This window comes from Triticum aestivum, chromosome 1D, assembly GCF_018294505.1.
Source record: "Triticum aestivum cultivar Chinese Spring chromosome 1D, IWGSC CS RefSeq v2.1, whole genome shotgun sequence".
NCBI classification, from domain to species: domain Eukaryota; kingdom Viridiplantae; phylum Streptophyta; class Magnoliopsida; order Poales; family Poaceae; genus Triticum; species Triticum aestivum.
The window spans coordinates 476,016,165-476,088,253 of NC_057796.1; the positions used below are offsets into that span (position 1 = coordinate 476,016,165).

At 46.3% G+C, this 72,089-nt stretch overlaps 1 protein-coding gene and 2 pseudogenes across 1 annotated transcript; 1 reads left to right on the forward strand and 2 right to left on the reverse strand.

Annotated features, from left to right (window-relative positions):
- Nucleotides 1-35,079: 35,079 nt before the first annotated feature.
- LOC123176879 (putative FBD-associated F-box protein At5g56440) lies at nt 35,080-37,188 on the reverse strand. The gene is made up of 2 exons (XM_044590910.1): nt 35,737-37,188; nt 35,080-35,620 (listed from the first exon to the last, which is right to left on the reverse strand). Exons 1-2 carry the CDS (start codon nt 36,901-36,903, stop codon nt 35,213-35,215), a joined length of 1,575 nt encoding a protein of 524 aa, XP_044446845.1. The 5' UTR covers nt 36,904-37,188; the 3' UTR covers nt 35,080-35,212.
- A 4,588-nt stretch (nt 37,189-41,776) lies between these two features.
- LOC123176889 (disease resistance protein RGA5-like) lies at nt 41,777-45,440 on the forward strand (annotated as a pseudogene).
- Nucleotides 45,441-48,788: 3,348 nt separating this feature from the next.
- LOC123176902 (F-box/FBD/LRR-repeat protein At3g26920-like) lies at nt 48,789-50,901 on the reverse strand (annotated as a pseudogene).
- Nucleotides 50,902-72,089: the final 21,188 nt, after the last annotated feature.

The following is a 72,089-nucleotide window of genomic DNA, read 5'->3' on the forward strand; positions in this document are numbered from 1 at the left end:
TGCAAGCAAGAAAGTCTCTAGCAGTTTCTTCATCCATAACATAACCCTCACGCACAATAGGCAATTCATATTTAGGGGGAGAATCTTCATCATCACTTTCATCAATATTATCAGTTTCAATAATTTCATTCTCTCTAGCCCTAGCAAGTTGTTCATCAAGAAATTCACCTAGTGGCACAGTAGTATCAAGCATAGAAGTAATTTCATCATAAGTATCATGCATAGCAGAAGTGGCATCATCAATAACATGCGACATATCAGAATTAATTGCAGAAGCAGGCTTAGGTGTCGCAAGTTCACTCAAAACAGAAGGTGAATCAAGTGCAGAGCTAGATGGCAGTTCCTTACCTCCCCTCGTAGTTGAGGGATAAATTTTAGTTTTCTCGTCTTTCAAGTTCGTCATAGCGACCAGCAGATATAAATCCCAAGTGACTCAAAGAATAGAGCTATGGTCCCCGGCAACGGCGCCAGAAAATAGTCTTGGTAACCCACAAGTATAGGGGATCGCAACAGTTTTCGAGGGTAGAGTATTCAACCCAAGTTTATTGATTCGACACAAGGGGAGCCAAAGAATATTCTCAAGTATTAGAAGTTGAGTTGTCAATTCAACCACACCTGGATAACTTAATATCTGCAGCAAAGTATTTAGTAGCAAAGTAGTATGGAAGTAACGGTAACAGTGGCAAAAGTAACGATAGCAGTTTTGTAGTGATTGTAACAGTAGCAGGCATTGGATCGGTGATGGAGAATTATGCCGGATGCGATTATTCATGCAACAGTTATAACATAGGGTGACACAGAACTGCTCCAATTCATCAATGCAATTTAGGCATGTATTCCGAATATAGTCATACGTGCTTATGGAAAAGAACTTGCATGACATCTTTTGTCCTACCCTCCCGTGGCAGCGGGGTCCTATTGGAAACTAAGGGATATTAAGGCCTCCTTTTAATAGAGTACCGGACCAAAGCATTAACACATAGTGAATACATGAACTCCTCAAACTATGGTCATCACCGGGAGTGGTCCCGATTATTGTCACTTCGGGGTTGCCGGATCAAAACACATAGTAGGTGACTATAGACTTGCAAGATAGGATCAAGAACTCACATATATTCATGAAAACATAAAAGGTTCAGATCTGAAATCATGGCACTCGGGCCCTAGTGACAAGCATTAAGCATAGCAAATTCATAGCAACATCAATCTCAGAACATAGTGGATACTAGGGATCAAACCCTAACAAAACTAACTCGATTACATGATAAATCTCATCCAACCCATCACCGTCCAGCAAGCCTACAATGAAATTACTCACGCACGGCGGTGAGCATCATGAAATTGGTGATGGGGGATGGTTGATGATGACGACGACGACGGATTCCCCTCTCCGGAGCCCCGAACGGACTCCAGATCAGCCCTCCCGAGAGAGATTAGGACTTGTCGGCGGCTCCGTATCGTAAAACGCGATGAATCCTTCTCTCTGATTTTTCTCTCCACGAGCGTGAATATATAGAGTTGGAGTTGAGGTCGGTGGAGCACCAGGGGGCCCACGAGGCAGGGGGCGCACCCAGGTGGGCAGGCGCGCCTCCCACCCTCGTGGACAGGGTGTGGGCCCCCTGGCCTTGATTCTTTCGCCAATATTTTTTATTATTTCCAAAAATAATCTCCGTGAAGTTTGAGGTCATTCCGAGAACTTTTGTTTCTGCACAAAAATAACACCATGGCAATTCTGCTGAAAACAGCGTCAGTCCGGGTTAGTTCCATTCAAATCATGCAAGTTAGAGTCCAAAACAAGGGCAAAAGTGTTTGGAAAAGTAGATACGACGGAGACGTATCAGGGGCTGCGGGAATGGTGGCACGCGGGTAGACGTCGACTTCCCCACTCCTCATGTCATGTTCCTCCGTCGCGGATGGAAGACGTTTGCTCGTATCCACAGCGTGACGGCATGGCTCGTCCTCTACTTCAAGTTAATGGAGGGCGGCCGGCTCTCCGCCAAGGTCTTCGGAGATCTTGGAACTCGCCTGAAGTGCTGCGTGGAGAGCTCCTCCGACAATGAAGATTCCTCCTCGAGCGGGAGTGACGAGGAGGATAGCGACAACGACGACGAGGGAGTCGAGCGGCGGGATGCCGACCCCGACTCTGACTGACCGCGCCGCTCCTCCCTCGGCCACGCGCCCTGCCGAGGGCCATCCTCGCCAAGCTCTCCATCAGGGTGCTCCCGTCGTCTCCTTTGGCGGCTGGCGTAGGAGGGCCGGAGAAGGCGAAGAAGGCGGTTGGCTGCCGTCAAGTCGGAGTACGCGGGCACCGACGCCTTCGTCGCGTATTGCCGGCCCGCTGCCTCATCTTCCAGCTCCTTTCCCGGCACCAAGATGTTCTCTTGGTGCCTTCTGCTCCTCGTACCTTGCATAGGCGCTCTTTTTGCCCTCCTGCTGCCTTGTTTCACCTTCTGAGGAGAGGGACAAGAAAGGGATTATGGGCACTTTATCTCTTTTTAGTTTGTAAGCCTGCAGGCACTTGTTAATTTTAAGACTTGTAATCCCCTTGCTCATGTTTTTAATTCCGTATGAACTGTACCTCTATGGGATGTTTTTAATGAAAAAGGGTGCTTGCCGGGTTCTTTGTGCGTGAGCGAGGCCCATGCCAAGGACGAATCCTTGTTATCCTTAAGATAAACATTGTTGCCCGACAACAGGCCTTGCCGTCACCCCACTTCAGTCGACCATTCCCGCGCTCTTGGCGGAGGCAGGGGCGAAGTAGAGTTAGGCCCCTCGTCCATTTCCTCGCCACCGCGACTACGACCAAATTCTGACCCAGGAGATAGCTCTTGGGCATAGGAAAAGGGGAGCACGGTGGTTTAAGAATATAAACGAGGTTTCACATGTCCCAGTTCTACACGGAAACGCATAACAGGGGGATGAAAGACTTATCTGAATCCGCAGCCCCCGGCAACCTTGGCTTGCCGTGGTTGGATCCTTGTGTCTTCAGCCCCCGACAGTCTTGGCTTGCCGGGGCCGGAGCGCCGGTCCGTTCTCTTTCTCCCAAGCGGCTCAGCAGAAGTGCCCACGTGCCCTGCGAACCAAAGAGAACAGAAAGACGCACACTCGAACTCTAGGCTAGGGGTTAGTCGCCGCTAAGCACTATCAACCCTAACCGAGGGAGAGACTCAACCTAGCATGCATGCTAAAACTTAGGGCGCCAGCGCTTCATTTATTTATGCTCAGGGTCTGCGCTGGCTTTGTACAGAGGGTTACATGCTGATACGTCCATTTTGCATCATGATTTTTATCGATATTTATTGCATTATGGGCTGTTATTACACATTATGTCACAATACTTATGCCTATTCTCTCTTATTTTACAAGGTTTACATGAAGAGGGAGAATGCCGGCAGCTGGAATTCTGGGCTGGAAAAGGAGCAAATATTAGAGACCTATTCTGCGCAACTCCAAAAGTCCTGAAACTCCACGGAAGTCATTTCTGGAAATAATAAAAATACTGAGCGAAGAAAATACCAGAGGGGGCCCACACCCTGGCCACGAGGGTGGGGGGCGCCCTACCCCCTGGGCACGCCCCTGCCTTGTGGGCCCCCTGGCAGGCCTCCGGTGCCCATCCTCTGCTATATGAAGTCTTTCGTCCGAGAAAAAAATCATAAGCAAGCTTTCGGGAAGAAACTCCGCCGCCACGAGGCGGAACCTTGGCGGAACCAATCTAGGGCTCCGGCGGAGCTGTTCTGCCGGGGAAACATCTCTTCGGGAGGGGGAAATCATCGCCATCGTCATCACCAACGATCCTCTCATAGGGAGGGGGTAAATCTCCATCAACATCTTCACCAGCACCATCTCCTCTCAAACCCTAGTTCATCCCTTGTATCCAATCTTTGTCCCAAAGCCTCAGATTGGTACCTGTAGGTTGCTAGTAGTGTTGATTACTCCTTGTAGTTGATGCTAGTTGGTTTACTTGGTGGAAGATCATATGTTCAGATCCATTATGCATATTAATACCCCTCTGATTATGAACATGAATATGATTTGTGAGTAGTTACGTTTGTTCCTGAGGACATGGGAGAAGTCTTGCTATTAGTAGTCATGTGAATTTGGTATTCGTTCGATATTTTGATGAGATGTATGTTGTCTTTCCTCTGGTGGTGTTATGTGAACGTCGACTACATGACACTTCACCATTGTTTGGGCCTAGAGGAAGGCATTGGGAAGTAATAAGTAGAGTGACAGAAGCTTAAACCCTAGTTTATGCGTTGCTTCGTAAGGGGCTGATTTGGATCCATATGTTTCATGCTATGGTTAGGTTTACCTTAATACTTCTTTTGTAGTTGCGGATGCTTGCAATAGAGGTTAATCATAAGTGGGATGCTTGTCCAAGTAAGGACATCACCCAAGCACCGGTCCACCCACATATCAAATTATCAAAGTACCGAACGCGAATCATATGAGCGTGATGAAAACTAGCTTGACGATAATTCCGATGTGTCCTCGGGAGCACTTTTCTCTATATAAGAGTTTGTCCAGGCTTGTCCTTTGCTACAAAAAGGATTGGGCCATCTTGCTGCACTTTATTTACACTTGTTACTTGCTACCCGTTACAAATTACCTTATCACAAAACTATCTGTTACCTATAATTTTAGTGCTTGCACAGAATACCTTGCTGAAAACTGCTTGTCATTTCCTTCTGCTCCTCGTTGGGTTTGACACTCTTACTTATTGAAAGGACTACGATAGATCCCCTATACTTGTGGGTCATCAAGACTCTTTTCTGGCGCCGTTTCCAGGGAGTGAAGCGCCTTTGGTAAGTGGAATTTGGTAAGGAAAAATTTATATAGTGTGCTGAAATTTACTGTCACTTGTTACTATGGAACATAATCCTTTGAGGGGCTTGTTCGGGGTATCTTCACCCTGACCAGTAGAGCAAATAGTTGCTCCTCAACCTACTGAACCTACTGAAAATGTTTACTTTGAAATTCCTTCGGGTATGATAGAGAAACTGCTAGCTAATCCTTTTGCAGGAGATGGAACATTGCATCCCGATTTACACTTAATCTATGTGGATGAAGTTTGTGGATTATTTAAGCTTGCAGGTATGCCCGATGATGTTATCAAGAAGAAGGACTTCCCTTTATCTTTCAAGGGAGAGGTATTGACATGGTATAGGCTATGTGAAGATATGGGATCATGGGACTACAAGCGATTGAAATTGGAATTTCATCAGAAGTTTTGTCCTATGCATCTTGTTCATCGTGATCGTAATTACATATATAATTTTTCGCCTCGCAGAGGAGAAAGCACCGCTCAAGCTTGGGGGAGGCTTAAGTCAATGTTATATTCATGCCCCAATCACGAGCTCTCAAGAGAAATGATTATTCAGAATTTTTATGCTCGGCTTTCTCGTAATAATCAATCCATGCTCGATATTTTTTGTACTGGCTCTTTTATGATGAAGACTATTGAATTCAAATGGGATTTATTGGAAATAATTAAACGCCACTCTGAAGATTGGGACCTCGACGAAGGTAAGGAGTCAGGTATAACACCTAAGTTTGATTGTGTTAAATCTTTTATGGATACCGATGCTTTCCGTGAATTTAGCACTAAATATGGACTTGACTCTGAGATAGTAGCTTCTTTATGTGAATCCTTTGCTACTCATGTTGATCTCCCTAAGGAGAAGTGGTTTAAATATAATCCTCCCATTGAAGTAAAAGTAGTTGCACCTATTAAAGTTGAAGAAAAGACTATCACTTATAATGATCCTATTGTTCCTACTGCTTATGTTGAGAAACCACCTTTCCTTGTTAGAATAAAGGATCATGCTAAGGCTTCAACTGTAGTCAAAAAAGTAATATTAGGACACACAAACCCCCTGAGCAAATTAAAGTTGAACCTAATATTGCTATGGTTAAAGATCTCTTAGCTGATAATATTGATGGGCATGTTATTTACTTCTGTGATGATACTGCTAGAATTGCTAAACATGGTGCTAAAGATAAACATAGACCTGTTGAAGGCATGCCTGTTATTTCTGTTAAAATAGGAGATCATTGTTATCATGGCTTATGTGATATGGGTGCTAGTGCTAGTGCAATACCTCATTCCTTATATGAAGAAATTATGCATGATATTGCACCTGCTGAGTGATACGTCTCCAACATATCTATAATTTATGAAGTATTCATGCTATTATGTTATCCATCTTGGATGTTTAATGGGCTTTACTATGCATTTTTATATTATTTTTGGGACTAACCTATTAACCCAGAGCCCAGTGCCGGTTTCCGTTTTTTCCCTTGTTTCAGTGTTTCGCAGAAAAGGAATATCAAACGGAGTCCAAACGGAATGAAACCTTCGGGAGCGTGATTTTGGAACGAACGTGATCCAGGAGACTTGGAGTTGAAGTCAGGGAAGCTTCGAGGTGGCCACGAGATAGGGAGGCGCGCTTGCCCCCCGGGCGCGCCCCCCACCCTCGTGGCTCCCCTTACGGACTTCTTTTGCCTATAATATATCCATATACCCTAAAAACATTGGGGAACAGAATAGATCAGGAGTTCCGCCGCCGCAAGCCTCTGTAGCCACCAAAAACCAATCGGGACCCTGTTCCGGCACCCTGCCGGAGGGGGAATCCCTCACCGGTGGCCATCTTCATCATCCCGGCGCTCTCCATGACGAGGAGGGAGTAGTTCACCCTCGGGGCTCAGGGTATGTACCAGTAGCTATGTGTTTGATCTCTCTCTCTCTCTCTCACGTGTTCTTGAGATGGTACGATCTTGATGTATCGCGAGCTTTGCTATTATAGTTGGATCTTATGATGTTTCTCCCCCTTTACTCTCTTGTAATGGATTGAGTTTTCCCTTTGAAGTTATCTTATCAGATTGAGTCTTTAATGATTTGAGAACACTTGATGTATGTCTTGCCGTGCTTATCTGTGGTGACAATGGGATATTCACGCGATCCACTTGATGTATGCTTTGGTGATCAACTTGCCGGTTCCGTTTTTGAACTTATGCATAGGGGTTGGCACACTTTTTCGTCTTGACCCTCCGGTAGAAACTTTGGGGCACTCTTTGAAGTACTTTGTGTTGGTTGAATAGATGAATCTGAGATTGTGTGATGCATATCGTATAATCATACCCACGGATACTTGAGGTGACAATGGAGTATCTAGGTGGCATTAGGGTTTTGGTTGATTTGTGTCTTAAGGTGTTATTCTAGTACGAACTCTAGGACAGATTGAACGGAAAGAATAGCTTCGTGTTATTTTACTACGGACTCTTGAATAGATCGATCAAAAAGGATAACTTTGAGGTGGTTTCGTACCCTACCATAATCTCTTCGTTTGTTCTCCGCTATTAGTGACTTTGGAGTGACTCTTTGTTGCATGTTGACGGATAGTTATATGATCCAATTATGTTATTATTGTTGAGAGAAATTGCACTAGTGAAAGTATGAACCCTAGGCCTTGTTTCCTAGCATTGCAATAACATTTGTGCTCACTTTTATCATTACTTACCTTTCTGTTTTTACATTTTCAGATTACAAAAACCTATATCTACCATCCATATTGCACTTGTATCACCATCTCTTCGCCGAACTAGTGCACCTATACAATTTACCATTGTATTGGGTGTGTTGGGGACACAAGAGACTCTTTGTTATTTGGTTGCAGGGTTGCTTGAGAGAGACCATCTTCATCCTACGCCTCCCACGGATTGATAAACCTTAGGTCATCCACTTGAGGGAAATTTTCTACTGTCCTACAAACCTCTGCACTTGGAGGCCCAACAACGTCTACAAGAAGAAGGTTGCGTAGTAGACATCACTAAGATAGAAGATATCGATGTTACCATTAAGCTTGCCAATAGAGATACTATTTCACCGATTGGGATTGTTAGAGATGTTGAAGTCTTGTGTGGGAAGGTTAAATATCCTGCTGATTTTCTCGTTCTTGGTTCCCCACAAGATAGCTTTTGTCCCATTATATTTGGTAGACCCTTCTTGAACACTATTAATGCTAGGATAGACTACGAAAAGGATGTTTTTACTATTGGTTTGGGTGATATGTCTCATGAGTTTAATTTTTCTAAATTTCGTAGACAACCCCATGATGAGGAATTGCCTAGCAAGGATGAAATTATTGGTCTTGCTTCTATTGCCGTGCCTCCTAATGACCCCTTAGAATAATATTTGCTTGATCGTGAAAATGATATGTTTATGAATGAAAGAAGGGAAATAGATGAAGTATTCTTTAAACAGGGACCCATTCTGAAACACAACTTGCCTGTTGAAATACTAGGGGATCCTCCTCCACCCAAGGGTGATCCCGTGTTTGAGCTTAAACCTTTGCCTGATACTCTTAAATATGCTTATCTTGATGAAAAGAAGATATATCCTATTATTAGTGCTAACCTTTCAGAGAAGGAGGAAGGGAAATTATTGAAAACTCTGAAGAAGCACCGTGCTGCTATTAGATATACTCTTGATGATCTTAAGGGCATTAGTCCCACTCTATGTCAACACAAAATAAATTTTGAGAAAGATGTCAAACCAGTTATTGATCACCAACGACGGCTAAATCCTAAGATGAAGGAAGTGGTAAGAAAGGAAATATTAAAGCTCCTTGAGGCAGGTATAATTTATCCTGTTGCTGATAGCCAGTGGGTAAGTCCTGTCCATTGTGTCCCTAAGAAGGGAGGTATTACTGTCGTTCCTAATGATAAAGATGAATTGATCCCACAAAGAATTATTACATGTTATAGGATGGTAATTAATTTCTGCAAATTAAATAAAGCTACTAAAAAAAGATCATTACCCTTTGCCTTTTATTGATCAAATGCTAGAACGATTATCCAAACATACACATTTTTGCTTTCTAGATGGTTACTCTGGTTTCTCTCAAATACCTGTGTCAGCTGAGGATCAAGAAAAGACCACTTTTACTTGCCCTTTCGGTACATTTGCTTATAGACGTATGCCTTTTGGTTTATGTAATGCACCTGCTACCTTTCAAAGATGCATGATGGCTATATTCTCTGGCTTTTGTGAAAAGATTTGTGAGGTTTTCATGGACGATTTCTCCATTTATGGATCCTCTTTTGATGATTGCTTGAGCAACCTTGATCGAGTTTTGCAGAGATGTGAAGAAACTAATCTTGGCTTGAATTGGTAGAAGTGCCACTTTATGGTTAATGAAGGCATTGTCTTGGGGCATAAAATTTCTGAAAGAGGTATTGAAGTTGATAAAGCTAAAGTTTATGCTATTGAAAAGATGCCGTGTCCTAAGGACATCAAAGGTATAAGAAGTTTTCTGGGTCATGCCGGGTTTTATAGGAGGTTCATTAAGGACTTCTCAAAAATTTCTCGGCCTCTGACTAATCTATTACAAAAAGATATACCTTTTGTCTTTGATGATGATTGTGTAGAAGCATTTGAAATACTTAAGAAAGCATTAATTTCTGCACCTATTGTTCAGCCACCTGATTGGAATTTACCCTTTGAAATTATGTGTGATGCTAGTGATTATGCTGTAGGTGCTGTTCTAGGACAAAGAGTTGATAGGAAATTAAATGTTATTCAATATGCTAGTAAAACTCTAGACAATGCCCAGAGAAATTATGCTACTACTGAAAAAGAATTTTTAGCAGTTGTTTTTGCTTGTGATAAGTTTAGACCTTATATTGTTGATTCTAAAGTAACTATTCACAGTGATCATGCTACTATTAAATATCTTATGGAAAAGAAGGATGCTAAACCTAGACTTATTAGATGGGTTCTCTTGCTACAAGAATTTGATTTGCATATTATTGATAGAAAGGGAGCTGAGAACCCCGTTGCAGACAACTTGTCTAGGTTAGAGAATGTTCTTGATGACCCACTACCTATTGATGATAGCTTTCCTAATGAACAATTAGCTGTCATAAATGCTTCTCGTACTGCTCCATGGTATGCTGATTATGCTAATTACATTGTTGCTAAATTTATGCCACCTAGTTTCACATACCAGCAAAAGAAAAAGTTTTTCTATGATTTAAGACATTACTTCTAGGATGACCCACATCTTTATAAAGAAGGAGTAGATGGTGTTATTAGACGTTGTGTACCTGGGCATGAACAGGAACAGATCCTACGCAAGTGTCACTCCGAGGCTTATGGAGGGCACCACGCTGGAGATAGAACTGCACATAAGGTATTGCAATCCGGTTTTTATTGGCCTACTCTCTTCAAGGATGCCCGTAAGTTTGTCTTATAAGAGATGAATGTCAAAGAATTGGTAATATTAGTAGACGCCAGGAAATGCCTATGAATTATTCACTTGTTATTGAACCATTTGATGTTTGGGGCTTTGATTATATGGGACCGTTTCCTTCCTCTAATGGGTATACACATATTTTAGTTGCTGTTGATTACGTTACTAAGTGGGTAGAAGCTATTCCAACTAGTAGTGCTGATCATAACACTTCTATTAAGATGCTTAAAGAAGTTATTTTTTCGAGGTTTGGAGTCCCTAGATATTTGATGACCGATGGTGGTTCACATTTTATTCATGGTGTTTTTCATAAAATGCTTGCGAAGTATGATGTTGATCATAGAATTGCATCTCCTTATCACCCACAGTCTAGTGGTCAAGTGGAATTGAGCAATAGAGAGCTCAAATTAATTTTGCAAAAGACTGTTAATAGATCTAGAAAGAAGTGGTCCAAGAAACTTGATGATGCATTATGGGCCTATAGAACTGCATATAAAAACCCTATGGGTATGTCTCCATATAAAATGGTTTATGGAAAAGCATGTCACTTACCTCTCAAACTAGAACATAAGGCATATTGGGCCATTAAAGAGCTTAACTATGATTTCAAACTTGCCGGTGAGAAGAGGTTATTTGACATTAGCTCCCTTGATGAATGGAGAACCCAAGCCTATGAGAATGCCAAACTGTTTAAAGAAAAGTTTAAAAGATGGCATGACAAAAAGATACAAAAGCGTGAGTTTAATGTAGGTGATTATGTATTGCTATACAACTCTCGTTTAAGATTTTTTGTAGGAAAACTTCTCTCTAAATGGGAAGGTCCTTACGTTATGGAGGAGGTCTATCGTTCCGGTGCCATAAAAATCAACAACTTCGAAGGCACAAATCCGAAGGTGGTAAACGGTCAAAGAATCAAACATTATATCTCAGGTAATCCCATAAATGTTGAAACCAATATTATTGAAACCGTAACCCCAGAGGAATACATAAGAGACACTTTGCAGAACGTTTCAGACTCCGAAAAGGAATAGGTATGTGGTACGGTAAGTAAACCGACTCCAAAAAAGTCCTAATGGCAATTTTTCTTCGTTTTGGAATATAAAAAAATAGGAAAATAAGAAGCAGTCCGGGAAGGGCACGAGGCCTCCACGAGGGTGGGAGGCGCGCCCTACTCCCTGGGCGTGCCCCCTGCCTCGTGGGCACCTCGTGTGCTCTCCGGACTCCGTTTTCTTGCACGATACTTCTTTTGGTCGGTAAAAATTCATTATATAATCTCCCGAAGGTTTTGACCACCGTATCACGGAATTATCCTCTGTTCTTGTTTCAAGCTGTTTTCTGTCAAGGTTGTCAGGGCCAGGCATCATGTCGTCCCCCTCCTCCAACAATGGTGACAACGATGCTTGGCTAATGAAGATAGAGCTGAAGAGAGAAGAACCCGGGGAGATCAACGGTGGGATCAAGAAGGCCATGGAGGATCAAGCTCCAGCAGTAGAAGAAGAAGACATCCTTCCACCTCATCAACATCTTCTTACCCCAACTGAGATTGAAGCTTTCAAGATGATTAAGTTAGCTCGTATACAAAACAAGTATCTCACACGTGAAAATATTTTGTTGAAGGAGCATATCGTCGCACTCAAGGGCATTATCCGCAAGTTGGAGGATCTCTTACGCTCGATGTGCTACTATCCATCATCGTCACCATCTTCTTCACCATCAAAGGAGATATAATCATATGGGTATGGGCACTCCCCTTGGCAACTGCCAAGCTTGGGGGAGGTGCCCCGGTATCGTATCACCATCACACTCCTATCTTTACCGTTTTTCTTAGTTTGTTCCTTTTAGTAATATCTTGATCTAGTAGAATAAAGTTTTGGGTATGATCTAGTTGTGAGTTTTGCTTTATGATCCTTCTATGTAATCGAGTCCGTGAGCTATATATAATAAAGATTAGTGTTGAGTCAAGGGCTTGATTATCTTGCTATTATCTTGAGGGAATAAAAGAAAAATAAAGAATAAAAAGAAATAAAAGAGATCATATTGATCTTATGGAGAGTAATGACTTCAGATATAAAGAGTATGATAAATAAAAGTTGTTGAGAGTTGACAAACATAGTTTTGGTCATCGTTGCAATTAATAGGAAGTAATAAAGAAAGAGAGGTTTCACATATAAATACACTATCTTGGACATCTTTTATGATTGTGAGCACTCATTAAAATATGACATGTTAAAGAGTTGATGTTGGACAAGGAAGACAACGTAATGGGTTATGTTTTCTTATATCCGAAATAAAGTATACTGTCATGGATCATCCAACATGTTGAGCTTGCCTTTCTCCCTCATGCTAGCCAAATTCTTTGCACCAAGTAGAGATACTACTTGTGCTTCCGAATACCCTCAAAACCAATTTTCCCATGAGTGTCCACCATATCTACCTATGGATTGAGTAAGATCCTTCAAGTAAGTTGTCAACGGTGCAAGCAATAAAAATTGCTCTATAAATATGTATGATTTATTAGTGTGGAGAAAATAAGCTTTATACGATCTTGTGATGTGGAAGAAATAAAAGCGACGGACTGCATAATAAAGGTCCATATCACAAGTGGCAATATAAAGTGACGTTCTTTTACATTAAGATTTCGTGCATCCAACCACAAAAACGCATGACAACCTCTGCTTCCCTCTGCGAAGGGCCTATCTTTTACTTTTGTCTTATCCTTTATGCAAGAGTCATGGTGATCTTCACCTTTCCTTTTTACATTTTATCCTTTGGCAAGCACATTGTGTTGGAAAGATCCTGATATATATATATATATATATATATATATATATATATATATATATATATATATATATATATATATATATATATAATTGGATGTAAGTTGGCATGAATTATTATTGTGGACATTACCCTTGAGGTAAAAGGTTGGGAGGCGAAACTATAAGCCCCTATCTTTCTCTGTGTCCGATTAAAGCTCCATACCCATAAGTATTGCGTGAGTGTTAGCAATTGTGAAAGACTAAATGATAGTTGAGTATGTGGACTTGCTAAAAAGCTCTTATATTGATTCTTTCCGATGTTATGATAAATTGCAGTTGCTTCAATGACTGAGATTATAGTTCGTTAGTTCTCAATGAAGTTTCTGATTCATACTTTACATTGTGAATAGATTATTACTTGAGCATAAGAAATCATATGACAATATATATATGTTGATTTTATAAGAATGATCATGATGCCCTCATGTCCGTATTTTATTTTATCGACACCGCTATCTCTAAACATGTGGACATATTTATCGCTATCGGCTTCCGCTTGAGGACAAGCGAGGTCTAAGCTTGGGGGAGTTGATACGTCCATTTTGCATCATGCTTTTATGTCGATATTTATTGCATTATGGGCTGTTATTACACATTATATCACAATACTTATGCCTATTCTCTCTTATTTTACAAGGTTTACATGAAGAGGGAGAATGCCGACAGCTGGAATTCTGGGCTACAAAAGGAGCAAATATTAGAGACATATTCTGCGCAACTCCAAAAGTCCTGAAACTTCACGGAAGTCATTTCTGGAAATAATAAAATATACTGAGCAAAGAAAATACCAGAGGGGGCCCACACCCTAGCCACGAGGGTGGGGGCGCGCCCTACCCCCTGGGCGCGCCCCCCTTCCTGGTGGGCCCCCTGGCGGGCCTCCGGTGCCCATCCTCTGCTATATGAAGTCTTTCGTCCGAGAAAAAAATCATAAGCAAGCTTTCAGGAAGAAACTCCGCCGCCACGAGGCAGAACCTTGGCGGAACCAATCTAGGGCTCCGGTGGAGCTGTTCTGCTGGGAAAACTTCTCTCCGGGAGGGGGAAATCATCGCCATCGTCATCACCAACGATCCTCTCGTCTGGAGGGGGTCAATCTCCATCAACATCTTCACCAGCACCATCTTCTCTCAAACCCTAGTTCATCTCTTGTATCCAATCTTTGTCCCAAAGCCTCAGATTGGTACCTGTAGGTTGCTAGTAGTGTTGATTACTCCTTGTAGTTGATGCTAGTTGGTTTACTTGGTGGAAGATCATATGTTCAGATCCATTATGCATATTAATACCCCTCTGATTATGAACATGAATATGATTTGTGAGTAGTTACGTTTGTTCCTGAGGAGATGGGAGAAGTCTTGCTATTAGTAGTCATGTGAATTTGGTATTCGTTTGATATTTTGATGAGATGTATGTTGTCTTTCCTCTACTGGTGTTATGTGAACGTCGACTACATGACACTTCACCATTGCTTGGGCCTAGAGGAAGGCATTGGGAAGTAATAAGTAGATGATTGGTTGCTAGAGTGACAGAAGCTTAAACCCTAATTTATGCGTTGCTTCGTAAGGGGTTGATTTGGATCCATATGTTTCATGCTATGGTTAGGTTTACCTTAATACTTCTTTTGTAGTTGCGGATGCTTGCAATAGGGGTTAATCATAAGTGGGATGCTTGTCCAAGTAAGGACATCACCCAAGCACCGGTCCACCCACATATCAAATTATCAAAGTACCGAACGCGAATCATATGAGCGTGATGAAAACTAGCTTGACGATAATTCCCATGTATCCTCGGGAGCGCTTTTCTCTATATAAGAGTTTGTCCAGGCTTGTTCTTTACTACAAAAAGGATTGGGCCATCTTGCTGCACTTTATTTACACTTGTTACTTGCTACCCGTTACAAATTACCTTATCACAAAACTATCTGTTACCTATAATTTCAGTGATTGCACAGAATACCTTGCTGAAAGCCGCTTGTCATTTGCTTCTGCTCCTCGTTGGGTTCGACACTCTTACTTATCGAAAGGACTACGATAGATCCCCTATACTTGTGGATCATCACATGCCTTGCCGGCAAGGCTTGTACAAAAGGTGGTTTGCCGGGAGGCCCGGCAACCGCGCCTTATGGGTAAAACTTGCGAAGATGTTCGATGTTCCAGGAATTGCTCACTGGGACAACATCTTTGGTCTCCAGGCGGACTGCGCCGTGCCTGGTGACTTGTATTACCCGATAAGGGCCTTCCCACTTTGACGTCAACTTGTTGGAATTCTTGGCCGACTGAACGCGCCGAAGAACAAGGTCGCCTTCCTCAAAGCTTCGGGCATGAACCTTGCGGCTATGATAGCAGCACAAGGCTTGCTGGTAGCATGCTGCTCTGACAGCCGCTCGAAGACGATCTTCCTCAAGGAGCGTTGCATCATCTTGCCGCAATTGCTCTTGCTCAAGCTCGTCGTAAGCGAGCACTCGAGGTGACCCGTATATGAGTTCCGTGGGGAGAACTGCTTCTGCCCCATATAATAGGGCAAAGGGTGTTTGGCCGGTGGCTCGATTTGGCGTCGTCCTGATCGACCAAAGAACCGCCGGCAACTCATCAATCCAGCGCCTTCCGCTCTTGTGCAGCCTGGCAAAAGTCTTCGTCCTCAGGCCTCGCAACACTTCAGCATTTGCCCTCTCCGCCTGGCCGTTGCTCCGGGGGTGTGCCACGGAAGCAAAACAGACCTTGCTGCCGACGTCTTGGATGTATTGCATGAAGGTGTGTCTTGTGAACTGCGTGCTGTTGTCGGTGATGACTCTGTTTGGTACACCAAAACGGCAAACTAGCCCCTTGAAGAACTTGACGGCTGATTGTGCTGTAACCTTCCTCACTGCCTCCACCTCCGGCCACTTTGTGAACTTGTTGATTGCAACGTACAAGTACTCAAAGCCCCTAACAACGCGAGGGAAAGGGCCCAGTATGTCGAGCCCCCAGACAGAAAACGGCCAGGAGAGAGGGATTGTTTGAAGGGCTTGAGCTGGTTGATGAGGCTTCTTCGAATGGAACTGGCACGCTTCACACCTGGTTACTAGTGCCGTCGCATCCTGGAGGGCGGTGGGCCAGAAGAAGCCTTGCTGGAATGCCTTGCCGGCAAGGGCCCTCGACCCTATGTGGGAGCCACATATGCCTCCATGTATCTCTGCCAACAGCTCCAGCCCTTCCTCCCGGGGGATGCACTTCAATTTCACACCGTTCGGTCTTTTTCTGTACAGGACGTCATCGACGAACTGGTACAAGGCGGACCGACGGGCTACTTTTTCTGCTTCTTCCTGCTCCTCAGGAAGTTCCCCTGTCTGGAGGAAACGGACGGTATGTTGTGCCCATGTCGGAGCCCGGGGCTCGACGGCAAGGGCCAAAGGCATCTCTTCTGCCATGGGGGCGACCGTCTCTACGGCCAGGGCTTGGCACCCTGCCGGAGCCAGCTGCCCTCGGCAGGCTCAGAATCCGCGGCAACACCCTTGCCGGTGGCCCCTGGGGGCTCAGTGGGAAAGTACTTGCCGGGGCCTGATTTCCTCCGCTTGTTCGGTTGCGCTGATGGTTCGACGGATGGTTGAGTTAACCGAAGCAGGAAGGTACCTGGTTCCACAGGTAGCTTGAATGCAGCATGCTTTGACAGGTAATCAGCGATGTCGTTCTCCGCTCGGGGAACGTGCTCCGCTTGTATACCGTCGAAGCACTCCTCCAGCTTCCTCACCTCATCTATGTAGGCCTCCATCAACGGGCTCTGATAATCTTTGTTGACTTGTCTGACGACAAGCTGTGAATCACCCCTGACGATGAGCTTCTTAACCCCGAGGTCTGCCGCGATCCTGAGACCGGCAAGCAGCCCCTCGTACTCAGTAGTGTTGTTTGTGGACATCTCCCTGGGAAAGTGCATCTGGATCACATACTTGAGGTGCTCTCCGGTGGGTGCGACAAGCAGCACACCGGCACCGGCGCCTTGCAGCGAGAAAGCCCCATCAAAGTACATGATCTAGTCGCGACTTGCTTCCTTGCCGGGGAGAGCGGTCTCCTGGATTTCTTCGTCGGGCGTTGAGTTCCACTCTGCAATGAACTCCGCCAAGACTCTGCTCTGGATTGTTGAAGTACTTTCAAACTTCAACCCAAAGCTTGACAACTCGAAGGCCCACTCCACAATTCTTCCGGTTGCGTCTGGGTTGTGCAGTATCCGTTGCAACGGGAGGCGGGTGACGACAGTGATCTCGTGGGCTTGGAAGTAATGACGCAGCTTCCTCGAGGCCATAAGGTGGCCGAAGAGCAATTTCTGCACACCAGGGTACCTTGACCTAGCCCCTTGCAAGAGGGAGCTGACAAAGTAAACCGGGTGCTGCATCATCTTCTTCTTCTGTACCACTTCATTTGGCCGCGGGGCCCTGTCCCGATGGCGTCAGATTTTGCCGGGGGCCTTGCCTTGCCGGTACCAGGCCCTGCCGGGGGAATTTCTAACGCGCCATCCGCCGGTCCTCCGTTGCCACTGCCTCTTCGCCGACCTCCCTCTACGCCACCAGCGCAGCGCTGACCACTTGATTCGTCGCCGCTAGATACAGCAGCAATGGCTCTTGCGGTCTAGGCTCCACCAGTACTGGTGTAGAAGAGAAGTATTTCTTCAGATCCTGCAGTGCTACTTCGGCCTCCGGGGTCCACTCCATAGGGCCCGCCTTTTTCAAAATCTTGAAAAAAGGAAGGGCGCGCTCGGCGGACTTGGAGATGAATCGGCTCATGGCGGCAACGCAGCCAGTGAGCCGACGCACATCCTTGATCCGCTTGGGCGCCTCAATCTGCTCGATAGCCTTGATCTTGTCTGGGTTTGCCTTGATCCCACGCTGCAACACAAAGAACCTGAGAAGTTTTCCGGACGGAACGCCGAAGACACACTTCTCAGGGTTCAGCTTGAGGTTGATCTTGCGCAGGTTGGCAAACGTCTTTTCTAAGTCTTGTACAAGAGTTGCCTTGTCCTTGGTTTTGACCACTATGTCATCCATGTATGCTTCCATATTTCTATGTAGCTGGGGTTCAAAACCAATTTGGACCACTTTTGCAAACATTGATCCAGCACTCTTCAACCCGAAAGGCATCCATAAAAAGCAATACGTACCACATGGGGTGATGAATGCCGTCTTCTCTTCATCTTGTCTTATCATGAAGATCTGGTGGTAGCCCGAGTAGGCGTCGAGGAATGATAACAGATCACACCGGGCCGTGGAGTCAAGAATCTGGTCGATGCGCGGCAATGGGAAGGGGTCCTTAGGACAAGCCTTATTGATATCTGTGTAGTCAATACACAGCCTCCACTTCCCATTTGCCTTGCGCACCACCACCGGATTGGCCAACCACGTCGGATGGAGCACTCCCCTCACCAAGTCTGCCGCTTCCAACTTCCTGATCTCTTCCGTGATAAACTCTTGCCTTTCCAGAGCCTGCTTCCTGACCTTCTGCTTGACGGGCCGCGCATGAGGACAGACAGCTAGGTGGTGCTCAATCACCTGCCTGGGAACACCGGGGATGTCGGATGCTTGCCATGAAAACACATCGACATTCGCCCGCAGGAAGGTGACGAGCGCGCCTTCCTATTTGCCGTCGAGGGTGGAGCTTATGGTGAAAGCCCCTCCCATGCCATCCTCCCTAACAGACACCTTCTTCGTCTGTGGTGGCGCAGCTCTGGATTTCTTGCTCTTGCCGGTGGAGCTCTCTGGCACGTCCTCGACAGTAGCATAACACTCCGAAGAGGTGCGCTTGCCGGAGTGGGTGCGAGGGGTCTTGCCGGGCTTATTCTTCCCTCCCGGGGCTTCAGCGGTAGGAGCAAGTGCCTTGGCGACAATTGCTGCAACTGCTTCCCGGTACAGTAGGTCGGCGCAGATCAGTGCATCCTTCTTGTCGCAGGGGACGGTGATGATGGTCATCGGCCCAGGCATCTTCAGCGTGTTGTAGGCGTAATGTGACGCCGCCATGGACTTGGCTAGTGCCGGGCGGCCGAGGATCCCGTTGTAGGGCAAGGGGATCTTGGCTACGTCGAAGACAATCCTCTTCGTCTTGTGGTTCAACTCGCCACCAAACGTCATAGGCAATGTGACCTTCCCCTTCGGCTGGCTTCTTCCCGGGTTGACCCATTGAAACGTGTCCGTCTCCTCGAGGTCTCCATCGGGAATTTGTAGCCTCTTGATCACAATGGGCGAGATCAAGTTCAGACCGGCCCCGCCGTCAACCAGCATCTTGTTCACCTTAAGGTTGCGTATCGTTGGTGAGACCAACAACGGCAAACACCCGACCGCAGTGGTGCGATAAGGTTGGTCCTCGGCGTCAAAGATGATGGGTGTGCTGGACCACTTCAGCGGCTTCTGAGCGTCGAACGATGGCTTCGCTGCTGTGATCTCGCGCGCCCACTGCTTGAGCTAGCGGTGAGAAGTGTGCAGCGAGGCGCCACCATTGACGCACATGGCCTCCGTAGCCTTCTGAAACTTTTGCTCGCCGGACTCGTCGTCCTCGTCATGATCATCATCTTCTTGCTTCTTGTCACGGCCCCGAGCGGGCCTCTCTTGCTGGCTATCCTTGCCGCGGGGGCCTCCTTGTCCACCATGCTTCTTGCCGGATCCTTCGGCACCGTCTTGACCCTTCTCCTTGTCCCGCCTCTCATACTCGGCCTTTTGCTTTTCGGCAAGCAGCTCGACCTGTCGGAAGTTCTGGAGGTCATGGCCCTTGGTGCGGTGGATCTTGCAATACTGCTTGTCGGAGCCCCCCGTCTTGTCGGCAGCCGCCAAGGCCCGGCAAGCGGCGCACCCGGCAATCTCCTTGCCGGGGTCGTCTGCCTTGGCCTTCTTGGCGGCGCCGGTGTCGTCGGATCCCTCAACGGCAAGCACGGTCTTGCCCTTGCATTTCCTGTTGCGACGCTGGCCTTTCTTCGTCAGGGCGGCGGTGTCTTCATCAGAAGAGTCGGTTTCCACGCCGGCGTCCTCGCCGGGGTACTTCCTTCCCTCTGCAGCCCGGGCGCACCTATCGGCCAGAACATAAAGTTCGGCCACATCCCTAACCTTGTTCATCGCCAGCTCTTCGCGCATCTTGTGATTGAGCACGTTCTGATGGAACGCACTAATCACGGCGGCGGGATGAACATCGGGGATGTTGTACTGCACCCGGCTGAACCTTTGTATGTACTTGCGCAGGGTTTCCCCTTCCTTCTGGGGAATGATATGCAAATCAATGGCCTGGCCATGAGCTTGTTGGCCTCCGGTGAAGGCACCAACGAAATCATGACACAGATCTGACCAGGAAGAAATGGAATCAGCCGACAAGTGCATCAACCAAGACATGATGTTGGGCTTCAGTGCCAACGGGAAGTAATTGGCAAGCACCTTGTCGTCGCGAGCTCCGGCAGCTTGCATCGCGATGGTGTAGATGCTGAGGAACTCTGACGGATGCAGGGCCGGTCCTGAGATTTTAGGGGCCCGGGGCAAGACAACAGAAGGGGGCCCTAAAGCCACATAAACAGAGTAATTTTTTCTATTTCAGTTGCAAATAAATAGTCGATACACTATAGTTTGTTGCCTTGTCATCTCAATTATTCAAAAACTTTGGGGTCATAAACATTCACAGTAAAAGTTGTCGCTCTTGTCAATAAACACCTTTATTACTAGGTGAATAAGTAACAGTTTGGTGCTTACTCAATATATTATCATCCTAAGAATTTTAGTTAGGTTGTTCCTCAGCAGTAACTAAAGCTAGTCCCTCTGAATTCCGAGCAGTAGAAGTATTCGTGTCTGCTATAACAAAACGTCTATGCTCCTTTTGAGGACTCCGTGAACTCACATGCCTGTTTTTATTCTCATTACCAGATGGATACTAGCAATCTTACTGATTACTAGCACACAAACATATGATAGTACAAGAAATTAAAAACACTGCTAATTAAAAATTGCAAAATATTGCTGATGCTTACCAGTCACGAAGAGTTCCTCTTTCTAATCCCAGACAAAACAAGAAATCAGAGTTTGAGAATGTGATATGTATGAGAATGACCTTCGCAATTGAATGAACGATACTATAAAAAGAGAGGATTTGCGTTGAAGAAGAGGTTGATGAGAATTTGGAAACTTGCAATACCTTCTTCCACTAATCGCGCCCTGCAGCCGGAAACCATAATTAGACGGCCTCGTACATATCTCTGAGGCGTTGTCAACCTTGACAAGGCTGAGTCTCGGGCTGATTTGTTGCCAATGGGGAAGATATGGAATAAAGGCAAGAATATTGCGCGTGCGACAACCCGAGAAGTAATCGCTGTAACCTTTTTCCCTTTCCTAAGAATCGATCGATCTGTTACATTACGCACACACAAGGAACCAGGCCATCAGGGGGCCCCTTCCTACGCGGGGGCCCGGGGCGGCCGCCCCCTCTGCCCTCCCTCAGGGCCGGCCCTGGACAGATGGGTCTTGCCGTTGTACTTCTCGCTGACGTCGGGCTTGAACGTGCGGTGGGACGGCCACTGGAACTGCCGTAGCTCACAGGTAAAGGATGGGCAACCCACCTCGTAAGGTAGGCTGGTGCAGCCCCCAGTGCTGGCTAGTCCATAGCGGGTCCCGCCCGCTGATCCGACTGGTGGCGTGTATCGCGTCGGCGCTCGATGGTGGTTCGAGCGTCTTCATGGGCTCGTTCCCGAAGAACTTGGCGCTGGTCGCAGTGGGTCCATGGGTCGGACGACGCTATGGAAATTTTATCACATGCATCGTCACGACAGACCGGCACCGGCGGCAACTGGTGCGGGGGAGGAGAGTGTACTGTGGCTGCAGCTCCCCCGGTCCTCCCACCGCTGGCATGTGGCAGCTTGACGGAGCGCCGGCCCGAGGGCCCCGCCGGTCGCGGATCATCTTTATCGGCAATGGCGACGAGGCTCCGGATGGCGGCTCTCCACTCATCGAGCTTCTCCGCAGCAGGTGGGAAGTCGAGGAGCAGCTACGCGCGCGCCAAAGCCTCTGCTGGCGTGGGTGGTGGCGAAAGCTGCGTGGACCATGGCGCGCTTCGACTTCTAACCACGTTAGAAGGAGCTCTATCATGGCCCAGCGGCTGCGTGCCATTTTCGCCAGCACTTCGGCGGGCATGCTGGCCTCCTTCTTCCCGCAGATGATGCACAGGGCTCTTCCCACGGCGGTGCACAGGGTCACCGGCGTGGTGACACTGCTCGTCGCGCACACCATGGGAAGAGCGCGATGCGGGCGCCGTGGTGGGCGTCATGTAGGTCGTCACACCGCCCGTGGGTGGCACGGCGGCGACCCCGGAGGGCCCCACGCCGCCTGCGGTGGGCCCAGCTCCGTCTTTGGATTTTGTGGCATGCGGCCCGCCGTCTTGCGCATGAACGACGCCGCTCACCAGGCTCTAGCTGTCAGAGCGATGTTGGTGCTCGCGGGCCGCGCCTCGGGTCCTGTCCACGACCGGCCCGCTACTCGCCCTCACCGGTACGGGCCGTCTGGCTCCCGACGAACCGACCGCCGTGGCCGCCTTCTTCTTGGGAGCCATGGCGACGAAGAACTGCTAGACCAGATTCTCACAACTGCGCTCCCCTACCTGGCGCGCCAAAGATGTCGGTGAGAACGACACCTATGGGATCACTGGGATCCCTTCTACGGTCGGCGGGCGCGGGGTCGTGAGAAGAGCAGGTTTAGGAGCTAGCACACGGATCGTTTACCCAGGTTCGGGCCGCGAGGATGCGTAAAACCCTAGTCCTGCTTTGGTGGATGTATTTCAGAGTGTCCTTGAGCTCTTCAACTAGCTACGATGGCTGCGTAGTTTCCAAGAGCCGAATCCCCCTCCTGGTTGCCTCGGGCCTCCTTTTATAGAAAAAAGGGGTTGCCACAGTGGCACACATGAGGTGGAAAGGCCTACAGTGTGCGAGCTTATCGCACGGCATTACGGGACAAAGTGACTTAAATGCGCTACTTAGGTGTCCATCAGCTTTATCGGGGACGGGAACGAGGCCCGTCCCGTCCGTCGCCGCTCCGCCTCGCCTCGACACGCGCCCAGGCCAGCGGCGCATGCAGCGCCATGTAGGCAGGCAGGCTGCTGAGGTGGCACGGTGGCAGGACCTTCACGAAGATCTGCATGCCTCTACGCAGGCGCTTGCTGAGTTGGCCTGGAAGCCGCATGTTGCCACGCAGGCGCCTGCCCAGCTAGTTGGGCTGGCAGCTGCATGCGAACGGCGGCGGAGTCTTGGCTGGCGCGGGCCTGGCAGTGGCCCTGCTGACGCCTTCGACAAGGGTCTTGCCGGGGGCCCGGCAAGGGTCTAGCCGCGGCGTCGTAGTTGTCCCCGGCAAGGCGCTTGCCGGGGGTCTTGGATTCCGTCGGCTGGGATCCCGCCGAGGGTCACCGTCTTCTGCCCCTCATCTGACCTCACATGTTTATGATCTTGACGAAGATCTGCATGCCACCATGGGGTGCCTCCCGAGCCCTGGTTCCAATGTAGTTGTCGACGACGTTAGGAACCTTTGGGCTCAAGGGCTGCTTGCTTAGCTGGTGTTGGGCAAGTTGCCCCGGCAAGGCTCTTGCCGGGGCCGCGGAGGCCGCCCCGGCAAGGCTCTTGCCGGGGGGGATCCACCTCGCCCCTTCGCTCTCCTGCGTTTCTGGTCTTGGCGTTGCCTCCGGTCGCCTTGTGGCTTTGGCTTCTCTCCGGCTACCCTCCTTTGCCCTGCTAAGTGTGGCCGCGGCATGTGGCTCTGACTGCCCGTGCACAAGTAAAGGGTCAAAACGAGAGCCCCTACTTTTGTACACCGACAGCGCGCTGCTGGAGTGGCGCGCACGCTGCATTTTAGCGCGGCTGCTGGAGGCAGCACTGCCCGCCGCGCCAAACTAGATGCTGGGCGCGCAGCAAAGTAATTTTTAGGGCGCGGTACGTTGGTCGGCTGTTGGAGATGCTCTTATCTCTGTCGAATCCGATATCATAAACTGCAGATACTCATAAACAGCTAGGACAGGTAAGCAATGAACCAGATATATGCAGTTGAGCAGAGTACTTGCATGTTACAAGTTGAATAGTGCATATGCTTCTTCTGTTCTTTTCTGTTTGAAAACTGCATATGCTTCTTCTTTTATTTTCTTTTTGAAAAACCGATGATGCAAATTTAACCAATTAAGGTATTATTGGAATCGAACGTATATTCTGCAACAGTGAGAAGGGGATTTTTCCCTTGATGTATGATGCTCTACAAACCAAAATTTGGCGGTTCGATTCTGAAGTCACGATTATGAACTTCCGATGAAATTAGCAGTCTGATTCTACAAATGCCTGCACCATAGCAATTCGCTACCCACAAATGACAATGAAATGCAATTGCAATGCTATGCTAAAAGGATGAAAAAATTGGAAGGAACAAACTCAAATATATATATATATACCTCGCCTTTCACAGCAACAATCTCCAGCTCGTCCGACGACGACGCGCTCCTCGCCTTGGCGCCTGCAACGGCAGCCAACTTATCAGGGTCACCGTCCAGGACGACGCAGTCGTCGTCGTCGTCGTCGCCATCCTTGCCATTCTTTGTCTTTTGCGGTACTGGCACCGGCGAGTCCCCGAGCTTGGTGACCCACCCGAGGGGGCCACGCGAGGAGGCCCACTCACCGGAGCCCTCCTCGTCCTTGCCGACGCGAACGCCGCCGGGCTTCCTCCGCGGTACCAGAACCGACGAGCTGTCAATCCACGCGATCCACCCGAGGGTGCCGCACGAGAGAACCCACTCCCCAGAGCTGATCACCTCCTCCTCCTCCTCGTCGGAGCTCATCACCTCCTCCTCCTCGTCGGAGCTGATCACCACCACGTCGCGTGGCGCCGGCGCCATCTTCCGCGAGCGTGAACACCCCACAACAACCCCCGGCCCCCGAGGAGCGTAGTAATGCTGCCTGCGGCGGCAGTATATCGGGTCGATCGTCCGTTTTCCGCCGCTGCGCCGCCTGTGGGTTTTGGGAGGGAGGGGGTGGGGGACTCAAGGAAGGCAGCGCGGTATCCGTTGGGTGATCGCGCAAAAGGTGGGGCTGGCAGTTTGTTCGGGAGGCGATTTGCTTCGGCTTTTTGAAATTTAGAATTTTGTACAGTACCTTGGCGTCCATCCGTCGATATCTGTGAGTATCTAGCTCTTTTATATATATATATATATATATATATATATATATATATATATATATATATATATAAAGAGCTAGATACTCCGTAGTTAGGCTAACATGAAGGAGCTCCACAAGGAACAAGACCATTTGGTAATTCATCTAAAAAATTCGCTATATATATATATAAAGCTAGATACTCGGTAGTTAGGCTAACATGAAGGAGCTCCACAAGGAACAAGATCATTTGGTAATTCATCTAAAAAAATTCGCCCTTCTCTGATACCAACTTGTAACGCCCACGATGCGGCTATATCTCCCACGTGTCGAGGCACGACTTAGAGGCATAACCGCATTGTAGGTATTGTCGCAAGAAGGGTCATCTTCACACAATCCCATGTAATGAACAAGAATGGGATAACGAGAGTTGGCTTACAATCGCCAGTTCACACAATACATAAATTAATTCATACATCATCCAAAATCCACACATAGACCGACTACGGTCAAATCCAAATGAAAATAAGATAACCCCAAATGCTAGATCCCTGATCGTCCCAACTGGGCTCCACTACTGATCATCAGGAAATGAAACATAGTAACGACCACGTTCCTCGTCGAACTCCCACTTGAGCTCGGTTGCGTCATTTGCACTGGTATCGACGGCACCTGCAACTGTTTTGGTAGAATCTGTGAGTCACGAGGACTCAGCAATCTCAAACCCGCGATATCAAGACTATTTAAGCTTATAGGAAAGGATGGTGTAATGAGGTGGAGCTGCAGCAGGCACTAAGCATATATGGTGGCTAACATACGCAAATAAGAGCGAGAAGAGAAGCAACGCAACGGTCGCGAAGCTAGAAATGATCAAGAAGTGATCCTGAAAAACTACTTACGTTCATGCATAACTCAAACCGTGTTCACTTCCCGGGCTCCGCCGAGAAGAGACCATCACGGCTACACACACGGTAGATGTATTTTAATTAAGTCAAGTGACAAGTTCTCTACAACCGGACATTAACAAATTCCCATCTGCCTCATAACCGCGGGCACGGCTTTCGAAATATAATACCCTGCAGGGGTGTCCAAACTTAACCCATTATAAGCTCTCACGGTCAACGAAGGATAAACCTTCTCCCGAAAAGACCCGATCAGTCTCGGAATCCCGGTTTACAAGACATTTCGACAATGGTAAAACAAGTCCAGCAAAGCCGCCCGATCTGCCGACAAATCCCGATAGGAGCTGCACATATCTCGTTCTCAGGGCACAACAGATGAGACATCCTACGAGTAAAACCAGGCCTCAAGTTCCCCCGAGGTGGCCCCGCAGTCTACTCGGTTCGGACCAGCACTCGAAGGAGCACTGGCCCCGGGGGTTAAAATAAAGATGACCCTCGGGCTCGCGAAAACCCAAGGGAAAAAGGCTTAGGTGGCAAATGGTAAAACCAAGGTTGGGCCTTGCTGGAGGAGTTTTATTCAAGGCGAACTGTCAAGGGGGTCCCATAAATCACCCAATCGCGTAAGGAACGCAAACTCAAGGAACATAATATCGGTATGACGGTAACTAGGGCGGCAAGAGTGGAACAAAAACACCAGGCATAAGGCCGAGCCTTCCACCCTTTACCAAATATATAGATGCATTAATTAAATAAGAGATATTGTGATATTCCAAAAATATCCATGTTCCAACATGGAACCAATTTCACTTCACTACAACTAGCAACGCTATAAGAAGGGCTGAGCAAAAGCGGTAACTTAGCCAAACAACGGTTTGCTAGGAAAGGATGGTTAGAGGCTGGACATGGCAATATGGGAGGCATGATATAGCAAGTGGTAGGTAGCGCAGCATGGCAAATAGAGCGAACAACTAGCAAAGCAAAGATAGAAGTGATTTCGAGGGTATGGTCATCTTGCCTGCAAGGTTCTCAGAGTTGTCGAAAGCTTGATCCTCGTAAGCGTACTCAACAGGTTCCTCGTTCACGAACTCGTCCCCCGGCTCTACCCACATCAAGAACACAAGCAATGGAACCACAATCAATCACAGGAAATGCACAAGCAACATGATGCAATACATGCATGATATGCGGGATATGATATGCGATGCATATGCGTGCTCCGGAAGAAAAAGGATGAACAATGCAGTAACCTGGCAAACCAAGTATGCCACTGGAAAGATGAGATGATTTCGGTCGAAATCGATATAAAGATCACCGGAAACGGATGCACGGTTTGCAAATGGCAAGCAAAACAAGAATGACACGAATCTGCGATTAACAGCATGATAGCACTTAGAATACATCAAGTAACTATGCTACAGCACCCCAACATAGCAACAAAGTATATGGCAGTAATCTAAAGGAGATGCTTGACAAAAGCTAAACACTGAGCTACGGCTAGATCACAATATAACAGGTTCAAACAAGCATGGAAAAAATGCAAAAGATAACAGGTTCACAGACTTGGTGAAATTACTGAACATGGCTGAAATAGCATCAGGTAGCAATGTTCAGAGCAAGAAAAACACATGCCACTGGAACTTATCATAGCAAAAAAAGGCATGGCATGAATCTACTAAATGCATAGAACAAAAGTCCCTTACTGACCATGAGCCAAAAAGGGTCAGAAGATATGATGGCACCCATGTAAACATAGCAAGTTTCGTTACCAGGTTTCAGACTTAGCAGAAAACAGAGCATGGCAGTAACAGAAATTATGAGGGCATCTTGGTGAGCTTGATTCACTCATCACAAAGCAATGCATGACAAAACAAGCATATCTACAGCAAGATGGCATGTTTATAAAGCTAACCATGGCAAGAGCAAATACATTGCATGAAAGGATCAACTACAACAACCTTGGCAAAATTGAATATCATGTTAACAATCTGCCAGGAATATTTTATAGCAAAAGTAGATTAAGATTAAGACATGCTAGGGCACTTCATAATTGCAAACAGGGGCATGTATGGATAGAGTACAACTATATCTACAAAACATCCTTACTGAACATGCCCAAAAGAAGCATGGATCTCTCTGTAGCCACATGGATACATGGCAACAAAATAACAGCAGTCACAGACTTAGCAAAATTCTAAGTCCCTGGAAACAGAAACATCACGAAGCCTAGTTTGCATGCTTGTGCTAGTCACCACATAGATCACAAAAATACATGGCATACACATCTGTAAGGATGGTATGGCATAGATCAAAACACCTGTAGAACTCATGCCCATAAGATGCACACATCAAATGTAGCAAAAATAACAAAACACCAAGTTCTGATAAGTAACGGCAGAAAACATCATATAGCATTCTTGCATCAGAGATTTGGGCATCAAGATGAGCTCAAACTAGCATGGCCCAATGGAACACAATGGAGAGCATCGCGTGACGAACATTTCGATATATCGTGTGCGATGAACAGAGCAATATTATGCAAAAACTTCAGGACTTGTAGAATATTTCGGGGGGGGAGTCAACCTTCGGATCCAGCCCGATCTAGGGTTTGCCGGCGCGGTTGAGCTGGCCGGAGTCGAGGCGCGCGGCGGCCGGAGCTGGAGAGGAGAGGGAGATGGCGGCCGGAGGAGCTCGAGGGAGGAGGCCGCCGGGGTCGGGCCGACCGGATTTGGCGAGGGGACGGCGGGCGCGCGGGCACGGGCGGCGACGAGGTCGAGGCGACGGGGCGGCGAGGTGGTCGGAGCGGCGGGCGGCGGCGGACGGCGGCGCGCAGCGCCCGGGCGGCGGGAGGCGACGGCTCCGGGCCGCGGGGGCCGAGGACGGGCCGAGCGGGCCGGCGGCGCGGGGAACGGCGGCGCGACACGTGTCGCGTCCCGGTTGGCTGCGGGCGGCGGCGGCTTTCGTCCGGCGCCAGGCGGACATGTCCGGCGCGCGGAGGGAGCGGGGCTAGGGTTTCGGGACCCGGATTTTGGACGGGGAGGGTGTTTATATAGGCATAGGGAGCTAGGAGACTCCAAATGGAGTGCGGTTTTCGCCCACACGATCGTGATCGAACGACCGAGAGCATGGAAGGGGCTTAGATGGGTTAATGGGCTGTTTGGAAGGGGGTTTTTCTGCAACACACAAATGGACTTTGCGGTTACCCGGTTAACCGTTGGAGCATCAAACGACCTCCAAATGGAACGAAACTTGACAGGTGGTTTACCGGTGGTATACCAAGGCCACTTGGCAAGACTCGGTCCATTCCGAGAACGTTCAACACCCGCTCACGAAAAGAAACAAGAGGGGTGCGCCGGTGCATGTGGGAGTGCCGGATTGCAAAACGGACAACGGGGAAAATGCTCGGATGCATGAGACGAACACGTATGCAAATGAGATGCACATGATGACATGATATGAGATGCATGACCTGAACAAAATGCAAAACGAAAAACAAAAACCCGACCACGAAGGGAATATCATAACACATAGCCGAAAATGGCAAGAGTTGGAGTTACAAATATGGAAAGTTACATCCGGGGTGTTACAACACTCCACCACTACGAGAGGATCTCGTCCCGAGATCTAGGACTGAAAGAACTCCGGATATTCGGAACGGAGGTGGTCCTCGCGTTCCCAGGTGGCTTCTCGGTCGGAATGGTGCGACCACTTCACTTTCAGGAATTTGATTGACTTGTTGCGAGTCTTGCGCTCAGTTTCTTCAAGAATAGCAACGGGGTGCTCATGATAAGACAGATCTTCTTGGAGGTCAATCTCTTTGAAGTTGATGGTGCGCTCAGGCGTCTTGAAGCACTTGCGAAGCTGTGACACGTGGAACACATCGTGCACGTTCACGAAGTTGGAGGGAAGCTCAAGTTGATAGGCGAGGTCGCCTCTTTTGCCAATGATCTTGAAAGGACCCACGTATCTAGGGGCAAGCTTCCCTTTGATACCGAAGCGACGAGTGCCTTTCATTGGAGAGACGCGGAGGTAGACATGGTCTCCGATCTCGAAAGCCAAGTCACGGTGCTTGCTATCATAGTAACTCTTCTGGCGCGATTGCGCGGCTTTGAGATTTTCACGGATGACTTTACACATTTCTTCAGCCTCTGTGATTAAGTCATTGCCAAGAAGTTGGCGTTCACCAGTCTCTGACCAATTGAGAGGAGTACGGCACTTTCTGCCATATAGAATTTCGAACGGGGCCTTGCCCGAACTCGCTTGGAAGCTGTTGTTGTAGGAGAACTCGGCATATGGAAGACAACCTTCCCACTTCATGCCAAAGGAAATGACACAAGACCTGAGCATATCTTCAAGGATTTGATTGACTCGCTCGACTTGGCCACTAGTTTGAGGATGGAAAGCTGTGCTGAAGCGAATGTTGGTACCCATGGCCTTCTGGAAGGAGTCCCGGAACTTAGAAGTGAAGATGCTTCCACGATCTGAAGAAATCAATTGTGGAATGCCGTGCAAGGAGACAATCCTGGATGTGTATAGTTCTGCCAACTGAGCTGCTGTGATAGATTCTTTGATTGGAAGGAAATGAGCCACTTTTGTAAGCTTGTCGATGACAACAAAGATAGCATCATTTCCGCGCTTGGACTTGGGAAATCCAGTCACGAAGTCCATTTCGATATGATCAAACTTCCATTCTGGGATAGCAAGAGGTTGGAGGAGACCAGCTGGTCGTTGGTGTTCTGCTTTCACCCTTCGACAGACATCACATTTGTTCACGAATTGAGCGATTTCTCGCTTCATTCGAGTCCACCAATACGACTGCTTGAGGTCATGGTACATCTTCGTACTTCCAGGATGAATGGAAAGAAGAGAATTGTGTGCCTCGTTCATAATGACTTTCCTTAGATCACCTTTAGGAACCACAATCCGGTCCTCGAAAAATAAAGTGTCTCTGTCATCAATGTGATAGTACTTGTATTTGGAAAGACCCTTGTCAATACCACGTTTCACCTTCTTCACCATGGTATTCAGGAGTTGTGCCTCACGAATTTGATCTTCCAAAGTAGGAGAGACTATGAGGTTGGCAAGAAAGCCTTGAGGAACAACTTGGAGATTCAGCTTGCGGAAAGCTTCACAAAGATCCGGTTGGACTGGCTTGAGGATTAAGCTGTTGCAATAAGCCTTCCTGCTCAAAGCATTTGCAATGACATTGGCCTTGCCTGGAGTATACTCAATACTCGGATTGTACTCTTGAATCATTTCGACCCATCGAGTCTGCCTGAGGTTGAGGTTGGGCTGAGTGAAGATGTACTTGAGACTCTTGTGATCGGTGAATATGTCCACTTTTCTTCCCAACAAGAGATGTCTCCATGTTATTAATGCATGGAAAACTGCCGCCAACTCAAGATCGTGAGTGGGGTAGTTCTTTTCGTTGGGCTTCAACTAACGAGAGGTATAGGCCACAACTTTCTTCTCTTGCATTAACACAGCACCGAGACCTTGAAGAGAAGCATCACAGAAAACTTCGAATGGCTTGGATTCGTCAGGAGGAGTCAAGACAGGAGCTGTGACGAGTTTCTCTTTGAGAGTGTTGAAAGCAACGTCACACTCAGGAGTCCAGACATACTTCACATGCTTCTGGAGGAGGTTGGAAAGAGGCTTTGCAATCTTAGAGAAATTCTCAACGAATCTTCGGCAATAGTTTGCAAGACCAAGAAAACTGCGAAGCTGCTTGACATTCTGAGGAGGTTCCCAATTCACAATTGCAGACACCTTCTCGGGATTAACAGCGATGCCCTTGGCAGAGATGATATGACCAAGGTAAAGAACTTCATCGAGCCAAAACTCACATTTGGAAAACTTCGCATAGAATTGATACTCTCTGAGCTTGTCGAGCACCAATCGCAAATGTTTGGCATGATCCTTCTTGTTCTTGGAGAAGACCAAGATATCATCGAGATACACCAGGATGAATTCATTGGTATAGGGGTTGAAGATGAAATTCATCATTCGAGAGAATGTTGGAGGAGCATTGACAAGGCCGAAAGATATGACAGTATATTCATAAGAACCAAATCTTGTTCTGAATGCTGTCTTGGGAATATCTTCTTCACGAATGCGAATCTGATGATAACCCATACGAAGGTCAAGCTTGGAGAAAACTTTAGCACCCTTGAGTTGCTCGAATAGCTCATTGATGTTGGGAAGTGGATACTTGTTCTTGATTGTCTTCTTGTTCAATGGACGGTAGTCGACACAAAGTCGTTCCGTGCCATCCTTCTTCTGGACAAAAAGAACACCACAACCCTATGGAGATGAACTCGGTCTGATTAAACCCAGACGCTCTTGTTCATCGAGCTGTTTGTTTAATTCTTTCAGCTCCTTGGGTCCAAGCTTGTAAGGACGCTTGCAAACGGGTTCAGTGCCAGGCTCAAGATCGATAACGAACTCAACTGGCCGGTGAGGAGGCATACCCGGAAGCTCTTCTGGAAAGACATCTTGATACTCACAGACAACTGGAATTTGAGAAATAACATCCAATTCGCCCTTCTCATTGAGCTCACATGTAACACGGTGGCGGAGCTCCAAAATTTGTCTGCTCATTATCATTGTGAATTTTTTTAATTATACACGAATAAATTCTGTCCTATGCGTGACACTCCGGTCCTGACGTTATTGGAATGCAATTCCGGTGACACACGGTAAATTTCTGTCAAAAATAAACTGAAGCACGAAAGTTGTCATGCTTGCCAATTAAAGTTGACATCCTCACGTAATTAACTTGCCATCGAAAACGTTCGAACTTGCCATGTGCTTGTACCTGACGTAGTGACGTGTGGCACTTATTAGGTCCTAAATTTAATGAACATTTTCACCGTTGGCCCTTTTGACCCATTGGGCCCTTTTGACCCATTGGGCTGGATCCGTCACTGAGTGTACATATACACGAGCTGGTTGGGCGTCTACTACTACTTGAAGCTTTTACTGATTAAAGCTGAATGCTTGTTTACAAACGATGAGGAGAATAGGAGATGCTATTTATATAGGAGTTCTAAACCAACTTGTACTAAAATATTTGATAAGGAGAGACCCACTGTCATTAGTGGAAAAAGGGGCTGCCGGCTGATTTGGAAATCCTGAAGTACAGGATCAAAACTGAAGACACAAGCACACTAGAGGCTTTGATTACCTCCCTCCACACCTATACTACTTGTAACCTCCCCTGTTGCTGTTTGCTCTGGTTTCCTTTTCTTTCCTTGGCCTTTTTTTAGGGCCCAAAATTTCCATTGCCATGGAAATATGTAAATAACTATGTAAAGAAAACCTTTTCTTTAATACATAACATTGGAGTCTCTCCTACTGTTTTCATTGCTCAAAAAACAATATTTATTCATCCGCAAAAAAAAATTATTGGCTGTGAGGTGTCAGTTACATCACAGTGTACTACTTGAACCAACAACCTACGGCTCCTTGCCGACTTTTTCGAAAAAGGGTGGATTTTATTAGCTCAAAATAAAGCATCAAGAGAATACAAACGCGATGAGCACACACCCGGCCTCTGCATAGTTAGGATGCACACAGCCAACATCAACCCACAAAAAAACACGCCTACAAATAGCAAAGTCATATAAAACCAAAGCTATGCATGGGCGAGAAAAAGAAAGAAAGAAAAAAAAAACCCAAAGTGATCAGTTCCGTGATCGGCAAACTACAGGAAAGACCATATCCGCACCAACTGTCTCAATGCAAAGACTGACTGACAGACAGAAATCAATGCAAAGAACGAAATTCAATTTCTCACGGAAACTTGCGACTCCGTTTCGCATCTATGCTCAACATTTCCATCTGACCCCTCGAACAGCGCTTCGAAAGATTATAAAGGAAGATTGCCCTGCTTTTTCTCTCCAAAAAATTGGGTTTATATGTCTCAGGGAATCCTGGAACACTCTTTCAGGCACACAACTATAAACCGGTGCAGTACTAGCTAGGACTGAACATGCTATATATTCTTTGTGCACTGTCATTTTCATGACTAAATTGTAGTACTAGTTGAAGGGAATGCCGACTGCTCTCAGTCTTAAAACTCTTGCCCTGTAACTTTGTCACCCCGCTGCAAATTTCAAGGCAGAGAATCAGAAGTACCTGCTCTGCCAAGGAGACTATGATGTGTATACCAGAGATGAGCTCACTCAACACACTGCTTACAAGAGAAATGATGAAGAAGAGCCGCAGCAGACCTTCAGGGAGAAACAACTCACAAGGAAGGAATCACGAAACTCATTACAATGCGTTGCACAAATGATCTATATATGCAAAATAACCAGAGCACACAAACCTTCCCTAGAAAACTACCAACTGCATCCAGTTTTCTCGAGACAAGTTCACGCATCAACATCAACGACCATTCATCGAATATCACAAACAGAGACTTGATAGCGCAAAATGGACCTTTGATGATGGGCTGGTCAACCTCTGGAAAATAACAACCATTCCTCAAAACACAACCACCAAGCTCCACGGTATCAAATCAAACCATGTAGACAAATCAAGTATATCTTTTTCCAATTTCATTGTTTCTGTCAGAATGAGTTCAGAAAAACACATAAACCAGAGGTGAAAAGTAGCGGCGTTGTGCAGTCTCGGATGCGCGGAGCCTTTCGATTGCGTCGACGGTACAGTGGCATGGGCTTGTCTGCTTGGCGAAGCCGACTTCGCCTGCGGCACACAGGCGCCGTGGCACACATAGCGCAAAATAAAACTTCATAATTGCATACTACTAGAAAAGCAATACAACTGTTTATATTTTATAAAAGCAACAGGTGCATGCAAAGATATATTAGTTGCAGCCTGCAGTACTACCAGCTTACATAAGATGCGAACCAGGATAGAAACAACCAGTACCAACTGAACTTAACACATACGCACTAGTACATCTGCGAGTTCGGATTTGAACCTTGAGCTTAGGGACCACCTCCTGAATCCTAGTTTAATTTGCTTCAAAAGTGGGTAACAAAAGCATTCCATTGCTGAATGAAGTAGATCAGTTTGCAGTTCGTCACAAGGGGTGAGATAACATTATTACATTAGACAGACAAACAAGGGCAGTTGGTGACACAATCTCCCGAAAGGCTATCTAGAACATCTATAGCAACCGTCCACAGGGCCTATCAAAAGGGTCCGCCACCGAAAAATCATGGGTGTGCCTATGGTGTTTGAAATCTTGTCGTACATCCCTCTTTAGTTCAATTTGTGCATCTTGAGAAGCTCTATTCTCCACCTGTAGCTCTTCATGTAGATACTGCATCCGTTTGTCATTGCCGTGGCCGAGGACTCCGATTTCCATTTCCTCCAGCACTTTGGCATTCAAAATAAAGAACTTGGCAAAATTAATTATTGCCCTCTTGATACCATCATAATTCTTCAACACCACCTTTTTTAGATTGAGTTCAAGGCATTCAATTGGATCAAGTGGGTCATACTCCCGCACATTGTTAATATCCTTTTCTGAATGCAACTCCGGATAGAAAAAAGAATCCCTTTCTGGATGTGACTGCAGATAGAAAAAAGAAACCCTGATATAAAGGCAGTTGTTCAAAAATTAGGAACAAAATACTAGCACTATAACATAAGCTACTGCTGAGTTTGACATTAGATATGAATACTCACAACAATGACATACAACTTCTCCAAGCAAGGGAAGCACTTGAGGAAGTTAACAACTGAGTCCAGATTAGGACCAATAGAGTCAAGAAGTAAAATCTTAACAGTGTGCATTTTGGTTATCAAGCTGACGGCAACCATTTTCTGGAGAAAAGGACAACAAGTGTGATATGAGAATAATACCATGCATGTAGAAAACGGCGAATGACACGCCCGTTTGTGCTTGCAGCTAACCTGAAAAACCGTGGTTCCAATGCGGAGTGTGGATATGCCTCCAGATAACAAACCAAGTATCTTCAGTTTAGGTGCCTGGATTATGCGGATGGTCGCTGGACCACAGTCTGGATCAAGTGGTACCAACCTCTCAAGGGAAGGGGCGTCCTCAATGACCAGCTCCTGAAATGTGATGACACTTCTCCAACGGCCGTAGAAGCTGATGCTCCTGATAGTCGGCGAGTTGATGCAAACGCGACCACATTCCATGTTGTGCAGTGAAACACTTTGCAAAACAGAGCACCCGGAGATGAAGGTTTTGAAAGAGTCCTCCGAGATACCGACATCGTACATGATAAGCTCTTTAAGGTGCGGAAAACTCGGTGGTGCCCCCAGGTCGGGAAATTGGCACTGGCTGAGGCTGAGCAGGCAAAGCGTGGGAGCGAAGCGGATCAGCGCGTGCGACGGCAGCAGCACATAGCCGCTCCGTTTGTTGGCGACCTCGAGGTCCTGGAGGCCGGAGAGGGACCTGGAGCGGAACCAGCCATCGACAACGCCCGGGATGTTGGGCCAGTATACGAGGTGGAGCGCAAAGCGTCGGGTCGGGCCTGGGTGGTCGGAGAGGATCTTGGAGACGAAGGCGATGCGCTTGTGCATGCACTCGTGGGTGGCACCGCAGAGGGTGCACTCCTCCCCACGGAGGGCGAAGTCAGCGCCAAGGTTGAGCGGCGCATTGGACGAGAGCCAGAGGGGACGCCACCGGCGCGAGAGGAGCTGCGTGCGCGCGCCGTCCCTGGTGGGGAGGAGGGAGATGACGGTGCCGAGTACCTCGTCGGGGAGGTGGCTCATGAGGTCTAGGTCGTCGAGGCCTCCATGCTCCTCGCCGCCGCCGGCCCCAGGCGGTACTTGCTGGTCGCCGGCTCCAACGGATGTAGGGCTCTTGGGGGCTTCCTCCTCCATGGCCGTGGTGGAGTTGCCCTTGTGTCGAGGGTGATGAGATCCAGGGCGGGAGGCGGCCTTGAGAAGCGTCCGACTCTGGTATGATGGGTGCCTCTGAGATCGGGTCGGATTTGATAGCTGCCTCTTCGTGTTTAGGTAGGGTTCTGTTGGTTGCCATCATCGATCTACGAAGCGGCATGAGCTGTGCGGCGAGTTGGACCTCCTGCCCGATCGGCAGCCTCGGACACCATGTTCATTCATTCTTGTAATCTCGACTCAATTCAGAGCATCTAGATCTCCACTGAATTCTGTGCTCCTGCAAACGGGAGACACGTCAACTTTTTTATTTCGTATGCTACTTGTTCAGCACGTATGCATGGTTGTTGGCATGCAGATTCCTTCAGGACTTTGGTCGTATCCATGTAATCACAGAGTTCGCTGGGACAGAACATGGCAGTATTTAGTGAATCTAAAAAACTGTATTTACTGGTAAACGTTGACGAGACTACAAACATGTACAGAATCAGGTTTGGTTTTACTCAATATTGGAATTGATAATCAAGCCACACACAGCAGCACGACTCCGACGGCCATCGTCTCCTCTGTCGATCCCTCCTATGTAATCAAGCACTCTTTTTTTTATCCAATTACCATGGTCAGATAAAATGACATCTATGACGCGTTCACAGCTTAACTAAAGGCAAAATGAGGTGGAGACTGACGCCCAGCTAGTACATGGTGCTCTTTCTGAATTCTGAATCAGAAACAGAGTCTCGCCTGGGGTTTTCCACCTGCGAAATTTAGCCGTGTTTGTTGTTCAATGTGTAAGCCCCAAGACGGTGGCCTGGGGCCTCGGTCCGAAAAAGCTTGTCCCTTGAATGGATGGTATCTAGCACCAACCGGACGGAGGGAGTATGATGCACCGGCGAGATGAGCTCACTCAACACAGTGAAATTTTCACAAGAGAGAAATGAAGGCATAATGGAGAGAACCGCAAGGAACCTTCACGGAATAATAAATGAATCAGGAAACTCATAAAGACCTCGCTCTGGTTATACTGAGTTCCGCAAACAGTCTTGTATATGCAAATCAACCAGAGCACACAACCTTCCCTTCCGTGGAAAGCTTTTTTTTTTGCGGGGACCTTCCGTGGAAAGCTACTAGGGCATCGCAACAAGTTTTCTCGAGACAAGTTCAAGCATTTGGCGAATTACACAGACAGATCTGGCAGCACAGGATGGACTTTGATGATGGGCTAGTCGACCTCCAATCACACCATGTAAACAAAATCAGAAATCAAGAATATATTTTCCCAAATTCACAGTTTGTGCCAGAATGAGCTCCGGAAAATATTATTTAAAAGCATAGATGAAAAGTAGTATACCTTTTCATGCCACCTAAATGCACAAAGAAAAAAAATCAGCATTTAAACTGTACAATGAACGTAGATCCCTTGCTAAACAGCACAAAGCTAGGTGATGTAATCTCAGCAAAATTTAGGGTGGGATGCTCTGTTCTCTAGAAGATGGCATCAGGTCATCAAGAAGATGTGATCTCAACTGAATTCTGCGGATCTCCTCTCCGTGCCTACTGTAACTGTAAGCCGTCATGCATCCAAATGAGACACATGAGCTCTTTTTAATTTCTGAATCTACGAGGAAGGATTCATCCAAGGAGGTTCCGTTCAGGTGCACAACTACATATCTTTGCAGCACTAAGCTGGGACTGAACACTCTTTTATCCTTTCCTGACCAAAATGTATTTGAAACGGAATGCTAACTAATTTCAGAGTGAATTTCTTCATTTGTGAGCGACTAAAATGTTGGTTGGAGATTTCTTGTACACGGATGGCTGCCAGTACAAGTGTACAACTATAACACGACTCTGACGGCCACCATCTCCTGTCTCCTCTGTCCTCATATGGAGGCATATCACAGCAGGGCAGAAGAACTTTGGAGGCTGGGGAGTCATTGTCCGAGATCACCCAGGAGAGTGACGGCTGCTGCTATAGGTATATGGCCGGCCGTGCGCTTCACAGCTGAACTTAAGGCAATGGAAGAAGCGTTGAACCGAGCTTGTGGGCGCCGTTCATATTGTGGTGGAGACTGATGCCCAGCCAGTGCGCGCTGCTCTCTCCGAATCAGGCACGAGCAGATTCCTCATGAAGAGCTCATAACAAATCAATCAGGTAACTCACAAAGACCTCACTCTAATTGTAAAAAATTGTGCAAATGGTTTATATATTCAAATCAACCACAGCACACAACCCTCCCTGAAAAGCAAAGGCATTCGTGGAATTGCAGAAACAGAGACTTGATATGTGGCACTGGGCAACCACTAGAAAATAACAATCATTCCTCAAAACACAGTAGCCAATTGCTCGATGGTATCAATCAAACCATGTGGTGAAATACCATATATTTTTTCCTTCCAAATTCACATTTTGTGTCAAAATGAGGCCAGGAAATCATTTAAAACAGAGGTTAAAACTAGTATACCTTTTAATGTCACCTGATTATGGAAAGAAAATTCAGCACCACTTTTTTTAGATGGAGCTCAAGGCATTCAATTGGATAAAGTTTATCATACTTGCGCACCAAAGGATATAAATGCAGTTGCTAACAGGTTATAAATAAAATACCAGTTGCTACCAGGTTAGTTTGAGAGTTAAAACAACAAATATGAATACTCACAATGCTGACATACAACTTCCCCAAGCAAGGGAAGCACTTGAGGAAGCTAACAACTGAAGTCAGATTAGGACCAGCAGAATTGAGGACCAAAATCTTCACTGTGTCCATTTGGGTTGCCAAGTTGACAGCAATCATTTTCTGGGAAATAAAACATGCAAGATGAGAATAATAGCTTGCGTATAAGAATGCCGAATGCGAAAATGAACTTGCTGCTAACCTGAAAAATTGTGGTTCCTATGTGGAGAGTGGATATGCCTTCAGATAACAGCGGCATGCGTATCCTGTCTCGGCCGTCGGCATAGTTCGGACGCCGTTAGCCGCCCGTCACGAGCGGGGTCGCCGGGCCCATGGGTATGCCGACGGCAGCTGTCGGCGTGCTCGTAGCTAGGTCGACGGCCTTTCTGTGCCGACGGTGGCCGTCGGCTTATCTAGGGGTAGCCCGACGGCCTGGACCTGGCTGTCGGCATAGCTCTGAATAGGCCGACGGGGGCCGTCAGTATTGTCTCGGCCGTCGGGATAGCGCCCTGTTCCGGTAGTGCAGACCCAATATCTCTAGTTTAGGAGCCCGGATTACTCGAATGGTCACCCGACTACAGTCTGGATCCAGTGGTACTAACCTCTCAAGGCAAGGGGTGTCTTCAATGACTAGTTCCTGGGATTCTTTGTTCCAAGGAGTGACTGGAGTGTAGAAGCTGATGCTTCTAAGAGTCAGCCGAGTTTTTTTTTTTTTTTGACCGGAACTGGCAGGTGTTCTGCCTTTTTCATTATAGTAGGGGGAAAAACTGTACAGTGTTGCCAGGAGGATCGACAACCAGGTAAGAAGGGAGACATAACGAGATCAGAGCGCCATGGATGAGCGCCAGAGGGGCCTCCACCGGCGGGAGAGGAGCTGCGTGCGGGCGCCGTCCTTGGCGGGGAGGAGGGAGACGATGGCGCCGAGGACGTCGTCGGGGAGGCGGCTGATGAGATCATCCTTGGTGGGGAAGAGGGAGAGGATGGCGCCCGCGGCGTGGTCGTGTAGACGGGTTAGGCGTCGGCTGATGAGGTCGTCGAGGCGGCGGCCGATGAGGTCGACGAGGTCGCTCTGCTGTTCCTCCTGCTGGCTGCTACTCCCCGGCTGTACTGGCTGGTCGTCGGCTTGGACGGATCGGCGCCTCTTGGAAGCGCGCATTGCCGGCGCCGCGGCCTCTCCGCCCTCCATGGCTGGCGGGGAGGTTTTGGTGGCGGTGTGGTCGGGTATTTTGGGCGGATTGGGGATTCATCAGTTGGTCTAGACGACTCTAGACTCGAGAGACGGCGAACCCTCGGCAAGTCACGAGTGTGGGCTGGCTTCCACGGGCCGAAGCAAAATGCAGCCCAGCCTAGCCCAACTCATCATCCTTTGCGATGCCTCTAGGACTTTCTAAAAAAACACACACAATTTTAGTCCCACCAGTGTTGCACCTAAGGTGCATTGCGGAATTCCTCTCTCTGTCTACAATGTTCCATCATCCATGAAAATGATGACAAAATCTCTGTGTTTTCTCAAAAAAAATTATGAATTTTCAAAGAAAAGAAATCTTCTTTTACAGGAAAAAGAAAAGAAATCAATACACGAACCAAATATATAGAGAAGTGGAACAGCTTATTTGGAAAATAACTTCAATGTATTATTTATTGAAACCACAAAAGATTTATTAAACAAAAACAAAATACGAAAAATAAACTAAGAGAGAAAGAACGATACAACAAATCCATCCGCGAAAAAAGAAAGAAAAATACAACAAATTAAACATGGATGGACATCGTTAAGATCTCATGTGCTTCTTTAAACCTCGACCTTAGGAATCAACGATCCACTCACGCGTCTGCGTGGAGACTAGCTAATGCCATCTCAGTCGCCAGTATTATTTTTGTCGACCAACTAGTCATCGGTAGTATCGCTACGACGATGAACGTAGTATTTTATCTTCTTTTTTAGGGACGATGTTGTGACAACGACCGGGCTTCCAATCAGCCAGCTTCGTTGCCTCCCAAGCCACAACAGCAGTAATATACTATCATGCAACAAGAGTGGGGCGGAGCCTACACGGTAGAATAAGTCCCTCCATAGTCCATATATATCAGTGATGCATGCCCAACGCCATTGCTCCTTTTCCACCAAACACTAATCATAGTCATCAGCTTCTCTTCCTAAACAACCGATCGGAGGATCCAGAGAGATGGCGGGGGTGAGCACTGCGACGGGGGCGATGAGCTCCCTCCTTTGCAAGCTCGCCACCTTGCTCACCAACGAGTACAAGCTGCTTGCGGGGGTTCACAAGCAGATCGAGTTCCTCCAGCGCGAGCTCAGCAGCATGCAAGTCTTGCTGGAGAGACTGGCGGACATGGAGGAGAAACTCGACACCACAGCCAAGGACTGGAGAGGCAAAGTGCGCGACCTCAGCTATGACATAGAAGACTGCATCGACCGCTTCATGGACCGGCTTGGAAGCGGAGAAGCCAAGCGGGGATTTATGAAGAGAACCGCGCACCGGCTTAGAACGCTGTGGGCGCGTCATGACATCGCGACCCAGATCAAGGACCTCAAAGCTCGCGTCATCGAGGAGAGCCAGCGGCGTGACAGGTACAAGCTTGATGAGAGTTGCTACACTCCACCACAAATTGTGGAGGTTGATCCACGGATAACTGCACTCTACGACGATGTCAGTGGCTTGGTGGCAATAGATGGCCCAGTGAAGGACATCGATTCCTTGTTGATGGATGAGAAAGAAATGCAGCTGAAAGTGGTGGCCATTGTGGGATCCGGAGGACTGGGGAAGACGACCCTAGCCATGGAGGTCTATCGCAAGATCGGAGGAGACTTCCAGTACCGAGCTTCTGTGTCTGTGTCACGTACACTTGATCTAGAGAATCTTTTGAAGGATATCTTGTCTCAAATTGACAAAGATGCGTATGGAGAGTGTCAATCAGAGGGTTGGAGATTCTAACAACTAATCCGTAAAATCAAACAGATCTTGACTGGAAAAAGGTACTCCTATCGTGTTGTTTATTTATTTATTTTTTCCATGAACAAGTAATATTAATTAATTCCTATAATTCATGGCGCAAGGCCCCAACCATCAGATACTGTGTTAATCAGTGACAACCTTTTTTCACAGAATACCATATTTGTTGTAATATATCTATAAACAGTTTTGCTAAAGCACACTAAAGCCACACCATCCTAACCACCATGTTAAGGGTCTACTCTCCCTCCGTTCCTAAATATATGTTTTCTTAGAGTTTCCACTATGGACTACATACGGAGGAAAATGAGTGAATCTACACTCTAAAATTTGTATATATACATCCGTACATAGTCCATGTAAATCTCTAAAAAAGACTTATATTTAGAAATGGAGGGAGTAGAAGGTAAAATATGTGTCAATATAGTTGAGCGTTGTGTTTTAGAGGGTAGTATTAGAGTTCATGGTTGAAACTTAAACTTGGGCAATAGTTTAGTTTAGTCGGGGCAAAGTAGTCTTGTTTCTTTCTTCTATCAATGAAAGTCACCTTGTACCTAGATATGCTTCAAAAATAAAAATAAAATCCACTTGCCAATGGGATGAATGGGTTACTTCTAGTATTTTTATTGCTGCAAACAAAATAATTTACTACTAGAAAATTAAGTATGGACAATTTTTGTACCAGCTTGCAAATATCAAATTGATTGCTAGTGCAAGTTATCACAGTTATACAGTTTTTTTTTTAGGGGATCACAGTTATACAGTTATGACAATGCACATCATTGAATACAGATACTTCATTGTTATTGATGACGTATGGAAAGAACAGGATTGAAAAATGGTCAAGGCAGCATTTCCTAAGAATAATAATGGTAGCAGAATAATTGCTACAACACGCATTACTGGTGTAGCTAATCTGTGTTGTTCCAACTCTGGTGGTCAACCTTATCAAATGGCACCTCTAAATGATGTTGATTCTCGAAGATTGTTTTGTAAGAGGATTTTCTATTCGGATGATCCTTGTCCTGCTGATCTGGAAGAAGTTGCTACCAGGATCTTAAAAAAATGTGGTGGTCTGCCATTGGCTATAATTACATTTGCAAGTTTGCTTGCCGGTAAGGCACATGACAAGGATGAATGGGAGAGACTCCAAGATTCCATTGGTATTGGTTCTTTGCTTGAAAAAGATGGGAACTTGAAGGTGATGAAAGATATATTATTACTTAGTTACTGGAATCTCCCACACCAGCTGAAGACTTGCTTATTGTACTTGTGTATATATCCAGAGGACTATAATATCAGCTGTGAAGAATTGAAGTGGAAATGGATGGCTGAAGGATTCCTTAAAAGACAATGTGGACATTTGGATCAAGCAGCATAGAACTGTTTTAACGAACTTGTGAATTCAAATTTGATCCAACCAATTGAATGTGATGGCGTGTGCAATATTGTCGGGTCCATGATATGGTGCTTGACCTTATAATATCTTTATCAAATGAAGAGAATTTTGCCACTGTTTTGAATGGATTTATCTGCAAATCTGCTCCAAACAAGATTCGTCGTCTGTCCATGCAATCTTGTGGCGGGAAGTGCAATGGGACAGTTCGTGCAATTACAGAAACCAAGTCACATGTTCGCTCACTGACTATGTTTCAAAGAGGCGAGGAGAAAATAAATATTGTGGGCTTCCATGCTTTGCGGGTGTTGGATCTCGAGGGATATGAATGGTTGGAAAACAAGCATTTAAAAAATATAGGAAGTTCACCTCAGCTGAGGTTTTTGCGAATTCATAGTAATAAAATTACTGAGATTCCTAGGGAAATTGGAAAGCTACAACACCTAGAGACTCTCGATTTGAATGGCTGTATGTCAGGTTTAAGACTGCCATCTACTATGGTGCATTTGCATAAATTGGTGCGCCTATTTGTCAACCCCAGTGACTGGTTGCCTGCAGATGCGTTCAGGGGTATGCAAGCCTTGGAGGTATTGCAGGGGGTAAACATCTGGGGAACTGGCAACCCAATGAGATTTGCAGAAGAGCTTGGGCATCTAACAAAATTGAGAAGACTGTCTATAGTTCCCACGATGGTGTGCAAGGAATATGCAATAAGAGGAAGAATAATAGAACTTTTGGTGTTATCTGTACGTGAGTTGGGCAAATGCAACCTTCGAGATCTTAATACTAATAGAGAGATCTGCTGGCATCTATTTCGAGACCCATATTGCACCTATCCATACCTCCAAGTTCTTAGAATTGAGACAATAGTTGAAGAAGTTCCGAAGGGAGTGGGCTCCCTAAAAAATCTGACGAATCTATACTTGAAAGTAGCTGAATTTGATAAGGAGGGTCTCCATATCCTCATGAGCATGCCTTCTCTGGCCTATCTTCAGCTAGAGGTTACAAGCGTAGTCAAAGGAAAGTTGATGATCGGTGCTGACGGATTCAACCTCCTAACGGAGTTCTTCTTCGCGTACCTATTACTGCACAGTATTGAACCAACAGACGGATTGCACACATTCTCACTAGGTGCTGTGCCAGCACTCCGACAGCTCCATCTTCAACTGAAACCAATGGTGGTGATGTCTGAATTTTTTGCCAACTTGGGCATCGAGCATTTTTCAGGCCTTACACACCTCCAGGTCGAAATTGATTGCTGCAGAGCAGCTCCAGGCCAGGTGGAGACTATGGTCTTACATTGAAAGGGCAATCGAGTTGCACCCTGGCCATGAAATCCATGTCAGCAGAATCTCGGAACGTTACATGTTTAAGGATGATATGCAGTGGGAAGAGGCCATCGCAAAAGACAGAAAGGAGAGGGAAGAACTAAAAATATATATAGCTAAAATACAGGAGGAAGAAAGGACACGGGCAGAATGACCGTCTGGTCACCGGAAACTAGATCTGCCTTATCCTGGTAATTCAAACGATAGTGGTTTTACTAACTCCCACAAGAAACAATTATCTAAATTATGTCCTATAGTCATCGTTCTAAAACAAGAAGAACATGTTGCATCTACACTGTGCTGACCCTGTATTCATCTTGTACAGCATGTAAAGAGCTAGACGCTCGTCCGATCCTCCTACTATTACTCCCTCCATCTCATAATATAAGATCGTTTATTATACTAGTGTAGTGTCAAAAAGGCTCTTATATTATGGGACAGAGGGAGTAGTATTTACCGCAAGTCTGCAACTGGCCACCAGCATGGGACTTGCACTCCGAGAGACATATACGTATTTGATTTCTCAGTTGAGTTTCCTGACTAGATATACTCAAGGTGCAGCGTTTGCCTCTAGTGTGAGCATTTGCAGGCCTCCCTTCCCATTGGGTTGCTTGAGTATAAGTGTTCAGTTTGCTGCTTTGGCTGTGTATCACCGTCCCTGCATTTCATAACTCTAGTTGTAGCGAAACTCTGATATTATTTGCGTGTATGATTTAGACAATCAAGATTGTGCATTTGATGGGGTTGTGTTTGATTTGAGCGTGCACGTAGAAAACCTAGATGCACGGTCTGATCTGCTTGTTGCATAAAGGTTGGCCATTCAGGATGCTCTAAGCCAGCCTGACGTGCTTGAGCTTACAAACTACTCATGGTATATATCTTCTGCTTGGTAAGTTGGCCTGTCAAATGCTGATCTGTGATTCTCAACCAAATGCAGGGAGGAGCTCTGTTCTCCGGAAGATGACATCAAGTCATCAAGAAGATGTGATCTGAACTGAATTTTGTGGACCTCCACTCTGCGCCTGTAAGTCTGTAACTGGTAGCCGCCGCGCATCCAAATGAGACACATGAGCTTTTAATTTCTAAATCTGCTGGGAAGATGGCTCTTGGTACGTGGAAGGGTTCAGCCATCAGGTGGAAGGAGGTTCCATTCAGGCGCACAACCGCAAATCATTGCAGCGCTACGCTGGGACTGAACATGATATTTTTTTCGTGACCAAAATATATTTGAATGTAATGCTGACTAGTTTTAGACTTAATTTCTTTCCCTGTGGGTAACTAAAATCTTTTTTCACAATGCATGATCTTTTTCAATATCGATGAACTTTTTTCAAAATCGCTGGACATTTTTCAAATTTGAGTTTTTTTAAATTGATTAAAAAAAATTCAAAATCATTGAACTTTTTTCAAAATTGATTTTTTTTTCAATATCAATGAACTTTTCTTCAAATTTGTGAACTTTTTTTATAATCGACGAACTTTTTTCTCAAAATCATTGATTATTTTCCAAATTTGAAGAACTTTTTCCAGATTCATGAACATTTTCTAAAAGTTGACGATTTTTTCAAAATCAATGACATTTCTTGAATTCCATGGACCTTTTCAAATCACGTTAACTTTTTCAAAATTTTGAAAAAAAAATTCCATGCTAGTGAACTTTTTTATTGCAAATCTATGAATTTTTTCTTCCAAGTTTACGTTTTCTATGAACCGTATCCCACACACCCCCGTATACCGCTTTTTCTATCAACAGTAAATGTTTGGAAAAAGAATCAGTCGCATGTCTTTTTTTTCACATATTGGTGAACTAATAGATCAATTTGTTGACATCCTATAATGGATATATTTGAAGATATTATCCTCAAATATGAGCCCCATATGAACTAGGCTAAGTTGTGTGTGAGGGGGAGGGGGGCATTTGCCCCCAACCCCCACCATGATATCTTGGTTGGTATATTGTTTATATTTCACATTATCCATGTTACCTGCATAAATAATTGAGACGCATGGCTAATTAGTAATAACCCTAGGTTGTACTAGTAACGGCGCACTCCTGAATGAGGACGAAGACGAACGTCGACAACGGCGAGGTCGCGCTCCTCAATCCTGGTTTGCTTCATAGTGGGTAACAAAGCATTCCATTGCAGAATGAAGTAGATCATTTTGCAAAGCATTACAAGGGTGAGATAACATTAGACACAAAAACAAGGGCAGCTGGTGACACAATCTCCAGAAAGGGTACCTAGAACATCTATAGCAAGTGTCCACACTAGAACATGACAAAGGGGTCAGACGTTGAAAAAACATGGATATGCCACTCGCCTTTGAAATCCTGTTGTATAGCACTTTTTAGTTCAATTTGTGCATCTCGACAAGCTCTATTCCTCAACCTGTACTCCCTCCGTTTCTAAACATATATGTAGTCCATATTGAAATCTCTAAAAAGACTTGTATTTAGAAACGGAGGGAGAGTTGTCTACGATGATTGGGCAGCCATGTATTGTTTCCGCCGTTGATTAATTCAATTTCAATTTGCAATGGTAATTCAAATGATGGTGGTTTTACTCACTCCCACAAGAAACAATTATCTAAATTATGTCCTATAGTGATCGTTCTAGAACAACAAAACATGTTACATGGCATCTAGGCTTTCTAGCTCTCTGTCATTGTGGAGTCTATGACTTTGGCCATGTACGTATTAGGCCCTGCTCTGCTTATTGCATAAAGCCAGCCTGACGGGCTTGAGCTTACAAACTACTACTAGTATATATCTTCCACCTGCTAAGTTGGCTTGTAATCTCAACTAAATTTAGGGTGGGATGCTCTGTTCTCTAGAAGATGGCATCAAGTCATCAATAAGATGTCATCTCAACTGAATTTTGTGGAACTCTACCCCGCGCATGTATTGTAACTGTTAACCGCCATGCTTGCAAATGAGACCATGAGCTTCTAATTTATGAATCTACTGGGTACATGGCTCTTGGCACGTGGAAGGACTCAGCCATCAGGTGGAAGGAGGTTTGCATTCAGGCGCACAACTACATATCATTGCGGCACTAAGCAGGGACTGAACATGCTATATACTTCGTCACCAAAATGTATTTGAATGGAATGCTGACTACTTTCAGATTTAATTTCTTTCCCCATGAGTAACTAAAATGTTGATGCATCCATGTATTGTAACAGTCATTCATCAAAACTCACTAACCAATTGCTCCATGGTATCAAATCAAACCATGTACAAAAATCAAGTATAATTCCTTTTCCATTTTGAGGTTTGTGTTAGAATGAGGTCAGGAAACCATTACAAATAGAGGTGAAAAGTACATGTTCTAATGCCACTTAATTGTACACGGAATAAAATCACCATTCAAACTTTACCATCTTTTCTTTACAGACAAACAATACGTAACTATAAATGCAATTTCAAATGTCTGAAAGAAATGAATCTTGTAAAACGAACATAGATCCCTGGCTAAACAGCAGAAACAAGGTTTAAATTTGAAATAGTTATCTTAATGACTTGCTCACGAAGTTGAATGACTTCCATGCAAAGAAATAAAACACCAATGTTTTTCATTAAGTGCTGCATACGACGGATATATTGCCTGCAGCATCCAGTTCTACCAACTTACATATAACACAAAACAGGAGAGAAACAACAAGTACCAACTAAACATAACACAAACGTTCTTGTACATTAGAAAGTTTGGATTTGAACCTGGGCCTTAGGGACCACCTCCTGAATTCTGGTTTGCTTCAAAAGTGGGTAACATAGGCATTCCATTGCTGAATGAAGCAGATCATTTTGCGGCTTGAGATAACATTACTACATTAGACAGACAAACAAGGGCAGCCGGTGAAACACAATCTCCGGAAAGGCTACCTAGAACATGTGTAGCTAGCGTCAATGGGGCCCATCAAAAGGATCAGCAATTGAAAAATCATGGATATGCCTGTGGTGTTCGAATTTCCCTTCTGCATCCCTCTTCAGTTCAATGTTTGCATCTCGAGAAGCTCTATTCTCCACTTGTAGCTGTCCATGTTGATAGTGCATCCATTCGTCGTTGCAGTGGTTGAGGACTCCGATTTCCATTTTCTCTAGCACTTTCGCATTCAAAATAAAGAACTTGGCAAAATCAATTACTGGCCTCTTGTTACCATCATAGTTCTTCAGCACCACCTTTTTTAAATTGAGTTCAAGGCATTCAATTGGATCAAATGGGTCATACTCCCGCACATTATTAATATAGTTCCTTGGATGCGACTGCGGATAGAAAAATGAAACCCCAATATAAAGGCAGTTGCTAACAAATTAGGAATAAAAATACTAGTTCACTAGAACATAAGTCTGACCTAGTGCTAAGTTTGATAGTAGATATGAATACTCACAAAGATATAGAGCTTCTGCAAGCAAGGGAAGCACTTGAGGAAGCTAACAACCGAATCCAGATTAGGACCAACAGAGTCCAGAACCAAAATCTTCATTGTGTGCATTTTGGTTGTCAAGCTGACGGCAACCATTTTCTGGAGAGAAGGACAAGTGTGATATGAGAAATACCCTGCATACAGGAACGGTGAATGAGTGATTGGGCTTGCAGCTAACCTGAAAAACCATTGTTCCAATGTGGAGAGTGGATATGCCTTGAGATAACGAACCAAGTATCTCCAGTTTAGGTGCCCGGATTACTCGGATGGTCGCCGGACCACAGTCTTGATGAAGTGTTATTACTAGCCTCTCAAGGGAAGGGGTGTCCTCAATGACCAACTCTGGTAAAGTGATGGCACGTTTCCAGCTGATGCATCTGATGCTCCTGAGAGTCGGCGAGCTGATGCAAAGACGACCAAATCTACAGGCGTGCAACCAGACGGTTTGCAGAAAGTGGCAGTTGGATATCATGCTCTGCAGATAGTCGTCCGAGATGCCGACCTCGAATAGGAAGAGCCGCTTGAGGTGCGGAAAACTCGGTGGCAGGCCATCCAGAACCAGGCGGGGGAATCCGCAGCAGGTGAGGTGAGTATACGGAGCGTGGGCGCGAAGAGGATCAGCGCGTCCGACGGCAACCACGGCTGGAAGTGCCGCCATACCGACACCTTCGATAGGGAGATGGTGACCTCGAGGTCCTGGAGGACGACGAGGCTCCCGGAGCAAATCCAATCGTCCAGGGGGGCGAGGTCGGGAGTGTCGTCGAGACAGTCGGCGGGCCGGGCCCGGGTGGTCGGAGAGGATCTTGGAGACCGGGAGGCTGCGGCCGAGGTCAACCTCGAGATTGAGCGGCGCATTGGATGAGAGCCAGAGGGGACGCCAGCGGTGGGAGAGGACCTGCGTGCGCGCTCCGTCCTTGGTGGGGAGGAGGGAGACGACGGTGCCGAGCATCTCGTCGGGGAGGCGGCTGATGAGGTCTAGGTCGTCGAGGCTTCCCTGCCCCTCGCCGCTGCCGCCCCCAGGTGGTACTCGCTGGTCTTCGGCTCCATCGGATCTCGGCCTCTTGGGAGCGCGCATCGTCGCCGCCGGTGGCTCCTCCATGGCCGGCGGGCGGGGAGCGGATTGGGGGAATGTGGAACGGCGAAGGCGAACCAGGGTTTGGTTTGCTTGTGCGAACTGGCCAACTGGGTGGAAATACGAGCGAGCAGAGAGGGAGGAGAGAAAATTCGTGGCAAGATGCAGCCCAGCCCAACTCCAGACAGCTCGTCCATTGTAAAAAACAAAACAAAAATTGACTTTGTCACCTCAAGAAAAAAAAAGGAATATTACACACGAATTGCTTTTTTTTCACGGGGAAACTACCTTTTCCATTAATTTCTCAACAGAAATGTATAGCTTTTGAAGAGCGTTTGGCCGGTCGGGCGGCGTGGCGTCGATCAACAGATCATATGTCTCGAGACGAAGTACACAACGCCACTTTTCTCTGGAAGTTTATTCGAGAGGTCTTCCTCAAAAAGGGTTTTGAGACGGGTTTTGTGCACCGGATTATGCACCTCATCTCATGTGGGCAAACATCGGTCACAATTAACGGGGAAATGGGGAAAATTTTCCTTAACAAAAGGAGACTCCGACAAGGGGACCCCGGCTCGCCAATGATCTTCAACTTCGTGGCGGATGCTTTCTCGGCAATGATTGACAAAGCCAGGGCAGCTGGTCACATCGAAGGCGTCGTGGCCCACCTTATCCCCGGTGGGGTCACGCACTTGCAATATGCCCACGACACAATGCTCCTTTTCGAGCCGGACCTGCATAGTATAGCGACGATCAAGTTGCTACTTATAACCTTCGAACTCCTTTCCGGTTTGAAAATTAATTTCCTCAAGAGCGAGGTTATTTCCATTGGGATGAGCCAGCAGGAAAGTTCGCATGCGGCCAACCTACTTAATTGTAAGCTTGGGGGCTTCCCAATTAAGTACCTCAGTTTATCGATTTCCCATCGGAAGTTGTCGATAACGGAATGGGAGCCGTTATACGGCAAGGTGGCTAATCGGTGAGCCCGTGGAGACGGAGGTTCATGTCCTCGGCGGCAAGATTAATCCTAACAAATACTAGTCTCTCTTCCTTGCCCCTCTTCACCATGGGTATGTTTCTCTTAGCGGATGGGGTTCACACAAAGATTGATACGCCTCGTTCCAAGTTCTTTTGGGAAGGGACTGGAACCAAAAAAAAGTACCACTTAGTTAGGTTGGCGGCGGTTTCTAGACCTAAAAAGTTCGGCGGTTTGGGGATCATTAACTCTAAGTTGATGAACGTGGCTCTAATAACAAAGTGGTGGTGGCGCCTTGCCCAAAAAAAGTCGGGGCTCTGGGCGGACATCCTTAGGGCTAAATACTTCCCGGACGGAAATGTATTCAAAGCCAAACGCAAAGGTTCGACGTTCTGGAATGGGATCCAGGCGGTCCGACCGGCCTTTGCGGTTGGGGCCCAGTTTGAAGTTCATAATGGAATGTCGACGCGGTTCTGGCTTGATAGCTGGATCGACCCACGGCCGTTGTGGCAGGTTTTCCCCACCCTATATCAGCTAGTGGCGGATACGAAAGTTCTGGTAAACGCCCCCTGACAGCTATTGAACAGGGGAGGTGGAACAAGTTTGTGGCGAAAATCGGGCCGGAAACGCTGAGCTTGGGAGCTGATGCAGTCTCGTGGGGCTTGACCACCTCTGGTAAATTCTCGGTGAAGTCCTTATACGCCAAGATGGCGGAAGGTAACACCTTGGATATTGCCAGAGGGTTTTGGAAGGCAGGGATTCTACTCAAGATAAAAATCTTCCTATGGCAAATGTTCAAAAACCGCCTCCCCACGGCGGTCAATGTTGCCAAAAGGAACGGCCCTTCCGATGGAACGTGTATCGTGTGTGGGAATCATGAGGATGCGAACCATGTCTTTTTTCAGTGTGCGCTAGCTAGATTCGCGTGGAGCGCGGTGAGGGGAGCGTTCCATCAAAATTGGAGCCCGACGTCGGGAGCCGATTTGCTTCAGATAGTTCAAACCCAGAAAGGAACTAGTGGTCGTATAGTTTGGAGATGCGTAGGGGCGCTATTATGGGCTTTGTGGACTATTAGGAACAAAATGACGAGAGAAAAGAAGTTCCCTGCTCAGCCCGCTGATGTTATCTTTAAATGCCATCTCTTTTTACAGATGTGGACACCGTTGGGGAAGCACCGAGATGCTGAGCAGATGTCGGAGGCCATGGAGAAGATTAGAAGCACTTTGTCGACCGTGCGACAACCTCCATAGATGGCCTCTCCTTTTGGTTTAGGGGGAGTCGAGGAAAGGGGTGTGATCTATGTTGTTTCCTAGCATGTTGTAACCCTGGCCCCTTGATGCCTCTCCGTACTTTCATGCTTGTTTACTTTTGGTCTGTAAAATCTAAGTACTATTGTGACGGTGCCCTGGTGGCTTTATTAATTTAAAGCCGGACGCTTCTAGCGTCTCCGTTCCAAAAAAACACTCTTCCTTCTGTCTTATCCTCTCCTGCAAGCCGTCATCATGACCACACGCTTTCTCTTCTTCCTCTGTTTTGCCCGAGCTATCCCCTCCTCTTCTCTGTCTCCATCTCGCCGTCCTCTCCTCCGGTGAGCACCACAAAGCCTACCATGGAGCCAACGCCTTGCCATCGGTTTTTCCTCTCTCAGTCGCATCCGCCACTGCTGTAGACGATCAGAGCTGCAACCGGGGAGGAGGGCACGGTGTTGCAATGGCAAGCGTTTGCGTGCGCGATGGGAAGCTGCAACCGGATCCCGATGACTGCTGCAACCGGCGCGACCCTTGTTCCCGGAGTGGAGTCTTGCGATGTTGGAACCAACAACCATGGTTGCTACAACCAGCAGTGCCAACGGTAAAGACGGTGTGATCAGGTGTTGTAACCGGAGAGAGTTTTTACTGGAACCACCTAGCAAAAAAGTTGCAACCACCATGGACTGATGCTGGAACTAGATGGCGTCGAAATAATTGCGATGCTGGAACCAATAGCCATGGTTGCTACAACCAGCAGCTGCCAGTGGTGAAGACGATGGGATCAGGTGCTGCAACCGGAGACGATGGGACGGGCGCTCACGGTGAAGTGAACAACGCGCGCGACGATGAGGCAATGGCGAGTGGAGGAAGAAGGATGGTGTGGAAGGGGGTCGCGTTGTCTAACAGTCAGACACGAGCCAATCGGATGGTGGGTGGTCGGTCGGCCAGCCGATGCCTAGTACTCGTCTTTTGAATATTACACACGAATTGCTATGGATGAGGAAACACAGTGGTGGCAAGTATTCAAATTCAAAAGTCTCATCCAGAAACATACTCAAATTAAATGTTTTGTACCCCAAAATGACCCTAAGCCACTACCGCACCACCATCCTCATTCTATCACACCACATCTAAAAGAGCCGGCCGCAACAACGACATTATAGGAAGAATCTTGTGTGATCCAGCATCAATTCATAATGCATTGGTTGCTTCCTCGAGTGCCGCATCAACTTTCAAAGGAGCAACAAGGAGACTAATGGGTTTTTTAGAACGGAGGCACTTGTCCGGTCTTGGAATGAGGCCCTTACAAAGTTTGGTCCGCATGCAGCTACAAAGATACCAACAGATCAGCAGACTACAAAATGGAATTTCACACAAAAAATGGCGGTAAATAAGGTTCGATACATGGCCGCAAGGGCCGGATACAGCGACGCATCGCCGGTCGCAAGGAAGAAATGAAGAGGCTCCCATAGCAGGGCGGGAGGGTGCCCCCCTAGCCGGTGATGTCCCTCTACCCTAGTCTCCGAAGCTCGACGCATTTTTGCCCGTATCAATCCAAGGAGAATAATGTTGAAAATATGAGCAAATTACTACGAGATTTAATCCGAATAAACAGAAGATAAATCATGACAGCAATAGCAGAGATTAAACTAATCATGTGAACTAGCATAGTAGATGAACAGATCACATCTAGGGCACATACTAGAAACATGAATTCTACCACGATCTCGAACAGGAAGGATAGAATCACATACGGTGCAGCGGGAGCAGCACTGTCGGCGTTGACGTTGTCGCCCATGTTGTCGAGGATGAGGTTGCCGAGGTCGGGGAAGAAGTCTTCGTAGGCGAAGTCGTCGCTGCCAGCAGTCGCGCGAGTGCGCTCCCCAAAAACCTGATCGCCCCTCTAACGTACAGGATCACGAGAGGTGGGGTTCCAGAGGCCTGCTGTCCCTTCTTGCGGTGCACGCCGAAAGGAGGGATGGAGAAGACTTGTGTGGCGGTGCAATGATCTGGAACGGTGGTGCGAAACCATACGAAGCGGTGGCAGCTAGGGTAGACGTCTGCCTGACTATATAGTGCGGGCCGGGTAGATCGTGGGAGTAAACTCCACGGCCGAGTCGTCACGATCCAAAAGAATCGGAAACGGTTAATTATTAATTAATGACTCATTAATTTTTCCCGAGCAACAAAAATATAGACAACGTGCATAGCTCTGTCATCGGCTCGGCTCAATCCCGCAACCCACAGCGCGTTGTGATGAGGCGTGGCGTGGCGAGGCGAGAGGAGGAGGAACGTGATGGTATCCTCTTCTCATGCTCATACAAGTGGTAGAAGAGCTCACCTTATAAAAAGGTGCAAGTCTCTCTCAACTTTCGTGGTGAGACTAAACTCTAGTCTCACTCACTCCACTCACATGTGTGCATGAATGGGCCAAGAGAATTTCAGAATTTTAGTTGGGCTTTGGGCCAAAGGCCTACTAGCAAAATTTCAACAATCCCCCACAAAGTCTCATTGACACATCTCATCATTTAGTTTCAAAACATTGTTTATATACCGGTGCTCAGTGGAGACTGTAAAGTTGAACTTCCACTCAGAGATTTATGCTACACTAGATCACAACTTGAATAGTGGACTATGCCTTGAACTACAAGTTTTGTGCGAAACTAGTTTCACACAAATTCTTGACCGATACTAGGCTGCCGCAAGGCTTCCCCGCGGGTGGAGCGTAAACGTCATACTCCAGGGCCTTTCATGAATTTATTAGAGAACACCCAATTCTCACAGACTGCGACGTTAACAGTCAAATTCATATAGGTATGTTCCTCAGGAGATGCTCTGCAGGACAACATCTCTGCTTACCCGAATAAGCCACTTGGAACACATTAAGATAAGTATCAACCTGCCATGCAGATCAGGAGAGTATTGCATCTTCACGGAGTGGGATAATTATTATAGGGATACTCTCCTCCCAGTTGACCAACAGCTTGTCTCCCACTTCTACTTCACGGGATCTCCGATCACATAGAGTGGGTTACCACTATGGACAACTCATGCGGTGGGTCTCACACCCATCTCCATCGATGCATTATCTATCACATTACGTAATAGACCCTTTGTGAAGGGATCTGCCAAGTTTTTCGACGTTTGGATATAATCCAACGTAATAACCCCGGAGTTCCTCAATTTTCTAACAGATTTTAGTCTCCTCTTCACATGTCTTGAGGACTTCATATTGTCCTTAGAACTGTTTATCTTGACGATCACAGTTTGATTATCACAGTTCATCAGGATAGGGGGTATTGGTTTTTCAACCATAGGTAAGTCCATCAAGAGTTCACGAAGCCACTCTGCTTCAACAGTGGCAATGTCTAATGATGTGAGTTCTGCTTCCATAGTTGACCTTGTTAAGATGGTCTGCTTGCAAGACTTCCAGAAAACAGCACCACCACCAAGTGTAAAAACATAACCACTTGTGGCCTTAATCTCATCAGCATTAGATATCCAGTTTGAGTCACTATAACCCTCCAGTACCCTTGGATACCCGGTGTAGTGAATCCCATAGCTCGCAGTGCCTTTCAAGTAGCGCATAACTCTCTCAAGCGCATGCCAATGATCATCTCCCGGGTTTGACACAAACCGACTCAGCTTGCTCACAGCAAAAGAGATGTCAGGCCTTGTGGCACTCATCAAATACATAAGCGAGCCAATAATCTGAGAATACCTCAGTTGATCTCTAGCAATCCATCGATTCTTTCGAAGCAACACACTAGCATCATATGGAGTTGGAGAAGGCGTGCAGTCGCTATACCCAAAACGACTCAAGATCTTTTCCACGCAGTGAGACTGAAGCAGTGTGATCCCGCCATTCTCATCTCTCAACAGCTTGATGTTTAAGATAACATCTGCTACTCCTAGATCCTTCATCTCAAAACAACAAGATAAGAAATCCTTAACCTCCTTGATTAGATCAAGTTTGGTTCCAAAGATCAGTATGTCATCGACATACAGACAAAGAATAACTCCTTCGCCCCCACCATGGCGATAGTACACACACTTGTCACCATCGTTTACTACAAAGCCGGCAACAGTTAATGTTCTTTCGAACTTCTCATGCCAGTCCTTAGGAGCTTGTTTAAGGCCATATAAAGACTTTAATAACTTGCACACCAGGTACTACAAAACCATCTAGCTGATCCATGTAAATTTCCTCCTTCAACTCTCCATTGAGGAAAGCCGTCTTAACGTCCATTTGATGAACGAGAACACCATGTGAGGCAGCCAGTGATAGTAGCACCCGAATTGTGGTCAGTCTAGCCACGTGTGAGTAAGTATCAAAGAAGTCTTCACCTTCTTTCTGGGTATAACCCTTAGCCACAAGCCGTGCCTTGTACTTTTCAATCGTACCATCAGGTCTAAGCTTCTTCTTGTACACCCACTTACTTCCTACAGGTTTGCACCCATAAGGACGGTCAGTGTTCTCCCAGGTTCCGTTAGCCAATATGGAATCCATCTCGCTACGAACAGCTTCCTTCCAATAGTCAGCATCAGGAGATGCATAGGCTTCTGAAATAGTCCTGGGTGTGTCATCCACAAGGTACACAATGAAATCATCACCAAAGGACTTTGCAGTCCTCTGTCTCTTACTCCTCACAGGAGTTCCATTGTCACCCTCATCAGGATTCTCAACGTGTTCCATCGCAATGGTGGGTTCAGGAATTACAGCGAATTCCTCACTAGATGGAGTAGGTATCTCCTGATTTGATGAAATCAACATATCCTTCATAGGAAATATGTCCTCAAAGACAGTTGCATCATTCGGCTCCATAATCGTACTAACATGCATGTCGGATACCTCAGATTTTATTATCAAAAATCTATAGCCAATGCTATGAAAAGCATAGCCCAGAAGAACACAATCCACGGTTTTTGGTCCAAGCTTACGTTTCTTGGGAATTGGTATATTGACTTTCGCCAAACAACCCAAGTACGTAGGTAAGAGAGTTTCAACCTTTTCCTTTCCCATTCCTCAAATGGAGTCATGGTCTTATGCTTTGTGGGAACTCGGCTTAGGACATGACACGAAGTCATTAGCGCCTCCCCCCACCATTCCTTGGAGAGACCCGATGTGTCTAACATGGTGTTAACCATATCAGTTAGAGTTCGGTTCTTTCTTTCAGCTACCCCATTTTACTGAGGTGAGTAGGGAGGCGTCCTCTCATGGATTATACCATGTTCCGCACAAAACAAATCAAATTCATTGGAAAAGTACTCTCCACCACGATCAGACCTAAGCCGTTTAATTTTTCGATCAAGTTGGTTCTCTACTTTAGCTTTATAGTTTTTGAAGAAAGTTAAAGCCTCATCTTTTGATTTCAGAAGATACACATAACAATATCTAGTGGAGTCATCAATCAACGTCATGAAGTATCTCTTTCCACCTTTTGTCAACACGCCATTCATCTCACAAAGATCAGAATGTATAAGCTCTAGTGGCGCCAAGTCTCTTGCCTCTGCAGTCTTATGGGACTTGCGAGGTTGCTTAGCTTGCACACTTACTTGGCACTTGGAGCCTTTGACAGTAGAGATTTATTAAATTCATATTGGCTAGCCGCGTCATGCAACCAAAGTTAATGTGACAAATTCGTGAATGCCAGGTATCGGACTCATTATTGTGGCAAACATTATTAATAACTTTAGTGCAAATATCTGACAAAGACAGGCGGAACAAGCCTCCACTCTCATAGCCTTTTCCAACAAATTGTCCATACTTAGAAATTACATATTTATTGGACTCGAAAACCAACTTAAAACCATCTCGACATAAACGGGAACCGCTAACGAGATTTTTATTGATGGACGGCACATGATGAACGTTCTTCAGACGCACTGTCTTCCCTGAAGTAAACTTCAGATCGACTGTACCGACACCTTGAACGATGGCATGTGACCCGTTCTCCATCAGCACGGGAGAAGTCCCTATGACCTGGTAGGAAGAAAACATGGAGGCGTCAGCACAAACACGTACATTGGCACCGGTGTCAATTAACAATTAGGAGATTGAAATACTGGAAGGATGGTAGGAAGAATACCATACCCAGGTTCCTTCATATCAGTATCACCGATGACAATATTAGCGGACTTGCCTCTCTTCTCATGTTCACGCTCCTCAAAGCGGTTAGGACACTTCAGAGCCCAGAGATTAGGATCACCACAGACATGGCAAAGTCCCTTCCCCTTCTTATGAGAAATCTTCTTGAAGTTGGTAGAATGTGACGGCTTGTTCTTTGTATCAAACTTGCCTTTGCCCTGAGTTTTCTTCTTGTTGTTTTTGAACTTGTTGGGCTGGAAGTTCTTCTTCTGTACCATGTGGGCACTAGAAGCTCCCTCAGCAACTCGAGCACGTGTGTCCTTTGCTCTCGCCTTCTCTTCAACATCAAGAGTACCAATGAGATCCGCAACGGAAAACTCCTGTCTTTTGTGTTTCAGGGAAGTAGCAAAATTGTTTCACGAAGGTGGAAGCTTGGCAATAATGCCCCCGGCAACAAATTTGTCCGGCAACACACACTTCAAGTACTCAAGTTCTTTTGCGAGCGACTGTATCTCATGAGCCTGCTGTACAACAGAGCGTTCATCAGTCATCTTGTAGTGATAGAATTGCTCCATGACGTACAACTCGCTGCCGGCGTCCGAGGCACCAAACTTGGCCTCAAGCGCAGCCCACATGTCATTGCCGTTGTCAAACGACATATACGAATGCACAATGGAATCATCAAGAACACTCAGAAGAGCGCCTTTAAAGAGAGTATCGATCTTCTCAAAAGCTTCCAGCTGTGCTGGATTAAGATCGCCCTCTGGCTTGCCCTTGGTAGCGTCATAGCAGCCCATGGTCTGAAACCAGTAGACTGCTCTCGTGCGCCACCTCTTATATTGCACCCCCTTAAAGGCAGACGGCTTCAGATGCGCAGCAAAATCACTCGGAGTAAATTGCCTATAATGAGGTTTTTGGATTGTTGGAAATATGAGCAAATTACTACGAGATTTAGTTCGAATAAACAAAAAATAAATCATGACAGCAATAGCAGAGATTAAACTAATCATGTGAACTAGCATAGTAGATGAACATATCACATCTAGGGCACATACTAGAAACATGAATTCTACCACGATCTCGAACAGGAAGGATAGAATCACACACGGTGCAGCGGGAGCAGCACCGCCGGCGTTGACGTTGTCGCCCATGTCGTCGAGGATGAGGTTGCCGAGGTCGGGGAAGAAGTCGTCGTTGGTGAAGTCGTCGATGCCAGCAGTCGCGCGAGTGCGCTCCCCAAAAACCTGATCGCCCCTCTCCCGTACAGGATCACGAGAGGCGGGGTTTCGGAAGCCTGCTGTCCCTTCTTGCGGTGCACGCCGAAAGGAGGGATGGAGAAGACTTGTGTGGCAGCGCAATGATCTGGAACGATGGTGCGAAACCATACGAAGCGACGGCGGCCAGGGTAGACGTCTGTCTAACTATATAGTGCGGGCGGGGTAGATCGTGGGAGTAAACCCCACGTCCGAGTCGTCACGATCCAAAAGAATCGGAAACGGTTCAGTAATTAATGCGTCCGTTAATTATTAATTAATGACTCATTAATTTTTCCCGAGCAGCAAAAATGTAGACAACGTGCATAGCTCTGTCCTCGGCTCAATCCCGCAACCCGCGGCGCGGCGCGGCGTGACAAGCCAAGGAGTGGCGAGCGAGGAGGAGGAGCGCGCGTGTAGGTCTCTTCTTCTCATGCTCATACAAGTGGTAGAAGAGCTCACGTTATAAAAAAGTGCAAGTCTCTCTCAACTTCCGTGGTGGGACTAAACTCTAGTCTCACTCACTTCACTCACATGTGTGCATGAATGGGCCAACAGAATTTCAGAATTTTAGTTAGGCTTTGGGCCAAAGGCCTACTAGCAAAATTCCAACAAATAATACCTGAAGATGTTAACAAATTTTGCACCAAGGAGAAATATTATGAAGTCTAATATTTGTGAACTCTGTGGTTTGGAATGCGAGGATACCTACCACACATTCTCCAGCTGTCCGAGGGCACGGGCACTTCGGATTGCCATGGGAGAGCACTGGAACATGCCAGATGTGGACAACGTCTCCAATACCGAACAAGACCAGCTGCTCCAGCTACTGCAGAACTGCACGAAGGACGAGCGCCTCCCAATGCTTATGACGATGTGTCGGTCTTCACACGTAAGCAACGAGATCCCGACCACAAGCCAGCGTCAAGCACAGAATCTTCATGTCGGTTTATGACAAGCCACATCGAGTCGTCGATGGCATACGACAGCACCCGGAAGCCGATCCTGCCAAGGGCAAATCAGTTATCTCTCATGATCATATGCTCCACGGGAAGAAGCAGAAGGATCTGCCGCTCACATGTACAAGGCCACTAGAGCGATGAGCGATGGGCGAAGCCGCCGCCGGGTGGGACAAATTAAATGTCGATGGATCGTACGTAGAAGCTGAGAACACACGAGGAGTAGTCATGATCCTCCAAAACATGTGGGTAAGGTGATCTTTTCGTCCTGTGGCTACATTCTGTCTTTGCTCTAGTGCTCTTCAGCTAGCCATGATTTTCTGCAGGTTTTCTGTACGATCATGGAGGAATCTTCTCCTTTTTGTTGCTTTTCTGTCCGGGTTGGGAAAGAGGGTGTGTGGATCCGTTAGTCTTTTTGAATTGTTGTGGGTCTGTTAAAAAGTGGACAGGTAGAAACTAACAGACGACAGAGAACAGGAAACACTTGTCCAGTTCTAGTTGGTCGAGAAATCTGACTGAAATCCAATTGAATTTCAGCCGGATGTTAGTTAGACACTCCCTTTTTTTAACTTGAGAATTACACCTGATCCGTGTCAACCAAAGAAGGTAAACAAAGTGGCGATCGGTGGGGGCCCCTCGCCCAGAACTGGGATTGCACGGGAGGAGCTCCTCCTTATAAGCAATTTAATTATATACTCCGGTGGGAGGGTACGACGAAGAGTAGCCTGAACTGTAGAGAGCATGTGACAGTGCACGTTAGCAGACACAGAAATCCCCGAAAAGAAAAAACAGAGACAGAAATAACAAGGTGAGCCACCTGCTAGCTCAATGGGGCGTTCTGTGCCCACAACGCCGGTGTGGATTCATAACACACTCGTTGAGATTGGCTGATTATGCCAATTGGACTGTATTGACGATGCTTCTCCTGCAAAAAAAATATTGATGATGCTTAATAATTAATACAAGTCCGCTTTCGCAAAAGAAAGAAAATAGCCATAAACCGGTGAAAATGAGACATTGGTTCAAAATTCTGCCTAGCGAAAATACACCCATGACCTAAATACACGTGAAACATAAGAAATATCACATCTTTTCATATAAATATACTATGCACCTACACTGCAAGTTGGGGCCAAATTATATGCTCCGCCTTAGGGTATCTCTAGGAGAGTCCCTATCATATAACTTCTCAAATGCTCTCCTAAATTTTAACTCCTCGAAAGCAAGGGGTTAGGAAGTGGTCAGACCTGACGAAATCCCAATATTTAACTCCCTAAAAAATAGATTAGTTTCTCCATCCTTTGTCAGGTACATTTCAAATAATTGCATGATATTTCATCAATCGTTTGAATGGTGCAAATTGACCATATGCAACAATTCAACATACAAACATACATATAGTTCACCCAATCAAACAATTCAAATTATAACATGCATATCCAAAAGCCACCAAATCGATCAAATTTGATAAGAAAACACCACATAGCATGTCTTATGTCATGGATCAAGCCATACCAAGTTCATACTACACGAACTCAAACACTCCCATGCTCACCATCACCACAGTCACCATCACCATGTCCACCGCCACCACCACCATGGCTGACCTTTGAGATCTAAGAATTCTCTGGAGTGAGTCCCCAATATTTCCTTGGCATGGCATCTATCATGCTCGGATCCATGAACATGATATCATGCTCTTTAGCCTTCTTCTCTTTTGCAAGCCTCTCCCCCTCGAGTGCAATCCTCCCCTCCCCCGCTTCCCTCCTTCCTCGCTTGGGCCGTCAATTTTGCATTTCACTTCTCATCCTCCATGAACCTGAGCTTGTTCCACCTTATCGACTTCTCTTTGCGTTCAGCTACCAAAGATATCTTGGCCTCAATCATAGCACAAATCTCCTCTTTAGGCGTCGACACGTACATGTCGCTTCCTCTCTTTCACAATATTTTGCCCATCCAGCCTTTCGTGACGATTTTCATCCTACTCATCATCAACTTCAACCGATATGCTAATTCATGACCTCTTCTGTATGGTTTCGAAATTCTTCCAGATCGACTTCTTTTTGCCAACTATTTCCTTATAGTAATGGTTCAACATGAATGCTTTGCCGCCTCCCTTTTTGTTGCGCTACTTGTATAGCTATTGGATGATAGGCCCATATCCCCTGATTGGAACCCCACTCGGTGGTGCATGCTTGACTTGATCAACACAACAAGACCAGCGGTTGCATCGGCGGGAAGCGGAGGCCTTTGGTCCCGGTTGGTGGCACCAACCGGGACTAAAGAGGGAGCATTTGTCCCGGTTGTTACAAAGAACCGGTTTTAATACACCCCTTTAGTCCGGGTTGGTGGCACCAACCGGGACTAAATGCCCTTGCACAGCGGCGTGGTGGTGGGAGTTTAGTCCCACCTCGCTAGTTGAGAGGGGCGCGCAGTGGTTTATAAGCCCCACTGCCGCACCCCTCTCAACCTCCTCTCCATTGCAGGCTTACGTGCCTACTTGTTACTGCTATGCCTGATGGGCCTGCTGGCCCTGCTATGGGCCTGAATCCTGGCCCATGGATGGGTTTCTAGTCGTATTCAGACCGTGGTGCCTAGTAGGTGGCAAATTTTTTATTTTTCCTAGTTTTTTTTCTTTTTTGCTTTATTTATTTTGTTTTGTTTTGTTTCTACTTACAACAAAATACTTATTTATTTTATTTTATTTTGTTTCTAATTACTTATTTATTTTATTTTATGATAATTCTTTTTGCTACTAAAGTTTCTAACAAAAAAGTTCTTTATGAAAATTCTTTTTGCTTTTAATGATTTTGAACAGAAAATACTTTGATAATTTTAGTTGCATCAATTTTATATCATTTTAGTTTCAATAATACTAGAGGTTGCTTATAATGTTTTGAACAGAAAATACGTTGATAATTTTAGTTTCATGAATTTTATTTATGTTATTAAAGTTTATTTTATTTTATTTTATTTTGTTTCTACTTATATATTTTATTAAAGTTTATTTTATTCTGTTTCTAATTACTTATTTATTTTATTTTATGATAATTGTTATTTTCCATGCATTTACTGATTATTTTGAGCTATAAGACCCTGAAATTGAAAAGCACTACAAATGAACTCTCAAAAGGTTGAAAGTTGGCATGGTATGATCATTTCACCCACATAGCATGTGCAAGAAAGTAGAGAGGGTTACGGCAAAAATTGGATGCACTTTGTGTACAAAACGGACAATCTCTTTCGAAGTATCAGGGTTTCATACGGAAACTCGTCTGTTACAAAGGGATTTCATTTTTTAGAACTTATTTGAACTCCATAGTTTTTCTGTGTTCAAAATGCACCATTCAAAGCCACATCATCAATTTTCAACCTTTCTGACTTCATTTGTTATTTTCCATGTATTTACTGATTATTTTGAGCTATAAGACCCTGAAATTGAAAAGCACTACAAATGAACTCTGAAAAGGTTGAAAGTTGGCATGGTATCATCATTTCACCCACATAGCATGTGCAAGAAAGTTGAGAGGGTTACGGAAAAAAATGGATGCACTTCGTGTACAAAACGGACAACCTTTTTCAAAGTATCAGGATTTCATACGGAAACTCGTCTGTTACAACAGGCATTTCAAATGAACTACGAAAAGGTTGAAAGTTGGCATGGTATCATCATAATAGTTGTGGAGAGAAAGTCTTCACTTTTTTTCGCTTGCGTGCTTTGCTTATTGCGCTGTAACCATGGATAATCTTCATCGTTTATCAGGATGCTTGGGTCAGCCTTGACTTTGAAGGGAGGAATTTCGTGAAACTTTTCATAATCTTCAGACATGTCTGTCTTGCCCTCCACTCCCACGATGTCCCTTTTCCCTGGAAGAACTATGTGGCGCTTTGGCTCATCGTATGATGTATTCGCTTCCTTATCTTTTTTTTCTCGGTTTGGTAGACATGTCCTTCACATAGATAACCTGTGCCACATCATTGGCTAGGACGAACGGTTCGTCAGTGTACCCAAGATTGTTCAGATCCACTGTTGTCATTCCGTACTGTGGGTCTACCTGTACCCCGCCTCCTGACAGATTGACCCATTTGCACTTAAACAAAGGGACCTTAAAACCATGTCCGTAGTCAAGTTCCCATATGTCCACTATGTAACCATAATATGTGTCCTTTCCCCTCTCGGTTGCTGCATCAAAGCGGACACCGCTATTTTGGTTGGTGCTCTTTTGATCTTGGGCGATCGTGTAAAATGTATTCCCATTTATCTCGTATCCTTTGTAAGTCAATACAGTCGAAGATGGTCCCCTGGACAACGAGTACAGCTCATCACAAACAGTGTTGTCACCTCTGAGACGTGTTTCCAACCAACTGCTGAAAGTCCTGATGTGTTCACATGTAATCCAGTCGTCACACTGCTCCGGGTGTTTGGAGCGCAGACTGTTCTTTTGTTCATCGACATACGGGGTCACCAAGGTAGAGTTCTGTAGAACTGTGTAGTGTGCTTGAGACCAAGAATGCCCGTCCCTGCATATTATTGAGTCCACTCCTAGCGTGCCTTTTCCAGTCAGTCTCCCGGCATACCGCGATTTAGGGAGACCTATCTTCTTAAGGCCAGGAATGAAGTCAACATAAAACCCAATGACATCCTCTGTTTGATGGCCCATGGAGATGCTTCCTTCTGGCCTAGCACGGTTATGGACATATTTCTTTAGGACTCCCATGAACCTCTCAAAGGGGAACATATCGTGTAGAAATACGGGGCCCAGAATGACAATCTCGTCGACTAGATGAACTAGAACGTGCGTCATGATATTGAAAAAGGATGGTGGGAACACCAGCTCGAAACTGACAAGACATTGCACCACATCACTCCTTAGCCTTGGTATGATTTCTGGATCGATCACCTTCTGAGAGATTGCATTGAGGAATGCACATAGCTTCACAATGGCTAATCGGACATTTTCCGGTAGAAGCCCCCTCAATGAAACCGGAAGCAGTTGCGTCATAATCACGTGGCAGTCATGAGACTTTAGGTTCTGGAAATATTTATTATTCCCTTTATATTCGACGAGAAGCCAGTAGGGACCTTCATACTGAGCAGGCATTCAAAAAAGATTTCCTTCTCTTCTTTGGTAAGAGCGTAGCTTGCAGGACCTTCATACTGCTTTGGAGGCATGCCGTCTTTTTCGTGCAAACGTTGCAGGTCCTCCCGTGCCTCAGGTGTATCTTTTGTCTTCCCATACACGCCCAAGAAGCCTAACAGGTTCACGCAAAGGTTCTTCGTCACGTGCATCACGTCGATTGAAGAGCGTACCTCTAGGTCTTTCCAGTAGGGTAGGTCTCAAAATGTAGATTTCTTCTTCCACATGGGTGCGCGTCTCTCAGCGTCATTCGGAACAGCTAGTCTGCCGAGACCCTTTCCAAAGATTACGTGTAAATCAGAGACCATAGCAAGTACGTGATCACCGGTACGCATGGCGGGCTTCTTCCGGTTATCTGCCTCGCCTTTGAAATGCTTGCCTTTCTTTCGACATTGATGGTTGGTCGGGAGAAATCGACGATGGCCCAGGTACACATTCTTCCTGCATCTGTCCAGGTATATACTTTTGGTGTCAGCTACACAGTGCGTGCATGCGTGGTATCCCTTGTTTGTCTGTCCTGAAAGGTTACTGAGAGCGGGCCAATCGTTGATGGTTACAAACAGCAACGCATGCAGGTTAAATTCCTCCTGTTTGTGCTTATCCCACGCACGTACACCGTTTCCATTCCACAGCTGTAAAAGTTCTTCAACTAATGGCCTTAGGTACACATCAATGTCGTTGCCGGGTTGCTTAGGGCCTTGGATGAGAATTGGCATCATAATGAACTTCCGCTTCATGCACATCCAAGGAGGAAGGTTATACATACATAGAGTCACAGGCCAGGTGCTGTGATTGCTGCTCTGCTCCCCGAAAGGATTAATGCCATCCGCGCTTAAAGCAAACCATACGTTCCTTGGGTCACCTGCAAACTCAGCCCAGTACTTTCTCTCGATTCTTATCCACTGCGACCCGTCAGCGGGTGCTCTCAACTTCCCGTCTTTCTTACGGTCCTCATTGTGCCATCGCATCAACTTGGCATGCTCTTTGTTTCTGAACAGTCGTTTCAACTGTGGTATTATAGGAGCATACCACATCACCTTCGCAGGAACCCTCTTCCCGTGGGGCTCATCGTCAACATCACCAGGGTCATCTCGTCTGATCTTATACCACAATGCACCGCATACCGGGCATGCGTTCAAATCCTTATACGCACCGCGGTAGAGGATGCAGTCATTAGGGCATGCATGTATCTTCTCCACCTCCAATCCTAGAGGGCATACGACCTTCTTTGCTGCGTACGTACTGTCGGGCAATTCATTATCCTTTGGAAGCTTCTTTTTCAATATTTTCAGTAGCTTCTCAAATCCTTTGTCAGGCATAGCATTCTCTGCCTTTCACTGCAGCAATTCCAGTACAGTACTGAGCTTTGTGTTGCCATCTTCGCAATTGGGGTACAACCCTTTTTTGTGATCCTCTAACATGCGATCGAACTTCAGCTTCTCCTTTTCACTTTGGCACTTTTCCCTTGCATCAACAATGACCCGGCGGAGATCATCATCGGGCACATCGTCTGGTTCCTCTTGATCTTCATCAGCTTCCACCGTTCAGCATCACCATATTCAGGGGGCACATAGTTGTCATCGTCCTCTTCTTCTTCGCTGTCTTCTATCATAACCCCTATTTCTCCGTGCTTGGTCCAAACATTATAGTGTGGCATGAAAACCTTATAAAGCAGGTGGGTGTGAAGGGTTTTCGAGTCAGAGTAAGACCTCGTATTCCCACAGCTAGGGCATGGACATCACATAAAACCATTCTGCTTGTTTGCCTCAGCCACTTCGAGAAAATTATGCACGCCCTTAATGTACTCGGAGGTGTGTCTGTCACCGTACATCCATTGCCGTTTCATCTGCGTGCATTATATATAATTATGTGTGTCAAAAGTAAGAAAATTAGACAAGTATCTATGTAAAGTAAGAATTTTTTTATTCAGAAAGAAGATAAGAACAAGAGGCTCACCACGGTGGTCCCAGCGACGAGATCGGCGCGGGCGATCGATGGCGGTGAAGACGGGGATGGGGCGTGACGGACCGCTAATATAAACCTAGACATATCTAGGAAAAAATGGAGCTCGGAGGTCGAGCTTCGAGAGGAGAAAGCTTAACTAGTGTGGCTCGGGCATTTCATCGAACACCTCATGTGCATAGGAGGTGAGCTAGAGCACCCAATGCCCTCCCCCTCGCCGGCCAGCAAAAAACAGAGCACTGTGGAGTGCTCTGCTCGCCGGCGATGGGGTATATATATAGGCAACTCATTTGTCCCGGTTCGTGGATGGAACCGGGACTAAAGGCCTTCCTTCTGTCCCGGTTCCTGCCACGGACCGGGACCAATGGTTGTGGGCCAGGAGCGAGGCCCATTGGTCCCGGTTCGTGCCAAGAACCGGCGCAAATGGGCCCAGACAAACCGGGACCAATGCCCACGAGGCCCCGGCCGGCCCCCTGGGCTCTCGAACCAGGAAAAATGCCTCCATTGGTCCCGGTTCGTGGCAGAACCGGGACTAATGGGCTGGCCAGGCCCGAACGAAAGCCCCTTTGTCTACTAGTGATTGCTTGCAAGGCTTGTAGTGATGTGCATTACTGAGAGGGCCTAGAGATACCTCTCCGATACTCGGAGTGACAAATCCTAATCTCAATCTATGCCAACCCAACAAATACCTTCAGAGACAACTGTAGAGCATCTTTATAATCACCCAGTTACGTTGTGACGTTTGATAGCACACAAGGTGTTCCTCCGGTATTCGGGAGTTGCATAATCTCATAGTCATAGGAACATGTATAAGTCATGAAGAAAGCAATAGCAACATACTAAACAATCAAGTGCTAAGCTAACGGAATGGGTCAAGTCAATCACATCATTCTCTAATGATGTGATCCCGTTAATCAAATGACAACTCATGTATATGGCTAGGAAACTTAACCATCTTTGATTCAACGAGCTAGTCAAGTAGAGGCATACTAGTGACACTCTGTTTGTCTATGTATTCACACATGTACTAAGTTTACGGTTAATACAATTCTAGCATGAATAATAAACATTTATCATGATATAAGGAAATATAAATAACAATTTTATTATTGCCTCTAGGGCATATTTCCTTCATTTTGCCCTCCTTTCTCTTATCCCTAAGGAGGCTGATGTTACTAGTATGAAGAAATTCAGACCTATTAGTCTTCTTAACTGCAGTTTTAAGATCTTCACCAAAGTACTAACTAATAGGACTAATACTCTTTTAAACATATTGATTTCCTGTAATCAATCTGCCTTCTTGATAGGCAGATACATTTTAGACAGTGTGGTTACAGCCCATGAAGTCCTGCATTCTGTACACACAGTGCTTAAACTAGATTATGAGAAAGCTTTTGATTTTGTTAACCTAGATTTCCTCACTGAACTTCTGTCCTTGAGAGGTTTTGGGAGTAAATGGATATCTTGGATTTCTGCTATCACTAGAAATGGGTCGGTGGCGGTGAAGATGAATGGTTTTGAAAGTGATTTCTTCATTACCACCAAAGGGCTTAGGCAGGGGGACCCTGCCTCACCCTTACTTTTCAACCTAGTGCTGGATGTGTTGTCTAGGATGCTTATGAAAGTTGCTAACAGTGGGATGATTAGAGGCCTCTGTGCTAACTTTTGACAAGGAGGGATAATTTGTCTGCAATATGCTGATGACACCATCCTTTTCTTGGAAAATAACTTTGAAAAAGTCTCGAATCTAAAGGTGGTGCTCCCATGTTTTGAGTAGGTCTCTGGGATGAAAATCAATTACTCAAAAAGTGAATTGATCCCAATTAACATGACCTTGGAGGAAACTCTACCTTTTGCCAACACATTAGGGTGCAAGCAAGGGGCCTTCCCAATTAAGTATCTAGGCATCCCTTTACATTATGATAAGTTGAAAAGGGAAGATCTCCAACCCCTGATAGACAAAATCCTAAAGAGGATAGCAGGATGGAGAGGGAAGCTACTCTCTCATAAAGGTAACACTACAAAAAAATACACTTCCGTGATGATACGTGTTTGTCACAGTAGGTCACATTTTCTGTCATGCATGTACATCCATGATGATTTTATGACAGAATCAAGATAGTCATACCTGTGCTGTCGTAGAAGTGTTCCATGACATTACCAAAATTATCATCACGGAAGTGTCCACTTCCATGACGATAAATCGCGCGTCATAGAACTGCTTTCATCAAGGGTGACCGACACGTGGCATCCACCATAACAGGTCGCCGTTAAGCTATCGGGTCCGGTTTTGGATCCGATAACCTGTTAACAGCCCGAACCAATGGGGATTTTCCACGTGTAAAATTATGATTGGCCAGAGGAAACACGTGTTGGCTCACCATTGGGACAGATGTCATCCACTCATTGGACAGGAGGCGCCTATGATACATCGACACGTGGCACGACCCAACAGAGGCCCATTCCGGTGAAAAGGCCGACCCATTTGACTTGGTCAAAAGGTAACGGGCCGGCCCATGGAAAGCGTGTTAAAGGCCTGTTCGTATATAGCCCATTTACGACCCGCTAACTACCGGCCCGTTACGACCTATCGGAATTAAGTCCAGTAGCTTCATCTAGGCCGTCCAATACGATTCCAGCCCGTTGTAACTTCCGGCCCATGTATGGCCCATGATGTCTTCCAGCCGATATGAGGCCCTTTGTAACTCTCGGGCCATTAAAGGCCCGAGATGAAACTGGCCCATAATAAACAGTGTATTGCTTTATACCCATTAACGACCCATTATTCCGTCAGCCGTTTCTAGCCCATGTTAACTTTCGGCCTTCTAAGGGCCCATTTATTCTTGGGATCATTTCTAAAATTCGGTTAGTTACGATCTGTTACTCGCCTGTTCCGTTTGTGGGCCAAGTTTAGCCAGTGGTTACATTCGGCCCGTTTGGGGCCCGTTAACCCGCTGGGCTGTTTTCGTACCGTTATCAAATACGGCCTATTAACGGCCCGTTATGGTCCACAAATAGTACGACCCATGTTTGGCGAAATGATTATACGCCCCGTAGAAGGCCCATGGATCCTACGGCCCGTAGAAGACCAATGGATCCTACGGCCTGTAGAAGGCCCATGGATCATACAGCCCGTAGAAAGTCCATGGATCCTACGGCCCGTAGAAGGCCCATGGATCCTACGGCCGGTAGAAGGTCCACGGATCCTATGGCCCGCAGGAGGCCCATGGTTACAACATTCCGTGTGTTGCCATGATTATTGTGGCCTAATTACCTAAAATAGGTTATTGTGGCCACTAGAAAAACGCGGAAAAAGAACTGCAGTGACTACAAGCAAACAACTAAACAAGACAATAAGGAAATAAATAAGCAAGCAACTAACGCTAGCCTATTACCGCTATTACACATATTACATCCACCGGGCATCAAAGTTCGCCACCAGTGCAAATATAGGGAACAAAGCAGCATATTACATACACTGGCCGTCAAAATTGGCCACCAGTGCAAATAAACACGGCATCAAAGCAAGTCCATAACTGAAACAACTTCAGAAGAGCTCAAGAAACGTTATCCTGGGTATCCACCATGCTGGCAATAAGCTTAGCAAGCTTATTAGCTTTGTCCTGTTTGGCGCTAAAATCCTCCAACGCTTGCTGTTGCACCAGAAAGTATGCATCTGA

Bases quoted from the DNA above. Each gene is read 5' to 3' on its own strand.
- LOC123176879 (XM_044590910.1), bottom strand. From the start codon at position 36,903: ATGGAGGAGGAAGCCCCCAAGAGCCCTACATCCGTTGGAGCCGGCGAC. The intron at 35,621-35,736 runs GTGAGTATTCAT...TTCTATCTGCAG, and splicing joins AGAAGTTGTATGTCATTGTT to TCACATCCAGAAAGGGATTC.